Consider the following 72,089-nt stretch of genomic DNA (forward strand, 5'->3'; position numbering starts at 1 on the left):
TGAGGACTTGGTCCAACCTTTGATCAAAGTTGACCCTTCTAGTGTAGGGGCGTGCGTTTTCTAGCATCATTGGTAAGTTGAACGCCAACCTTACATTCTCCGAACTGAAATCTAAGTATTTCCCCCGAACCATTGTAAGCCAATTCTTTGGATTCGGGTTCATACTTTGATCATGGTTCTTAGTGATCCATGCGTTTGCATAGAACTCTTGAACCATTAAGATTCCAACTTGTTGAATAGGATTGGAGAGAACGTCCCATCCTCTTCTTCTAATTTCATGTCGGATCTCCGGATACTCACTCCTTTTGAGCTTGAAAGGGATCTCAGGGATGACCTTTTTCTTGGCCACAACTTCATAGAAGTGGTCTTGATGGACCTTTGAGATGAATCTTTCCATCTTCCATGACTCAGAGGTGGAAGCAATTGCCTTCCCTTTCCTCTTTCTAGAGGTTTCTCCGGCCTTAGGTGCCATAAATGGTTATCGAAAAACAAAAAGCAATGCTTTTACCACACCAAACTTAAAAGGTTTGCTCATCCTCGAGCAAAAGAAGAAAGAAAGTAGTAGAAGAAGAAGAAAATGAAGGAGATGGAGGGAGATATGTGGTTCAGCCAAGGGGTAGAAGTGGTGGTTGTAATATGTGAAAATGAAAGAGTGGTGAGGGGTTTATATAGGGGTGGGGGGGAGGGTTAGGTTTCGTGTATTAGGGTTGGGTTTGGAAGGGAAAGGATTTTGAATTTGGAGGTAGGTGGAGTTTTTGGGGAAGAGATGTGGAGGTGATTGGTGAAGGGTATTTAGGGAAGAGTGTTATGAAAATGAGAGAGAGAGAGAGAGAGAGAGAGAGAGAGAGAGAGAGAGAGAGAGAGAAAGAGAGAGAGGTGGGGTAGGTGGGGATCCTGTGGGATCCACAGATCCTGAGGGATCAAGGACTTATCATCCCTGCTCCATTTAGGCGTGTAAACGCCCTTAGAGTGCAATCCTAGCGTTTAACGCCAGACTGCTGCTTGTTTCTGGCGTTAAACGCCAGCTTTTCTCCCTTTCTTGGCGTTTAACGCCAAGTTGATGCTTGTTTCTGGTGTTAAACACCAGACTGTAGCCTGTTTCTGGCGTTTAACGCCAGAACGCCAGCTTGATGCTTCTTTCTGGCGTTAAACGCCAGTCTGATGCTTCTTACTAGCGTTTAAACGCCAGTAAGCTCTTCCTCCAGGGTGAGCTATTTTTAATGCTATTTTTCATTCTGTTTTTGGTTTTTCAGTTGTTTTTGTGACTTCACATGATCATCAACCTAAAGAAAACATAAAATAACAATGAAAAATAAATAGATATAATTAAATAACATTGTGTTGCCTCTCAATAAGCGCTTCTTTAATGTCAATAGCTTGACAGTGAGCTCTCATGGAGCCTCACAGATAATCAGAGCAGGGTTGGGGCCTCTCAACACCAAACTTAGAGTTTGGTTGTGGCCTCCCAACACCAAACTTAGAGTTTGAATGTTGGGGTTTTGTTTGACTCTGTATTGAGAGAAGCTTTTCATACTTCCTCTCCATGGTTACAGAAGGAGAACCTTGAGTCTTGAATACAAGGTAGTCCTCATTTAACTTAAGGACCAACTCTCCTCTGTCAACATCAATCACAGATTTTGCTGTGGCTAGGAAGGGTCTGCCAAGGATGATAGATTCATCATCATCCTTCCCAGTGTCTAGGATTATGAAATCAGCAGGTATGTAAAGGCCTTCAACCTTCACTAGCACGTCCTCTACTAGTCCATAAGCCTGTTTCATTGATTTTTCTGCCATCTCTAGTGAGATTCTTGCAGCTTGTACTTCAAAGATTTCCAGTTTCTCCATTACAGAGAGTGGCATGAGGTTTATCCCTGACCCCAGGTCACATTGAGCCTTCTCAAAGGTTATAGTGCCTATGGTACAAGGTATGAAGGATTTTCCGGGATCCGGTTTCTTCTGAGGTAATGTCTGCCTCATTAATGCATTCAATTCATTGGTAAACAAGGGGGGTTCATCCTCCCAAGTCTCATTACCAAATAACTTGGCATTCAGCTTCATGATTGCTCCTAGATATTTAGCAACTTGCTCTTCAATGATGTCTTCATCCTCTTCAGAGGAAGAATATTCATCAGAGCTCATGAATGGCAGAAGAAAGTTCAATGGAATCTCTATGGTCTCTATATGAGCCTTATATTCCTTTGGTTCCTCAAATGGAAACTCCTTTCTGTCCAGAGGACGTCCTATGAGGTTTTTCTCACTGGGACTCACGTCCTCCTCACTCTCTCCAGGTTCGGCCATGTTGGTCATGGTTATGTCCTTGAACTCTCTCTTGGGATTTTCTTCTGTATTGCTTGGGAGAGTACTGGGAGGAGTTTCAGTAATCTTCTTACTTAGTTGACCCACCTGTGCCTCCAAATTTCTAATGGAGGACCTTGTTTCATTCATGAAACTTAGTGTGGTCTTGGATAGATCAGAGACTATGGTTGCCAGGCCAGAATGGCTCTGTTCAGAATTCTCTGTCTGTTGCTGAGAAGATGATGGAAAAGGCTTGCTATTGTTAAACCTATTTCTTCCACCATTATTATTGAAACCTTGTTGAGGCTTCTGTTGGTCCTTCCATGAGAAATTTGGATGATTTCTCCATGAAGGATTATAGGTGTTTCCATAGGGTTCTCCCATGTAATTCACCTCTGCCATTGCAGGATTCTCAGGATCATAAGCTTCTTCTTTAGAAGATGCTTCTTTAGTACTGTTGGATGCAGCTTGCAATCCATTCAAACTCTGAGAAATCATATTGACTTGCTGAGTCAATATTTTGTTCTGAGCCAATATGGCATTCAGAGTATCAATTTCAAGAACTCCCTTCTTCTGAGGCGTCCCATTGTTCACAGGATTCCTCTCAGAGGTGTACATGAACTGGTTATTTGCAACCATTTCAATGAGTTTCTGACAAAGTTCAGAAAACCGGACTGGTCATCAAACTGCTCTAGTCACTGGTTCACTGGTTCACTGGTCTAACCGGTTCAACTGATGGTTCAACCGGAAAAATCGTTTTAGAGTAGAATAATAAATAAATTATAAATACACATCCTAAAATATAATTATAGTCTGATACAAATCTTAAAATATATTCGAAATTAAAAACACTACATAAAATATCATCAACCAAATACATATGATCTTATCAAAATCCAAACTCAAAAGTTAAATAGTAATAAAAGCATATGTAAATATTAAATCCCAACATCATGGTTTATCAATTATCAAAATCCGCAAGAACTTGTTGCAAATCTGCTTCGGTGGGATGATCTTCACCTTCATTCCCACCCTGATCAGCAGAAGAAAGAGATGCAGCATAAAGACCACTACTACCACCGCCACTTTGATATAAATCAGCATCAATTTCACCTAATAAAATAGAAATGTTATCATTATATTATAAACTAGCAACATTCTAATAAATCATTAGAAACTAAATATACTATACTCATGCAATAAGTCATCCACATTACTAGAAAGATCAGACTCTTTCTCTACAACCTCTTCAGTCACCCAGAAGTCAACTTGACTGATACTTTCATAATCAATTGGATCATGTCGTGTCTTTTGCTTTCTTTTTTCTTTTTCCTTCCTAACAAGTTAAATACAATATATGGAGATTTAATAATTTACAAATTTATTATGATAAAGATTACAAATGAAACAATATAGTATTTCATGAAACATATATTACCTGGATTTAAGACGCAAATTATAGGTAACATAAACAATGTCATTCAGTCTATCATGCTCCAATCTATTTCTTCTTTTTGTATGAATCTGGTCCAAAAGGCTCCAATTTCTCTCACACCCAGAAGAAGCAGATGCTTGGCTAAGAATGCGAACAGCTATCTTTTGTAGACATGGAGCAGAGCCTCCGAATAACCTCCACCATTCATCTACCAATTATAAAACCATAACATATTATAAGATATTAATTAAGAACAAAGGAGCATAAAACAAGTTAAAACAAATATTCAACCATATTCTTACCAGGCTTAAGTTCAGATGCAGCTGGAATAACTTCTTGTCTATCAAAACTTTCCTTCCGATCTCTATATAAATGTATTTCTTTCATTGCCTGAACTGAATCCAAATTGTTACACTTGCAATACAAGGTAACAAGATCAAGCAAACCTCGCATAACATCAGGTGCTTCTTTATAATTTTCATTAAAAAAGAATTTAGGATTCAGGAAGTAAGCTGCCGCATGAAGATCTTTCTTCAAATGCTTGTCCCATCTTGAGTTGATAATATCTGTGTACGGCTGATATGCAGTCTTGGATTGCCTAAACATCTCCTTAATTGCATCTTCTGCCCTTAGCATTCCTTCATAAACATACCCCAAAGATGGGGGGTCATCAACATCAACAACCCTCAGCAAGTAAATCAGAGGGCTCACAAGTTTACATACAGTAAAGCAATCGTCCCAAAATTTAGCATCCAGAATAATAGCACTCACAGCTCTACCAGTAGCACTCCTTCCTAATTTGTGATCAGTGAAAATTGAATCTACAACCAATTGTTGCAACTCCTTTTTACGGTCAAAGATGCTCTTGAATGTAATAAACACAGTTGCAAACCGGGTTGCACCAGGACGTACAATTTCTCTCCACTTAGGTCTTTCTCTTAGCCAAGATAAGAAAATCGTATGATTGTACACAAATACTGTGATCTTTGAAGCACGAGTTGCAAGGTTAGAAATATGCGCCATGCTGCTTATATCTTTTAAAATAAGATTAAGGCAATGAGCAGCACATGGTGACCAATAGATATTATCATATTTTCTATTGATAAGCCTACCAGCAGCAACATAATTGGCCGTATTATCAGTCACAACATGCACAATATTATTTGGGCCAATCCATTCAATCACCTCAGAAAACAAAGTACACAAGTGTGAAGCATTTTTTACCATACTGGAAGCATCTACTGATTTCAGAAAGCACAAACCTTTAGAACAATACACCAAGAAATTGATTAACGTTCTTTGTCTTTGATCTGTCCAACCATCAGCCATGAGGGTACATCCAGTTTCCTTCCATGCACTCCTATAACTATCAACTAGCATTTGACTTTCTCTTTTAAGATCAGCCAACAAATGAACCCTTAACTTATCATAAGAAGGCCCCTTGTAACCAGGTCCAATACCAACAACCCCATCCAACATATCTTGGAAATATGGCGACATCACAGCATTAAATGGAATTTTACAATCCAAAAGCCACCGAGCAAATCGTTTATCAACCTCGTGTATCGCCTCTTTGTTTTGCATAACACTTTTAATACTTGGTTGAGCTCCTGGAGTTGTTCTTGGTGCAAACATAGGAGGAATGACTTTGGCTTTTTTCTTTGGATCGCCTCCAACTCCTTGCTGACTCAAGGTACGCTGCTGTTCCTGTTCTTCTTGAGCTATTGCCTCATCAATTGCATCCTCTACCTCATCACCACCCTCTTCACCAAAACTTACTTTTCTTTTCTTTTTGCTGGCCTTAATATCTTTCAACAAACTTTCCATCTATTTTTTCACATCATATGGAACTTTAGGACATTTTTTCACGTCTCCAGTAATCTTTGCTAGATGTTTCTTCATCCTGTGAATTCCACCTCCATTGAAAACTTGTAGACAAAATAAACATTGATATTGTGGTTTTCCATTCACGTGTTGTAGAGCAACATATTTCCAAGCTAAATCTGTTTTTTCCCTAAGGTTAGAAGAACCTTGTGAATGACTATCGTTAGCAGCATCATTCGGAATAGGAGTATCGGCAGACATGTTATTATTCACAGAAGCATTGTTATCAGCAGTTGCTTCTTGGTTAATACTATTTTCCATAACTGAAATTAATAAAACATGTATGAAATAGAAATTGACCAAACACAAATTGACCAAACACAGCCACTTACTTTTCAGATTATTAATTTCTTATGCTAATTGCTAACCAACAAACAGTCAAATAGAAATTGAGCAGAGGAACGAAGTTCACAGAAAATGCACAGTTCACAAAGAGCAAGTTCACAGGAATTGAAATCAGAAATTGAAATCAGAAAATGCACAGAGCAAGTTCACAGAAATTGAACAGTTCACAAATGAAGTTGAGCTGAAAATAGAAGACCAGCCAGCTTAACATTCAGATTTTTTATTTTTTATGCTCAGCAGCAAACAGAAATTGAGCCAAGGACCAAACACAAATTGACCAACAAATAGAAATTGTGCAACAAAGAGGAATTAAGCTGCAAAATAGAGCAGAAATTGAGCAGAGGACCAAACACAAATTGACCAAACACAGCCACTTACTTTTCAGATTATTAATTTCTTATGCTAATTGCTAACCAACAAACAGTCAAATAGATATTGAGCAGAGGAACGAAGTTCACAGAAAATGCACAGTTCACAAAGAGCAAGTTCACAGGAATTGAAATAAGAAATTGAAATCAGAAAATTAAGCCGAGGTCTAACTGTCTAAGTTCAGTTCACATTGAGGACAAAGAGAAAGAGAACATGAGCAGAGGTCTAAGTTCAGTTCAGTTCACAGAAAATTAAACCGAGGTCTAAGTGCACAGAAATTGAACAGTTCACATCGATGGAAGAACATGAGCAGAGGCGAAGGACAAAGAGAAATGAGCAGAGGACGAGTCACTCACCTGGGGTCGATGGAGGGCTACCGGTGTTGACTGTTGAGGACCGCCGATGAGAGGCTACTGCTGCTGGTGCTGAGACTTGAGAAGATGAAGACGATCGAGTTTGAGGGCTACTGGCAGGAACCAGGCGACAATGGAGATTGGAGGGTTGCTGGAGCTGAGGATGGCGACACCACGGGGGCGAAGGATGGCGACAGGGGGCTATGGTTCAGGCAGCGCCGCTAGGGTTCTTCTTCTCCATTGGAGATGATTCAGATGATGATTGATGAATGAATGGGGTCGGGGCTCGGGGGAAGAAAGGGGGTGGGGTGCTCCATGGGCGGGTCGGGTCGGGTTTGTTTTTTTTTATATTTTTTTTAAAACGTAAAACGGCGTCGTTTAGCTAAGCTGCGTAACCGGCCGGTCACCGGTTCGGTCCAACCGGCCGGTTCGCCGGTTCTTGAACGGTTCTTCTCTCTACAATTTTCAGATAAGGACCGGACCGCTTGCAGCGCCGGTTCGCGGTTAAACCGGTCAAACCGGCCAGTCCGGTCCGGTTTTTAGAACATTGGTTTCTGAGCTTCTGCAGGGGTTTTCGGATGAAGAGATCCTCCTACAGAATGGTCCAATGACATTTTTGACAACTCAGACAGACCATCATAGAATATACATATGATGCTCCATTCTGGAAGCATGTCAGTAGGACACCTTTTGATCAATTGCTTATATTTTTCCCAAGCTTCATAGAGGGACTCGCCTTCCTCCTGTCTGAAGGTTTGGATTTCCACTCTAAGCTTGCTCATCTTTTGAGGTGGAAAGAATTTGACCAGGAAAACACTGATCAGCTTTTCCCAAGAGTTCATGCTTTCCTTAGGTTGTGAATCCAACCATGTTCTAGCTTTATCTCTTACAGCAAAAGGGAAAAGCATAAGCCTGTAGACCTCGGGATCAACTCCATTGGTCTTGACAGTGTTACAGATTTGCAAGAATTCATCTAAAAACTGATGAGGATCTTCCAATGGAAGTCCATAAAACTTGCAATTCTGTTGCATTAGAGAAACTAATTGAGACTTAAGCTCAAAGTTGTTTGCTCCAATGGCAGGAATTGAGATGCTTCTTCCATAGAAGTCAGAAGAGGGTGCAATAAAGTCACCAAGCAACTTCCTTACATCTCCACCATTGTTATTGGGTTCGGCCATGTCTCCTTCTTTTTCAAAAATTTCTGTCAGGTCCTCTCCAGAGGGTTGTGCTTTAGCTTCTCTTAGTTTCCTCTTAAGAGTCCTTTCGGGTTCAGGATCAGCTTCAATAAGAATGTCTTTATTCCTGTTCCTGCTCATATGAAAAAGAAGAGAATAGAAAAGAAGAGGAATCCTCTATGTCACATTATAGAGATTCCTTTATGTGAGTAGAAGAAGAGAAGAATAGAAGAAGGAGAAGAGAAAAATTCGAACACAGAGAAGAAGAAGGGGTTCGAATTTTGAGTGGAAGAGGAGTGTTAGTAGATAAATAAATAAATAGAAAGAGATTTGAGGGAAAGAGAATTCGAAAATTAAAAAAATAAAATAAAAATATTTTTGTTTTTATTTTTAATATTAGTTAGAATTCAAAAAATAAAAAGAGAAATTAAATTAAAATTTAAAACAATTAGTTATTAAAAGGAATTTTGAAAAAGTAGGAGGGGAGTTTTCGAAAATTAGAGAGAGAAAATTAGTTAGGTGGTTTTGAAAAAGATATGATTGAAATAGAAAACTTTTTAAAATCAAACAAAAAGTCAAGTAGTTAATTGAAAAAGATTTGAAAATCAATTTTTTAAAAGATAAGAAGTTAGAAAGGATTTTGAAATTGATTTTGAAAAAGATATGATTGAAAATCATTTTGAAAAAGATTTGAAAAGGAAATTAGAAAGATTTGATTTTTGAAAGTAAAGTTGATTACTTGACTAATAAGAAACTAAAAGATATGATTTTAAAATTTAAAGATTGAACCTTTCTTAATAGGCAAGTAACAACTTGAAAATTTTTTGAATTAAAACATTAAATGTTAGTGAGATTTTCGAAAAGATGAAGTAAGAATAAGAAAAAGATTTTGAAAATCAATTAAAAAAAATTCGAAAATATGTAAAAATAAATGAAAAAGATTTGATTTTTGAAAAAGATTTGAAAAGATAGAATTTTGAAATTGAAATTTATGAGTAAAACAAGGAAAGATATATTTTTTATTTTTTATTTTTTTAGGAGAGAGGAAACATAAAAATGATGCAAAACATGAAAATTCAAGATCAAAATACATGATGCATGCAAGAACACTTTGAATGTCAAGATGAACACCAAGAACACTTTGAATATCAAGATGAACACCAAGAACTTATTTTTGAAAATTTTTAAGAAAAGACTCACATGCAAGACACCAAACTTAGAAATTTTCAAACTTTAGACACTAACAAATTGAAAATGCATATGAAAAACAAGAAAAGACATAAAACATGAAAATGCAGAGATCAAACAAAGAAGATCATCAAGAACAACTTGAAGATCATGAAGAACATCATGCATGAGTTTTCAAAAACTTTAAGAAAAGTTAAAAAGATGCAATTGACACCAAACTTAAAAATTGACACTAGACTCAAATAAGAAACATCAAATTTTTTGTTTTTATGATTTTATTAAATTTTTTTTTTCAAAAATTAATTGGAAAAAGAGAAAATAAGGATTTCAAAATTTTTAATAAGAATTCCAGGAATCATGCAATTTTAGTCTAAAGCTTCGGTCCATGAATTAGACATGGCTTACTAGCCAGCCAAGCTTTCAGTGAAAGCTCCGGTCCAAAATACTAGACATGGCCAATGGCCAGCCAAGCTTCAGCGGAACATTACATACAACAGCAAGATTGATAGAAATCAACAAGCTCTTGTGATGATAAGTTGAAACCTCGGTCCAAAAGATTAGACATGGCTTTACAGCTAGCTAGACTTCAACAGATCATCATGAAACTCTAGAATTCATTCTTAAAAATTCTGAAGTCACAGAATAATTAATTTTCATTTTTTTTTTGAAAATTTTTTCGAAAATAAAAACAATAAAAACAAAAAGCTTAAAATTAAAAATAAAATTACCTAATCTGAGCAACAAGATGAATCGTTAGTTGTCCAAACTCGAACAATCCCCGGCAATGGTGCCAAAAACTTGGTGCACAAAATCGTGATTGTTCAATCCCTGGCAACGGCACCAAAAATTTGATACGCACGTTCATAATCTCAATTCTTTTTCACAACTCCGCACAACTAACCAGCAAGTGTAATGGGTCGTCCAAGTAATAAACCTTACGTGAGTAAGGGTCGATCCCACGGAGATTGTCGGCTTGAAGCAAGCTATGGTCATCTTGTAAATCTCAGTCAGGCAGATTCAAATGGTTATGAGATTTTGATAATTAAAATATAAATAAAATATAAAATAAGATAGAAATACTTATGTAATTCATTGGTGAGAATTTCAGATAAGCGTATGGAGATGCTTTGCTCCTTCTGAATCTCTGCTTTCCTACTGTCTTCATTCAATCATTCATACTCCCTTCCATGGCAAGCTGTATGTTGGGGGATCACCGTTGTCAATGGCTACCGTCCGTCCTATCAGTGAAAATGGTCCAAGTGCGCTGTCATCGCACGGCTAATCATCTGTCGGTTCTCGATCATGTTGGAATAGGATCCATTGATCCTTTTGCATCTGTCACTACGCCCAACACTCGCGAGTTTGAAGCTCGTCATAGTCATCCCATCCCAGATCCTACTCGGAATACCACAGACAAGGTTTAGACTTTTTGGATCTCAAGAATGCTGCCAATTGATTCTAGCTTATACCACGAAGACTCCGATCTTTCGGAATGGAGGCTAAGAGATACACACTCAAGCTATTGCAGATAGAACGGAAGTGGTTGTCAGGCACGCGTTCATAGGTGAGAATGATGATGAGTGTCACGGATCATCACATTCATCAGGTTGAAGTGCGAGTGAATATCTTGGAATAAGACTTGAATTGAATAGATAAACAATAGTACTTCGCATTAATTTATGAGAAACAGCAGAGCTCCATACCTTAATATATGGGGTGTAGAAACTCCACCGTTGAAAATACATAAGTGATATTGGTCCAGGCATGGCCGAATGGCCAGCCCCCTAAACGTGATCAATGATAAAAAAATGATATAAAGATAGTCTCAAAAATGATCAAAAGATGTGAAATAAATCACTAAAAGTAGTTTTTATACTAAACTAGTAGCTAGGGTTACAGAAAATAAGTAAATGATGCAGAAATCTACTTCCGGGGCCCACTTGGTGTGTGCTTGGGCTGAGCATTGATCTTTACACGTGTAGAGACTTGTCTTGGAGTTAAACGCCAGGTTGCAGCCTGTTTGTGGCGTTTAACTCTGGTTTGTAACCTGTTTCTGGCGTTTAACTTCTGAACAGGGCAGGAAGTTGGCGTTTGAACGCCAGTTTGCGTCGTCAAAACTCGGGTAAAGTATGGACTATTATATATTGTTGGAAAGCTAGGGGTGGCAAAACGGGCCGGCCCGCCCCAACCCGTCCCTTCCCGCCTAGGCCCGCGCCCATAAACGGGGCGGACCAGCCTGCCCCGCCAACTAAAATGGGTTTAAAATACTAGCCCGCCCCGCTTTATGGCGGATTGGCGGGTTGGCGGGCTAGCCCGCTTCTTTTTTTTTTTGAAAAATAAAATTCATTAAAATTAACTAAAAAATAATAATTAAAAAATCAAATACAAATAAAAAATAGTCAAATTATAATATAATTTTTTATTATTTTTTTAATTTTTAACTTCAATAAAATTGTTCAAAATAATATTTGTCAATAGAATCATCTTTATTTTAAAAAATAAGTCACATAATTTGAGCATATATACGAAATTATAAAATAAAATAAATAAAGTTAATAACTAAAAGAAGAATAAAAACAAAAAATGAAAAAAAAGTGTTTAAAAATTCTATAATTATTAAGTTTATAATAGTAATCACTCTTTTATTTAATAAAAAAAAGAAAAATAAAAATCTTCGACTTGGCGGACCGGCCCACCCCGCCCCACCAAAACCTGCCAATTTGGTGGTGCGGGTTTGGCGGGTTTTTTAAATTTGGCGGACTCCAAATCCTAGCCCGACCCGCCTTTTTTAGCGGGTTTAGCGGATCGGCCTGACGGGCTCGATCCGTTTTGCCACCCCTATGGAAAGCCCTGGATGTCTACTTTCCAACGCAATTGAGAGCGCGCGAATTGGGTTTCTGTAGCTCCAGAAAATCCATTTCGAGTGCAGGGAGGTCAGAATCCAACAGCATCTGCAGTCCTTTTTCAGCCTCTAAATAAGATTTTTGCTCAAGTCCCTCAATTTCAGCCAGAAAAATACATGAAATCACAGAAAAACACACAAACTCATAGTAAAGTCAAGAAATGTGAATTTTGAATAAAATCTAATAAAAATATACTAAAAAGTAATTAAAACATACTGAAAACTACCTAAAAACAATGCCAAAAAGCGTATAAATTATCCGCTCATCAATGAACCTGATGAAGGCGACTCCCTATAGGACTTTTGCATTAAGGGTTCAAACTTGTTCCACACGAAGCTCTAGAGCTTCAAGGTTGAGCTACCCATCTTCGATGGTGATCGAGCAGAGGAATGGATTTTCAAGGCAAATGAATACTTCGAATGGTACTCTGTACTAACCGACATGCGAGTACGTATGCTTTTATTTCATTTAGCAGGACCTTCTTACTCATGGTATCACTGGATGATTAACAATAATTTAGCCATACATGGGAAACATTTTTAGATGCCTTGTTAGTGAGATTTGACTAAAACCAATTTTATGACCCCAAGGCAGCAATCAAAGAGCTTAAACAAACCTCCATCGTGCCAAATATCAAAGCGAGTTTAAGGAATTATCAAACCAAGTCACCGGGTTGAATGAAGAGTGGCTGGTTTCTTTATTTGTGGCTGGACTTTAGGACCACCTGAAGTGTGAATTATTGCTAGCGAAGCCAACAACCTATGTTGCCGCTGCTTCTCTGGCTCAGTTACATGAGCAGAAGCACTCAACTACTAATCCAACCCATAGAAAGACCACAATCATAACACAAATTCCAGCCTAGAACACCACAAACACATAACCAATCCTTCAATCACACTGCTCCACCCAAGGCTAGCTTCACTACAGTTCCCCTAAACTTACTAAGCCGAAACCCCAACACCAATCATCATACCAATCAGCAACCACCCTTTAAGAAACTTTCAGCTTCAGAAATCAACTTAAAAAGAGAGAAAGGATTATGTTACTATTGCGAGGATAAATGGCCCCCTGGCCACAGATGTAAAATATATTGCTATTTTTTTATTGGAAATGAAGAAATGCAAGAGGCCTTTAAAGACCCCGAGCCCGAGGTGATTCAAACCACAGGAGCCGATAACCTAGTGGTTGTAGATACATTATAGCTTGAAATCAGTTTCAATGCGATGGTGGGGCAGTATCAACCCACGACAGTCAGGTTGAAGGGAAGTTATATGGGAAAGCCGATGATGGTCTTAATTGATGGGGGAAGTTCATACAACTTTGTCAAGACAAGTATCACAGAGAGGCTAGAAGTTCTAGTGAAACAGGCCACACCATTACAGGTGTTGGTGAAAAATGGAGATGTGATAGGATGCAACGCATATTGTGATGAGGTTTTGTTATTAATTCAAGGTTATCAATTCACGGTTAGCACATTTGTCTTGGACCTACAAGGAACTGACGTTGTATTGGGCATGCAGTGGCTGGTGTGCCTCGGTTATGTCACCACCCAGTAATAGTAGCAGTAGTAGCAGTAGTAGTAGTCTTTATCCTCGCTCTGTATAGAATTTTAGAGGGCTGGATACTTTTGTCAATACCTATATAAATAAGTTAGAACAGGTCCCAAACTAGGGTGGCTCTTGTGAGTCAGAGCTTGTTAGTATAAATAATGGAGTCTGTAAATATTTCCATGAATAAGCAATGACATAACCCGGTGTGAACTATGATGTACTAAATGAGCCTTCGAGAATATATGTATGATATTACTATGTTTTCTATGTTTTTTATGCTTCATGTAGATATTATCTGTTTAACTATTACCTATTTGGTTTATCTATCTAACACGCAATCTCGACTAGTGCTACAAGCTCATATGTATATATTTAATATAAGGTCTAAAGTCTTTAAGGAAAGCCATGAAGTAGCGCCTAGCGGCTAGCATTGGTCATGACGTCTTAGAAGTTGGGTCGTTATAAGCGCTGAACACCATCACAACTAAGGACAAATTCTTTATACCCACTATTGAGGAGATACTAGATGAACTCTTTGGTGCAGAATTTTTCTCAAAGATAGACCTGCGATCAGACTATCATAAGATCAGAATGAATGAACACTCGATTCATATGACTACCTTTCGCACTCATCAAGGCCACTATAAATTTGTAGTGATGACGTTTGGGCTCACTAATGTGCCTTCTACCTTCTAAGCCACAATGAACAAGATTTTTAGCCATACCTTCGGAATTTCATTGCTATATTTTTCGATGACATCCTCATCTATAGTAAGACATGGGAAGATCACATACAGCACCAAGAGTTAACTCTTACTACTCTAGCCCAACCCCAACTTTATGCTAAGCTATCTAAGTGTTTATTCGGACAGCGCCAAGTGGATTATTTGGACCATATTGTGTGTGCCGCCAAGGTTAAAGTGGACCGGGCTAAAATTGAGGCCATTCAAGCATGGCAAAAGCTGATTCATTGAAATAACTCCGAGGATTCCTGGGGTTAACAGGGTACTATAGAAAATTTGTTGCTAAGTATGCCCAAATGGTTCACCCCCTCACGGAGTTACTAAACAAGAATAATTTTAATTGGGGGGGGTGAAAGCAGACAAAGCCTTTGCTAAACTTAAGGCTGCCATGATGAACACCCTAGTTTTGACTCTATCTAATTTCACTCAACCAGTTATAGTAGAAAATGATGCCTCTCATGTTGGAATTGGTGCTATTCTATCACAATAGGGTCACTCATTGGCCTATTTCAGTAAGAAGTTTAACCGAAAATTGATGTTATCTTCGACTTATATTTGGGAGTTGTATGCCATCACCCAGACAGTCATAAAATGGCATCATTACCTGTTGGGATGACGGTTTATCATCAAGATTGATCATCAGGGACTTAAAGAGCTCATGTCCTAAGTCGTGTTGACACCTGACCAGTAATACTACTTAGCCAAACTACTTGGTTATGACTTCGAAATCGAGTATTGACCTAGAAGACTAACCAAGTCACTAATGCATTGTCGTGCCACCCCGATTCTCAGCCCCAACCTGAATTCTGTGGGTCGTCCACTATGTAGCCCACCCTCCTACAATCTATAAAGGATGCTAATAGCCAATGTGATAAGCATTGGGAACTTCATGAACAGTTGCTGAACAGGAAGCTAGGTCCTGACTACATGACTAAGGATGGGGTTCTTTTGTACCAAGACCACGTTTGGCTGCTTATATTTTCAAGGGTTGCAGAAATTTCTGTTATAGGAGTTTCATTCTTCGGTACGGGGTGGGTGGAATCCTAAAGACCTACAAGTCTTTGAGCAATTTATTTTTCTGGCCCAGAATGTAAGCAGATGTATAGTGGTTCATTGAGAAATATACTACCTGCCAAATCACTAAATATGTTCCCGCCAAAGCGCAAGGGTTATTGCAACCAATTCCAGTTCCTATAAGACCATGGACATAGATTTCATTGGACTTTATTATGCAGTTGCCTAAATCCGCAGGGTATAGCGCTATCTTAGTGGGGCGTGGATAGGTTCAGTAAAGTTGGGCATTTCACACCCCTTAAACTGGGGTTTGTAGCTAAAGAAGCAGCTTTGGCTTTTCTCAGCTCTATAGTGAAATTTCATGGGTTTTCCAAGGCAACTGTTTTGGACCGAGACCCCATTTTTCTCAGAAAAAAAGCTCTGGTGCCATCTGTTTGAATTCAGTGGGACAAAATTGGACTACACTACTGCCTATCACCCACTGAGTGATGGACAAACCAAGGTGGTGAATCGATGTCTCAAGCAGTACCTATGCATCTTTACACATTCCTATCCGAAGAGATAGTCTGCATTTTTTATGTGGGCTGAATTTTGCTATAATTGTTCTTACCATTCCTCCATACATATATCACTGCATGAGGCACTTTATGGCTTCCTTATACAAACCTTACCTGGCTATGATCCTGGCTCGTCTACTGTGTTAGCAATGGATGAATTATTTCGAACTCGAGATGCTTTGGATCGAAAACTACGGTATACTCTACAGCGAGCTCAAGAGAAGATGAAAAAAATAGGCTGATCAACATCGTAGGGAGAAGCAGTTTGCAGTGGGGATTGGGTTTTATTGAAGGTGAAGCCTTATAGGTAGCTTTATCTAATAGGCCAGGGATACAATAAACTCCAACAACATTATTATAGACCTTTTCATGTTGCCAAGAAGGTGGAAAAAGTGGCTTACTATTTGGACTTACCTTTATCAAGTGCAATGCACCTAGTTTTTCATGTATGGTGTTGAAAAGATTCCAAGGAGCACCACTGGATGACATTGGAGTGTTGCTGGAATTGCCTCCATCCCTCCAGTCGCAACATGCGGCGATACTTGGTCGTTGCATCGTTTCAACATCAGTAGGGTCTCGTGTGCAATTGCTGGTCGATTGGGAAGGTGCCACATGCAGAGAGACAACTTGGGAGGATGCTGTTGAGTTGCAAATGTTGTTTCCTAAAATTGACCTTGAAGACAAAGTCGTCGTAGAGGTAGGAATAAATATTAGCTCACTAAATATTAGCACAAGTGAAGAGAGCCCAATTGATGAGAATGAAGATGGAAAATCAGAGCAGGAGAGTGGAGTTGGGCCTTTGACACCTGAGCCCAAGAAGCCAAAAATCAGGAAGAAGCCCCAATGGATGAAGGACTACAATGTGGGATGAGGAAACACCACAGCAGATCATAACCCCTGCCAGCAGAGCAAAGTTAGTTACATGAAATTGTTATATTGAGAGGAGAGTGACCATAATGCAGTAGAAAAAATTATAAAAGATATTTTTCTTGGAGTTAAACTCTGACCCAAATAGGGTATTATTCTTCCCCTTTGTTCATCAATTACATCGCTATTTATTTCACTGTTCTATTGAATCGTAGAGTCTGAAATTCTAGTGCAACACACGATATATGATATTATATATAATAATATCATTTAATTTATATAACCAATTTTTAATCTAGTGAAATAAAATTTTATTGTTCTTGTTTATTATTATTATTTTTTTCATTATCACACTCATACACACGGGGAGAGGGGAAAAGATCGATTCTAAGAATCGAACCAAGGTGTGATTACTCACGAGGCATTGGAAACTGTAAATGCTCTCTAGCACGGAGCGAGGCGATGGCCAAACAAATAAATTCACTCACAAGACAAATCGAGTAGAATCAAGTAGCAGCCATCAGAAGTCAAGTTTCATGTGATATGTGTGGAGGAGAATATCCAAGTGAACAGTATGATTTATACACTGGGGACTATTCAGTCTATGAACAAGTAAAATTCATAGGACATTCCTTAAGGACAGAGCACTATCCCTTTTAAAAAAATTATAATCCTAGTTGGAGGAATCATCCCAACTTTGGCTGGAGTAACCAAGGACAAAGAAACTTCAGCAATTCATATCAACCAACCAATCATAAAAAATCACCTCTTGAGCTTACGGTTGAAAAACTATCTCAAGCCACTGAGGCCTTCATGCAAGAATCAAGGGCAATTTCTAAAAACCAAGAAGCTTCCATAAGAAACCTAGAGGTGCAAGTGGGATAGATGGCCAATAGGCATGGCAAAAATTTTCGGGGGGTGGACGGGGATTTCCCCCCGGGGGGCAAGTATGGGGGGTAATTTCTACCCGCGGGGACGGGGAACGAGGCCCCGTATAATAAATGGGGCGGGGGCGGGGATAGAGATCCCCGCCCCGTGGAGACCTGTTAAATCCCTGTGTATATGAAAAGATAAAAATGTCCTTGGTATACATATAATATGTGATTCATTGTTGGAGAAACCCTAGCCGTCACTTTACTGCTTCAGAGACAGACTCATCTCCTCCTCTTCACTCCTCACCGTGAAACCATCAGTCTCGTCTCGTCTCTTCTCCTTCTTGAACACCGCCGACCGCTGAACTCCGCGTCTCCCCTCCTCTCCTTCTAGAACATCGCTGACCGTCTCCTCTCCTCTCCTTCTCGTCTCCTCTCCTCAGCGCCGCCTCCCAACTCCTGAGTGGCTCAGTCGCTCACTGCAGGTCTCGATCTCACTATCGCGGCCACGTCGTCCTCTCCTAATCGCTGGTCTTAGGCTCTTTGCTAGTCTGCCTCTTTTCTCCGTCGGATAAGTCAGTCTTGTGGTTTTAGAATTTATGTTTCTAAGTTCTGAATTTTCTGATTCTGATTTCTACTTAGGGTTGATTTGATTCTGGATTTCTGATTTAGGGTAATTAGGTTTGGAGTTCTGAATTTTCTGATTATGATTTCTATTTAGGGTTGATTTGATTCTGAATTTTTTATTTAGGGTAATTAGGTTTAGAGTTCTGAATTTCTAATTCTGATTTTTATTTTGGTATTTTGATTTTTTTATAATTTTCTAGTGATCATTACCGGGTCAATGTGATTTTTGAATCTAAAAAGTTTGCAACATTCATCCTGGGTTTGATATCGACATGCAATATTTCCTGTTTAAAAAATATTTAGAAAATCTATGAATTCCAAAAATGTTGTTTACCATTGAAACGATCACAGACAAGATTTTATTAAGATAAAAACAAAAATTTGTTGTACATTATCTGACAGCTTCAATTTTCAATGAGCCACAAAATTGGTCCCTGATTATTACTTAATAATATCATAGATATTTATTAATTTTCTAATTCTGTTGATTCCCTTTGAAGCATGCTTAAAGAATATTCATCCATCTCTTCAGTTACATGAATAGCAAATATTAATTTCATGTATCAATTTTGAATTTTAGCATTAGGCTTTTAATCTATGTGTCTTCTGAAACATTTATAATATAGGTAAAGTAATTGACAATTGTAACTCACGATTTTATTTTATTTGATTTTGGATTAAAGTGATTTTGATTTATGATTTATATTTCATGATTTATAGAATGTCTTCTTCGGATGCATTGAGTAATACTTTTGAGAAGAGTACTCCATCGAAAGAACCTATAGGCACTAATATTCAAACTACACAAAAGACTCCTCAATCTCAACCTCAAGAACCACAAACGGATACCGCAATTAATAATGAAGGAACGACAAACTCTACAAGTGGTGTTTGAAAGAGGAAGTTAACCTCCGAAGTGTGGAATCACTTCAAGATTGTGGAAATCAAGGGAAAATTAAAGGTTGAATGCAATTATTGCAAATTAGCTACTTGGTGACCCAAAACAAAGCACTTCGCACTTACGTGATCACTTCAAAAGTTGCAAGCTCTGCACCACTAGAGATATAAGACAATGTATGATGAAGATAACTCCAACAACTAGTGGAGAAACAGTTGTGGTTGGTACATATACTTTCGACCAAGAAAATGCAAGGAAAGAGTTATCAGTTATGGTTTGTCTTCACGAGTATCCGCTATCTATTGTGGACTACATTGGGTTTCGACGATTTTGCAATGCTTTGCAACCTCTCTTCAAAGTGATTACTCGCAACACTTTAAAGAGTGACATCTTGAAGCTCTACAATGATGAGACATCAAAGACAATGAATGTCGTTGAGCGTAATAAAAGTCGAGTTGTAATTATAACTGATATGTGGACAGCAAGCAACCAAAACAAAGGTTATATGGCTATCACAGCTCATTACATTGATGATTTTTGGAAATTGCAAAGCTGTCTTGTGAGGTAATAATATTATCATTATAGGTTCTTCCTAATGTTTATATGATTGCAAAGCTGTCTTGTTTATACAATTGCGATATGTTCTTGTGTACAATTGCAAAGCTGTCTTGTATATAATTGTGAAGCTGTCTTGTTTATATAATTGCAAAGCTGTCTTGTTTATAATTGTACTAAATTATCATTACAGGTTTATATATGTGCCGGCTCCCCACACGGCTAAGGTACTTTCGGAGGTTCTTGTGGATTGTTTGATGGATTGGAATCTTGATAGGAAGGTATCCACTTTGACTATTGATAATTGCAGTACTAATGACGTTATGATTGAGAATATTTTGACTAAAATGTCACATAAAAACTTTATCTTGGGTGGTAAATTATTTCACATGCGATGTTGTGCGCATATATTAAATTTGATTGTCAAGGATGGGTTACAACTTATTTCACATGCTATTGAAAAGGTGAGGGATAGTGTTCATTATTGGACTGTAACACCTAAAAGAGAAGAAAATTTTAAGGAAACATGTGCGCAACTTAAAATACCCTACACAAAAAATCTTTGTCTTGATTGTAAAACTATGTGGAATTCAACATTTTTGATGCTTGAAGTTGCAATTATGTATAGAGATGTGTTTGAAAGATTGTCATTGCGTGAGAGTCAATATAAATCTTTGCCTAGTGAGAAGGATTGGGATATGACAGATGAAATTTTTCAAAGATTGAGGGTAGTTTTTGATGTGACTGAATTATTTTTTGGAACAACTTATCCTACATCAAATCTTTATTTTCCTAAGATTTGTGTGATTAAGTTGGCTTTGATGGATTGCAAAATTATGGAAATGAGATAATTGAAATGATGGCTACTAGTATGATAACTAAGTTTGAAAAGTATTGGAGTGTGATTAATACAGTTATGGCTATTGAGACTCTTTTGGATCCTAGGTACAAGATGTATTTATTGAATTTTTTTCGTAAAATATATGGTGAGATGGAGGCATGTGTTGTAATTGGTCAAGTGAAAAGGGTAGTGCAAGATTTAGTTTTAAAATATGCAACAAAAGGAAGAGAGAGAGACCAAGCTGCTCAATTAGATATGCCGCCACCACCATCAATTCCTTCAAGTTCAAAGGGGAGGAAGTTCAGTCATGAAGATTGGCAAGCTGATTTTGCTGCACATGTAAGTGATGAATCCGCATTTATTAATACAAAGAGTGAGTTGGATTATTATCTTGAAGAGAGACCGGTACCACAAACTGAACATGATTTTGATATCTTAAATTGGTGGAAGTCAAATGGAGCGAAGTTTCCTACTTTGCAAGCTATTGCTAGGGATTGTTTGGCGATTTCTATCTCTACCATTGCCTCTGAATCTTCATTTAGTACTGGTAGTCGATTTGTTACGCTACATCGTAGTAGGTTGCGTCCGGACACATTAGAGGCTCTAATGTGTAATTAAGATTGGCTTTGAAATGAACTTGGCACCATAACTAACATAGGATTTGAGTGCTACACAATTCATAACATTGAAGGAGATGTTGACGTAAGTAAACTATTAAATTACATATAACACACTATGTTTTTATATTATTGACTTATTGAGTTATTATATGATTTTAACTTTAAATTATTTTCTTGTCGATGTAGGATTCAAGTAAGTCGGAATCTACCATCACTACCATTACGGGATGAAAGGAAGATTGAGATGGTGGAATTATGTTTTTATGATGTCATGAACTTTATTTGGTTGTTTATGAATATGGTTGGTTGTTTATGTAATATTTGATTGTTTATGGATATGTTTGTTGTTATTGCTATTTAAGTCTTTAAAGACTATGGATATTATGTTTATAATGGCAATTGAGGATGATCTTTGATTTTCTCTAATTTTTTTCATTTTTTTTAATTTTTATTAATTTTTACAAAAATCTACGGATATTCGCAAAGACCTAGGTCCTCGGCGGATACGAAGTCCCCGTTACCCATCATGGGGACGTGGCGGGGACGGGGACAGATATTGGGGGCGGGAGGCGGGGGGCATGTCCCCGTCCCCATGGGGACCCGTTGCCATCCCTAATGGCCAAGAAACTAGCAGAAAGGGACACCACTTTCCTTCCTAGTGACACCATAGCAAATCCTAAAGAAGAATGTAAGGCCATCTCCCTAAAAAGTGGAATAGTGATCAATAAAGTACCCCCAAGGAGAACAAAAAGACAATCGAAGACCCTCTAAAGGAACAAAGAAAGGAAAACTTAGAAGAAACTCCCACATCAACAGAATTCAAAAAAAGACAAAGTAAAAATCTATGATTTGAGAATCTCATACAGTCATACCCTTAGAGGCTCAAGAAGCAAGATCAAGAGAAAAACTTTTCAAAATTCTTAGATGTCTTCAAGAAGTTACAAATCAACATTCTGTTTATTGAGCCCCTTGAACAAATGTCTCTCTATTCCAAATTTATAAAAGAACTATTGACCAAGAAAAGATCCTTTTCAATAAGATAAGAAGGTAATTCTCACCAAGGAATGCAGTACTATCATTCAAAGAAAACTACCACAAAAACTAAAGGATCCAGGAAGTTTTCAGATTCCTTACACGTAGCTGATAGATCAATAAAATTTTCAAATGAGATAGTGGAAAATGGATTGGTCAAAGTTGAAAAATTCATCTTTTTTGCCGATTTCATAGCTCTTGACATGGAAGAAGATGAGGATGCCTCAATTATCCTAAGAAGACCATTCTTGACCATCGGACAAGCACTTGTTGATGTTGAAAGAGGAGAGGTCACACTGAGAATTCATGAAGAACAAATAGTCTTTAATGTCTTTAAAGCCATACAATATCCAAGCGAATTAAAACAAGCAAAGGATTGCATGTCCATTGATTTGGTTGATACCCTAGTCCAAGAAGTTGTGGACGAAGGAATCCTTGAAGACCCTTCATATTCCAAAGCTAAAGAAGAATTGGACAATACATGGCTTATAAAAGATGACACTAGGGAAGGTGTGAGATACCCCAACCACCAAACTAGGATATTCAACATCAAGCTAGTGACGATAAAGAAGTGCTTGTTAGGAGGCAACCCAACCATGGTTAGCATTTTCTTTCTTGTTTTTGTTTAAGAGGTTTTAGTCATCATCATCATCTTCTTATTTTCCTTCACCTTCCTCTGTTGCATACATATTTTCACCCTTTTTAATTGCGTTTATTCTAAAAAAAACTCACGTTATTTAGGTTCTATCTTGTTCTTTATGCACGTATACTTCTATCCAAAGTTTACACCTATTAGAAAAATTCTCTAAAACTCTAAGTTTGGTGTCAACCCCTAAGTATGGTGTTGGTAACACTATGGATCATAAAAGACTGACACAAGAAGCAGTAATGATAACTGAACAAACTCGGGTAAGATCGGAATAAGATAAATTATCACTACTGGTGGTTAGTTATTTTCTTCTCCTTTACTTTCATCTTTTCTGTTTTAATTCTCCTTGTTTTTCTCTCCCTGAATACATAGCATACTCTATCTTTCTTATTCTATCATTCTTTTCTCATCTTATACTTAAAATTTGAAAGCTGTTCTCCCAGTAACTATTTTTATGGAGAATATCTTGATGAAGGGATTGAACTAAATTATTCAAAAACAAACAGCGGAGGTGCTTAAGAATATGTGGTTGTATTTGAAGAGATTTGAAATGCTTGAATCTTAAGAAAACAGAAGAAGAATCTTCAAGAGCAGAAATTTAAAGAAGTGTTATGGGATTTCAATCATCAATTCCTTGGAGTAGTGACAAAAAATGGAAAGATAAAAAAAAATCAAAAGTTCCAAGGCTTTGAGCACCAATGATTAGGATCTAGTTATGTGCCTGTGGTGTTTTTTTTCTAAGGATAGACTTGGGTCAGTAAATCTAAGGGGTGATTTATCACCTGGTAACTTGGGCCAACTGGACCAGAATTATCGATTGAAAGCCCGTTTAACGAGTTGCCTTACGACAAAATATTTAGAAGTCCAAAGAGGCTCTAGGGATCGATGTCTAGATCAAAACCCTAGTTATGTGCTTGTGAGGTGAATGTGCCATGGAAAAACCACTAAAAGTGGTCTTGCGATAGAACTCTTAGAGTAAAAAACTGCGAAGATCTTTCTCTAAATTCAAATAAAAAGTGACTGCCTCCAAGTCATACAAATTCAAAAGAAATCTCATAATATAATTCGAGTTTCAGTTTTTGAAAACTCCTAATCCTAAGTACGCAAGATTCATGAAGGATAAGAGTAGCCAAATGCAACCACAAATAATTATCATAAACCCCAATTTTTGTTTTCAAATCTTAAAAGCTTTTCAAATCTCTTTTATTAAGCTAAACTCCGTTTATCTTTCTTTTTGCTTGAGGACAAGCAAAGTTTTAAGTTTGGTGTTGTGATGACAAGTTATTTTAAGCAATTTTTAATTTTTTTTCTTATTTATTTTCTTAGGTTTTAATTAAATTTCTTATGTTTTCGAATATAATTTAATAAATAATCAAATATTTAGAGTTGGAATAGTGTTTTTATGTTTTCAGAAATTTTGGGCTCAAAAAATAGCAAAAATCAAGGCTTTTTCACAAAGAAAGGACAAAAAAATAAAGGCGTAGCCCAAGGAGCGTGACCCAAGAAAAACGAAGCCACGGCACAAGAGGCATGCCTGCGTGACACATTCTCACGCAAGCGATGCCCGTCGGAGGTGCTCCATGCCCGACGGAAGGTTCCCACGCCCAGCGGCCCTCCTACCACGCCTGGCGGACTCCCCAACTTGCTCTCCCACGCTCGGTGGCCTAGGCTCCACGCCTGGCGGACCTGCTCCTCTACAAGTGTACATACATCCCTGGAAGTAGATTTCTTGGGACTTTTGCTCAATCCTTCATTAATTCAAGTCCGGATTAACTATAATTACAACTCTCAACGTCGAAGATTCAACAAATTAAGACCCAAACTTAATTATCCACATCATTAGAAGCCTTAATCACATTCAAAAGAGTTGAAGATCTAAAAGATTAGTTATTAATTCTCTCTAGAAGCATAAGAGATTTGGTTGTTAGAGTTTGAAATTAAATTTTTATTTTGAATTTGAATTTCAAGTCAATACCTTATCTTTCTCTTTGAAAGATAAGATTACGATAGTTATCTTATCTTCTTCTTCGACGGATAAGATTAGTTTAGTTTTGAATTTGAATTCTAGAATTTAGGCTATAAATAAGTGAGCATAGCTCATAGAGGACTTTTTCATGAGTAACTAATTCTCTATGAAAGGGTTAGGAGCTCTAATATTTTTTATGGATGATTAATTTACGTTTATTTTATTTTGAAGTCTTACATTGATCTAGCTATTTCATGATTGAGTTATTCGTTCTTCATTCGGATTAGTGAATCGAATGGTAAGCTAATTCTTCTTGGATTCTTTTATTATAATTGAATATTTTGATATTTGAATCAAAGCTTGAAAACTCTTTCACATGACTATTTGAATTCGGTTAGGAATAGTGATTCAATTAGTGTGTGACACATACATGATTTTCAATCACTCTAATTTTGAATAAGTGACATATAATTCAAATTAGAACAACTTTTAGAATTTATGTTTTCTTTTTAATATTTAACTTGACATGACTAGTTTGAATACGTGACGTATAATTCGACCTAAAGACTATTTTTAAATCTTAATTGAATTTAAAATTAGTTTGTGTGCTTAATCTCTTGTTTAATTAAAGTGACACCTAATTAATGCTTGAGAAACTGAGGAGTTAAGGAATTAGAAATTAGTTACTAAAGATTTTATCGTGAAAGATTTTTGCAAACTTCAAGATAAATAAACAAGGTTGCTTTTCCTAAGAGCATAAACATCTCGAAAGCCCTTGACTCTCATCGTCAGTGTCTTCCCTTATCATTCAAAATTCACTGTCCGTGACATCCTAGCATTCAACATTCAAGATTCTGAAGGCTCTCACTAAGATACTCTCTTGCCTTCTCTGATCATCAATCATAATCAGATTTTATTAATCTAATTAGACTTTTTATAAAAAATTTGTTTGTTCAACCTCTTAATCATCGTGGGAACGATATCCACTCACCATAGTATTACTTGTACGATTTGGTGCATTTGTCGATATTCATGAGCTTCAATTTTTGCTCATCAAACTTGTTTAATAAGAATATTGAGGATTGAAATGTTTTTTCTTATAAATATTTAGTAATTATATTTTGCCTTAAATTTTGCTAATTAGAGGCTTCAAGCTAAGTAATATAATAAAAAAAATAGGAAAAGATGCACTTTTCATCGACAAAAATAGTTTCAACGGGTCCAATATTGTTCCACCATTAAATTTGACACAAACAATTCACATATTAAAGAGCCAATAGCTTTTTGTTTCAGTATGTAAGTAAAATCAATCCACCAACGATTACCAATATAAAAGTTATTCCTTTAATTTTGAAGCGTTGATGATTGATAGTTAGGATTTAAAATTTTATACCAAAAGAAAATTAAGAGAAAAAATGTTACAAAAAAATTTTAGTTATATTTTTCTAACATATAAAAAAAGATATAACTTAACTAGTAACGTTATTAATGTCTACATTATTAATTAGTGTCAAATTTAATGGTAAAACAATATTAAACCTATTTAAAACTTTTAAAATAGAAATAGAACGTTTAAAACGTCAGGAATCAAATTATGATTTGACCCAAATATTAAAGACTAAAATAGTATTTTATCTCAAAATATTTTATTACCAGTTTTCTAACCCAGTAAAGGATAAATTCAGACACATTAAAAATTAGTCGCTGACTCTTACCGACAAATACTCTAAAATGTAGGTCTAGTCTACTAAAAAGAATAAAGTTACTTCTTCCTTAAACCATAGTCTACAAGAGCTATGGCTTCGATTTCAATTTTGATATAGATTCTTTGTTAGTACTATAAAAGGTAGCGGGCTTCAATATTAGTAAGTGAAGAACCACTGGTATGGCATTTACTTATTCATGAGTTGCTTGATTAAGTAGGTTTCACTATTATATTATAGTTGAGCTGTTAACACTTTCTGAAATGGACTAAAACTGAAATAGGTTGAGTATATCACACATTTTTAAGAGTGTTCGATTATTAAAAACATCAAGAAAAGTGGATTCAGGTCCAACAGCTAGAAATTAGAGATCAAGAAATGGGGTTCTCAATTATTGTCCTTCAGTTTTAATTTGAATATTTTTAAAAGTGCTTGTTGGTAAAGAGTAGCTTCGCTTACAAGTGAGTTGAGGATCAGATCATAGGGGTGCTAAAAATACAAATAAATCATTGGTAATATATATATTTGGTAATAAACCAATTTAGCCAAATTAACCTGAAATTATACTAAACAATTTTAAATAAATGAATATTTTCAATTAAAAAGCCAACTAAAATCACATTTTTTTAGTATAGAAACTTGTTTATTTAAAACACTAATTTTTATTATTTGGTTTAGTTTAAAACTAAAGAAAATTGTTGTGACTTTTCAACGACAATTAGTCGAACTTTTATCCTTCCTATACATGTCTAAATTCACGTGTTTAAATTCTCTTTAAAATTTAACTTTATCCTATTCGTGAGTTAAAAATTCTCAATTCTAACCCTATATATGCATCCTAAAATTTCACATTTAATCCTACTCTCAGCAAATCAATATTTTTCAATCAAATACAATATTTAAACATTTTGTATTTCATAAACACATAAACAAAAAGAAAAAGAAAAATAGAAGATTCAGCCTATATTAAAATTAAAAACAACAAATTCATAATAAAATTCGTATTAAAATTATAAAAGGAAGATGATGTATAGGAATTTGATCTCCATCAACTTTATTATATTTGTATAATAATTTTTAATTACATACTATAATATATCAGGGATGCGAATTAGTCGAGTAGAATTAGCCTTAAACTTGCACCGACCTTACCCCTAACTCAATTCACTCTACTCTCAATTGAACCCATTGTGAATTGAAAAGTCAACACTACCCAAATCGATGGACACTCTACTGTACAGATTAAAGTTGTATAAAGAGAATATAAAATTTTTTATAGTTACTTTTGATTATTCTATTGCTATTCAAAATGTGAGTCCTAACTTTCTTAATCTTTCTTTCATTCCATAAAAAAAAAAAATATGTAAACTTATATTTTTATCATATAATTCACCTCAAACAAATTAAATTGGATTAAATACCCAGGATTAATATTGTCAGTCCTACTACAAAACTTCTGTTTGTGCCAAATCTCAAATGTTGAATTATAAGGCGTTTTTTATATTTTGTTGAATAGATTATACAACTCTTAATCTCAGACATTACAACATCACAATTTACCCATACTACACACTCACACATACAATGCTCAAAGGCTCCGTCCGTTTATCACTACTTGACACTAGCCGAGATTCGAACCCGATTCCAGAATTATAAGGCTCAAACAAGGAATATTCATCATAAAGGCCACACAAAATAAGATACAGGTACCTTGTGTTTTTGGTCAGGCCTGGGACCAAAGCACCCTCTTTTTTCGTTTTTGGACAACAAAGCACCCTCTTAAACACTCTAAATACTTTCAAAACAAAAGAACCACCAACCTGATAAAAATAACATTTGGTCCAATCTCTGAGCCCAGTAGAAAATGCAAGGGTCTGCCCTGAAACCTAAAAAATGATTAATCCCATAGTTAAAACTTGGTTAAGTGAGGTCAATAAGCCTTAGCTCACATGACATATCTTTTCCTCAGCACCTTAAATGTCTAGAGTTTAAACTCTAAAAATTGCAATTAAAGAAAAATGTGGTAAATATGTGAGGAGTGTGTGAGTGTGTTGTGTACCTAAGATTGGAGATTGTCCAATCCATTGAGATAAAAAATTTAAATAACTGATAAAAATAATTATAAAAGATAGGAGCGAACAATAAATTTAAAAAATTTAGTTAAAAATAATTAGATATTAAAAAAAACCATAAAGTATTGTATTAATTTGTTTGTTAAATACTAGCTACAGATGAATTTTTATTTTAAGATTAAGAAAATATTTTTAAAAATTACATTTTCAAAAATATTATATCCAAAAATAATATACTCAAATAATATTACAAAATCTTGTTTGTTTCGTAAAATTTAGTTAAATAATAAATAATTAAGTGATAAATTAATTATGAATAAAAGGGTTAAGAATTTAAAAATTTTCAGTTAGAAAAAATAAAAATATTTAGAATACGAATTAAAACACTAATCTTAAATGTTTTGGCCCAAAGTTAGGCCAATGGCCTAAAACAATTGAACCGGATCTATGTTGGACCCAAGCTCACATACATAGGCCCAGTTTGGGTAAATGACTTAAATAAGTTCTTTTGGAAAAAGAGCTTAAAGCATAAGGACTTTTATTAATAGTAGCTTATAAATAAGTTATTTTGTGTTTGAATTTTTAGTTATAAAAGTACTTATTTTAAAATTGTAGCGTTTGAATAAATAACTCAAAAAATACATTTTTTTTACACAAGAGAATGAATATTAAAATAAGGGATAACGATGATAAAAAATACTTTCCAATATTAAATGTTGATTTTACATAACCTAATCACTAATATTGTGTATGATATGGTAGGTGAAAATAAAAAATAAATATAAAATGTGTGTCAATGTATATTTTGTTGCTTTTTTTTTTATTTTTTTATACTCCTATTAGAACTCCCTTCTCCTTTATTGAGGTCAAGAACTTGCTATAATTAACTATGAAAATAATAGCAAGCTATAAAATCACATGTAAAAAAAATAAAATTAAAACTGAAATTTCATACCACAATTAAATACAAATTTAATAATAAAAATAGAGTGATAAAATGATAAAAAAAATACCAAAAAAAATTATATGTAATAGATTATTCAGATGGAATATTGTCTGAAAATGGTGGTGGAAGATCAATACTTTCAGCAGATGAATCATTACGTGAAAATGGTGATGGATGACCCTTACTTGCAACTGATGGAACATTGCGTAAGAATGATGGTGGAAGGCCAATGCTTCTAGCAGACCTTACGTGAAAATGGTGGTGGAGGGAAAGTAGATTTTTTTGTTTTGAAGTTAAATTTTTTTTAAGGAAGTGGTAGAATGACTTATCCAGAAGTAGAGAAGTCATATATTTCTACTTCTTCAAAAAGTTATGAATTAACTTTTCGAGAAGTTAAAAGTTTTTTTTAAAGTAGTGCCAAACATACATACTGTGACTTTTCATAATCCAAAAGTCAAAAAAAAGTAGCTTCTACTACTTCCCAAACGGACTCATAATCCTTCATAACTTAACAAATTTTAGAATTTTACCTTGGGAGAGAGCTCCACGAATAGAAGAAGAGAAAGGGAAGAACATATCCTAAAACACTATTCATCACTTCACAAAAATCTACATAACTTTCAAACCTTTGTTCTGAGCGAAGACTCGTTTGTGGCCACAGGTCACATTCGTCGTGCTCTTCGATTCTATCTAACTATTGTGGTAAATAACTCAAAATTCTTGCCCTATTCTCCATTTCTCTTTAATTTTGTATTTTTGGTTTGGGTATTGATAAAATTTCGATTTTTCAATGTTTAGGGAGGCTCGATTTTAAGTTCTAGCAGAGTTTTGACCCAAGACTACAAGAAATAAGGTCAGAGAATATTTTCTCTTTGTTTTTCCCAAATTTGAGTTATGAAGTTAGTGTGATTGTTGTGGAAATTGAATGTGGTTAGATTGAATAGGATTGAGTTGGCTTATGTTGACACGGAATGGACTAGCTCAGTAAAATTTAGTGCGGAATTGAATTCAAGGATCGCTTGCTGAGAAAATTGGTGGAGCTTGGACCGGTGGATATTAGAATTGCTGGAGAAGAGTTTTTTCGAGGTTGAGACCGCCGCCAACGAAGGTATGTGTCTTAACTTCGGATAGACATTCTGTAACACTATGTGAAAACTGTAAAACTCGAAAAATTAGTAAATAATAAGTTAATAAATAAATTATTAATCAGAAAAATTAGAAAATATAATTTTATAATTTAATGAGATAGAGCTAATTAAAATATGAATTTAGACACTAATTTTAAAAAATTTGGCCCAAAATTGAACTAAATAGACCGGACCGATCGAACCGAGCACATATTGGGCTCAAGGCCCAACCTATATCAGCCTCATTCATGAGCCTTCAGCTCATTAATGACACAAAAAAGGGGGAAAGCATCGTTGGAAGAGAAGAGGGGAAAAAGGTTTCGGAAGAACACTACTATTCACTTCCGTTTTCAATTGCTTGTAACTTTTAATTCGGAGCTCCGATTGACAAGCTGTTTATGGTCATGCATTCGTCTTGGAGTCCTCTTCAATTCTATCTAAATTAAATGGTAAGTCCCTCTATATATCACACCCATTTTTCTATTTTCCTCTTTTTCACGAAATTAGTTTGAGTTTTGAGTGATTTTGATGATTTTGGTGGTTTAGATACAATCTACCATTGAAAAATTGTTGGATTATACTCCAATCATCAATGGGTAAGGTAAGAAAACTTTAAACCCTTGTGGGTTACCCAATTTTGTGTACCCTAGTGATAATTTAGTGAATTATATGAATTAGATTGAATTTATGTTAAATTTGAGTTTGAATTGGTGAATTGGAACTCTTGGAACAACTCTTGGTGTCTGAAATCATTGGAGTTGACTAGGAATCTTGAAGCTTGAATTTTGGTGATTTTGAGTTTAGGGGAGAAATCAGCCAAGGTAGGTTTCTCGTATTTAATATATAATGTCTTGTGAAAACTTAGGCTAGATGACCATAGGATAGGTGTGAATGCGTGAGTATGATAATTGCCTAGCATCTTTGATGATGATTGTTGATATGGATTAAGTATTTGTTGATGATTATTGTTCATGATTAGAGTAGGGTGATGAATGATGGATTAATGATGCTTGATATGTTGATAATGATGAATATGAATATATGATAGAATGTTGATGATTTGTTGGTAAAATTGTGAAGTCCATGTATGAAAATTATGTAAAATTGAGGTATGATTGATTATGGTAGGATGTGGAGGTCGTGTGGCTGTGATATGGTGTGTTGGTGGGTAGTTTGTAATTATAAAATGTGGATTGAGTTTGACTTTTGATGAAAATTGAGGTTTGAGATTTTTGTGCAAAACTGATTTTTGGTCGAACTTCGGTAACCCATAACTCGGCTTCCGGACCTCCAAATTATTTCAAATTTGTTTCTTATGAAAATTGGATCTGTGAAGTTTACACTGTTTGAAGAACGAATGAAAAATATTTTAAAACGAGATAGTTATGCACGTCGGAAGTTCGGAGGGCAAAACTGAAATTCTGCAGACTTAACCATTTCTGGTCAATCTGCAGTGTATGCGTACCCATACCCTTCATTCACGAAGGGTCATCTCTGTCTAGCGTACATGCATACACAGATAAGGATATGCGTACACGAAATGGGCCAAAATGCAATCCCACGCGTACGTGTACGCGTGACCCCTGTTTCAACAAACAAGAGTTTTGTAATTTAAAGCTTAATTTTAAACTTCTAAACCTCTATTTTTACTCTCCAGTGTCCTAAACTTAAATTTAATTATAGAAACGGGAATTGAACATTGAGAGGATAATAACATTGATATATATGTATGTAAATATTCTCCGGCCAGCTTTAGCTTCGCAGGCTGATCCAGGAGTTTGTTATTTTGTATTCTTGATCCTCTGTTCTTACTTTTTATATATATATTTGTGAACTCTAGTTTTCTTTGTACGCAAGTAATCTCTTTCCTGAGTGTTGCGCTTTTAATTTTTGCGATTTTGTTTTTACCATTCTTCAAGGCTCCTAGTATACTACATTCTTTCGACTATTATATATATTTATATTTTATTTTAGAGGTCATAGCACTTCGCCACCTCTGTTTTACATCCTAGATATAAAACTCTGTGTGGTAGGGTGTTACAAAAACCTAGGTTAATTGTCTTAGGATAGCGTTGAATGATGTATGTTGATGATGGAGTGTGGTTTAGCATGATTTTGTGAATTGGATGTGAATGTTGTGATATAAATGAAATACATGATGGTATGAATGAATTGGTAATGAATATTGTAGTGTGAAAATTTGGGTCTGAGACCGTGATAGGTAAGATATCCGCTTTGAGTTAAACTTTGGTAAGTTGGAAAATTGCTATAATGTGGATTGGTTGAATGATTAGATTATTGGAGTTGGTTTGTTGATGGTAACCTTGGAAATTTGCTTGATTGTAATGAAGCTTGTTTAATTGGGTATTGAATGGATAGAGATTGATGAATGGATGTTGAGATGTTTAGAAATGGTTTTGGAGTAGTTTGAAATTGAATTGGATTGAGTTTTGGTAAAAATTGGCAATTTGATAAAATTTGTTAAAACAGAATTTTGACCAACATCGACGGGTCATAACTTGGTGCTTGAAGCGTAAATTTAATGAAACTTAAATTAAAGCTAGTGAAAAGATCTTTAAAACAGTCTAAGAACGGATGGAAATCGATAAATGTAGCAAAAGTTATTGATGTTTGAATTTAGGAGTAAAAAACTGAATTATGCAAAGATGCAGAAAGTGAACTTGTGCATACGCATGAATTGTAAAATAGAAATGATGAAAATGACCTTGTGCATACGCATAGGGCATGCGTATGCATGAAGTGAGAATATAATTGAAATCGTGCATAAGCATGGTCATGCGTACGCATGATGCCCCAACCCGAATTGAAATCGTACGTACGCATGCGTCAAGCGAAAAACAGCCCGAATCACCAGCTAAGGCCCTAAATGACTGCTCAATGATAAAGGAGGTTGGGGTGCAGAGACAGCCAGGAGGTTTGTCTAGAAGCAACCACCCTTGAAAGAGTGTGTAATAGCTCACTGATCGAGCACTCTTGCGCCGAAGATGAACGGGGCTAAGCGATCTGCCGAAACTGTGGGATGTAAAAATGAATTGGTAAGGGAGCGTTCTGCCTTAGAGGAAAGGACCCGTGCGAGCCGTGGTGGATGAAGCGGAAGCGAGAATGTTGGCTTAAGTAACGCAAACGTTTGTGAGAATTCAACGCACGACTGTGCTGATTTTTTTAAAATTCTGTTTTTGTTTGTTTAACATTCCCAGTCTTTTTATAAACCCCTCTTACCTTCATATGAAGTTGAATAACCGATAATTAAGCTTTGAATACATTAGGGAGTGATATAATAAGATGAATTAATTAATTTATAGATAATTATTTGGTAAATCGGATACAATTATTGCGGGATGGTGGTTTTATCCCGCCCACGGTGAGGATGGAAGTTCCATCCGCTCACATGTTAAAGAAATTGGAAAACCAATACATGATTGTGATTTATGAATTCAATCAATGAAATGGGTGACTAATTGCGGTTAATGAGTTAAATTACTTACGAAATCACTAAAAGACATTGATAATGATTAATAGTGGCCGAATGGCTGGATTGGCAAGGTCCGTGTGATATCCCACTTGTGCATTGATTGAAGATCTGTATTGACAAGGTCTGGGTGTTATCCCACTTGCGTATTGAATTGATTTTGCTTTGCCACCTGCACCGAATAAGGACTGGGTCTCATCCCTCTTGTTCCATGGTTGCGGTGTGACATGGGAACGGCGATACATAATGCCCACATTCTCTCAGATGAAAGGTGAGACATCACTCTCTGTTGATGTGAGACGACACTCTCCATTGTTTGACACGTTTATACCTCTGGGAGAAGGTGAGACGGTACTCTCCGTTGAGATAATGGTACCATGATTGATAATTTCTCCTGGGGATACGCACCGAGAGATCGATCTGGGGTGTCAACCGGATTTCGTGTCAGGTTTGGCATAACAACCGACACGTGAGCTCATGGCTAGTAGGACAGACACGCATCATCTGTATTTATGTAACATTATTTGAGTATGCTCATTATATTTGGATTGCCTATTTGTTATTTTTTATTAACTACTATTTGCCCTACTTGATATAATTATCTTTGTTTGTGCTTGAATCTCTCTATTTGTGTTTGCTACTACTACTAAATAAATTACTGAACACTGAATTACTGAATTTGAACCATTGTGATACTGAGAAAATGGTTGACCTGTATTGAGAAGATTTGGAGACTTATAACCATTGTATAGATGAGATTTAGCTCTGTTTACCCTATTTGGTTTAGAAAGGACCTTAGGCTTGAACCTTGTGCATTTGAAAATTTTTTGTTTTTTTAGATACATGACGTGATGCACCTCGTTGAGCGTGCTAGATTCTATTGAAAGAGAATGCTCTTTTTTTGGATTTGCATTTTGTACCTGGTGTAGTTGTATTCTCCACTTTTTCATACGTTTTTTATATATCCTTCTTAGAGGTAGATTTTGGAGAAACAGATTGTATTTTGTGTGCTTCTGTCTTCTAGAATGTTTTATACTTTCTAGTCGACCTTGTCTTCTTAGATCGAGACTAGTACTTGTTATATGTCTCCTTTTGAATCTTATATATATTTTTTCGTTTCTGTATACCTTCGACGTTTTTTATATATTTTCTCCTAGCTATATTTCTATCTTTCAATTATATATGTATGTATTTTGCTTTTAGGCGTCGTAATACATCACCACCTCTAATTTACGACTATAACGTAAGATTTTGTGTGGTAAGGTGTTACATATTTAATAATATAAATGGCTTGAAATTTCTTTTAACATTTTTAGGAATAAATTACGAATATGTTTGTTTTATAAAAAAATATTGGATGATTAATAATTTTTTTTTGTACTTGAATTAATATTAGTTACGAATACAAAAATTTAGGACAAAGTATTTTTTTTGTCCTTAACATTTGTGATTTTTTTTAAAATATCTTTAACATTAATTTTATTTAATTTTATCTCTAATATTTTTTATTTGTAACAAAATTATCTCTAGACATTAACTTTATTTAAAATGTTAGGGATAAAATTTGAAAAAATCTTGATATGCAATAAACTGAGATGGATGGTGATGCAAACTGAACAAAGAATAAAGACGAAAGAATTTGATAAATGTTATATTTATGGATAGTTTTGACAAAAATCGAAAACGTTATGAACATAATTGGAAGCATTGAAAATGCTAGGGACACAATTGAATAAAATTAAATGTTAATAGTATTTTTTAAAAAAAGTTACAAATATTAGAGATAAAAAATATATTTTATCCAAAAATTTTACTATTTATATTCAGTTTTTGTTAATTATTTATGTGTATGGTTGTATGTATTGCAGTTGTATTGAACTTCCTCTCTACCTTTATATATGGTGATAACCTTTTAATACCTTTCAAAACAACAACACGGCTATATGAATCAAACGATACCATTGAGCTCTATCATGTATCATGTCTATAGAGAGACCGTTTACATGTAGATCTCGTTTGACTACTTCATGGATGTTCTTCTTAGGTCTTCCTCTGCTTTTCACCTCTTGTCTATCTTCTATCTCATCCACCATCCTGACTGGGTATTCTGTCAGTCTTCTTCTCACATGTACGAACCACCTGAGACGCGATTCTACCATCTTTTCCACAATAGATACTACTCCAACTTTCTCTCTTATATCTTCATTCCTTATTCTATCTAATTGTGTATGACCACTCATCCATCTCAACATTTTCATCTCTGCCACACTTAGCTTATGTTCGTGCTCCTCTTTGACTGCCTAATACTCTGTACCATAAAGCATAGTCGGTCTGATAGTAGTGCGATAGGATTTACCTTTAAGTTTTAAAGGCACTTTTTTGTTATATATAAAACCAGACGCACTCCGTCATTTTGACCCACCTGCTTGGATCCTATGATTTACATCCTGTTCAATCTCTCCATTATTCTGTATGATGCACCCAAGATACTTAGAAATCTTAACTTTTCTAGGATGTTATCTCCAATCTTCACCTCTATATTAGGATTTTTCCATCACAGGCCGAACTTACATTCTATATATTTCATCTTGTTACAGCTTATGCGCAGACCATACACTTCTGGAGCTTCTCTCCTTAACTCCAACTTCTTATTTAGGTCTTCCCTTGACTCTCTCATAAGGACGATATCATCGGCAAAAAGCATGCACTATGGTACAAGCTCTTGGATATACTTTGTGAGTACTTCCAAGACTAATGTGAAAAGGTATGGATTTAAGGATGATCCCTGGTGTAATCCTAAACTAATAGAAAATTTTTCTGTCACACCACCTTGAGTCTTCACACTAGTTGTAGTCCCATCATATATGTCTTTAATTGCATGAATATATGCAATCCTTACTCTCTTCTTTTCTAAAACCTTCCATAAGACCTCCCTTGGCACCCTATCGTATGCTTTTTCCAAATCAATAAACACCACATGTAGATCCTTTTTATTATTACGATACCTCTCCATCATCCTTCTTAACAGGTATATCACTTCAGTGGTGGATCTGCCTGGCATAAAACTAAATTAGTTCTATGTTATTTGTGTCTCTTGTCTCAGCCTCCGTTCTATCACCATTTCCCATAACTTCATGGTATGACTCATGAGCTTAATTCCTCTATAGTTTCTGCAACTTTGTATATCCCCTTCATTCTTATAGATAGGTATCAAAGTGCTCTTTCTCCACTCATCTGGCATCTGCTTAGACCTTAAAATCTCATTAAAAAACTTGGTTAACCAACTAATGTCTTTCTCTCCAAGACCCTTCCAAACTTCAATCGGGATATTATCAGGTCCTACTGCCCTGCCATTTTTCATCCGCTTCAGAGCCTCTTTTACTTCGAAGTCTCAAATCTTTCAATAGTAGTCGAAGTTTTGATCTTCCCTCGTGCATAACCGACCAAGGCTTGGAAGAGTCTTCTGTCCTTCATTAAATAATTCGTAGAAGTAGCTCTTCCACCTTTCATTGATCTTCTCCTCTTGAGCCAACACCTCTCCGTCTTTATCCTTTATGCACTTAATCTGATGCAAGTCTCTCGTTCTTTTTTCACAGCTTTTTGTGATTCTATATATACCTTTTTCTCTTTCTTTCGTGCCTAAAGACTGGTAGAGACCCTCATATGCTCTTGTTCTTGCTTCGCTTACAACCACTTTTGTTTCTTTCTTAGCCGCCTTATATTTTTCCTAATTATCTGCATTGCGGCACAAAGACCATTCTTTAAAGCACACCCTTTTTGCCTTTATCTTTTCTTGTCGCATTCCACCACCAGGACTCCTTGTCTCTTGGTCCTATCCCTCTATATTCACTAAAACTTTCTTTTGCTTATCTTCGAATAACTTCTACCATCTCTCTTCACATCTCCTCCGTACTTCCGTTCTCATCCCACTTTGCCTCTTTTTCTATCCGTTTTAGAAAACTTTTTTATTCTTCACCTTTTATCTACCACCACCTCGTCTTTGGATTCTTCATATAATATCTTTTCTTCAATTTTTGCTTAACTCAAAAATCTATGACAAGCATCTTATGTTGATATTTAAAAAAGGGAAAAAAAAACCTAGTCTATATATTCTCCTTTGCTTGTTATTGAAAAGATGTAAATTAAACTTATCTAAACTACTTATTGTATATTTATTCCATGATAGAGAAATGTTTGTCGAATTAGTAAAAAGTAGAATTCTTAACAAAACATTTTATGAATTATGTTTTAAAGTTTTTATTGTAATTTGAACTTTTCCAATTCTTCAGGTGTTTTTAATGATGAGAATTAGGGACCCCAAGTGTTATATTGTACGTTCTTTCTTATATTTTCAATGATGAGAATTAGGGACCCAAATATTGTATTGTACGTTCTTTCTTATATTTTCAATGATGATAAATCTTCAGGTGTTTTTTAATTTTCTTTTTGAACTTTTTTTTATCACTTACATTTATTTATAATAAATTAGATCTTTAAATATAACATTCTAACATTACTCGTTTTAAATTATAAGGTGAGTAGTTGATATACTCTCATTCATTAGTGAAAAATGTAAGACTTATCTAGTATATGTTCTCTCGTAATAATAAAAAAGTGTCTGGCTTATTTCTAGAGATAATAATTTAAAATTATTTTAATTAATTTAATATTCATAATTTTATATATAATATCTATAATTATATATTTATTATATTTAATATTATATATTTATTCTAATAATAATTAATAAATATAAAATAAAATAAATTTAGATTAATTTCTGTTATCTTCTAATAATTTTTTTTTTGTATTTTTAGGCAATAGACTTCATATGCAAAACATTTATGACAGCATTTGTTTCACTATATTACAGAAATCTAGAAACTGTCGTATGTTTTTTTCATCTGAAATTAATAGTTAATAACTATTAAATAATAATTTAATTAAATTTATTAAATCATCAAATAATTCTCTACTATCACATAAAAATAACTATACGATAATTTTACCATTAATTAAACACCATTGATGAACAACCAGTGATTAAGTTTCTTTTCAATCTTCTTCTCCTTAATGGTGTCCAAGCTTGGCCTCCACCCATTACTCCCAGCTGAAAGTTGCCTACTCAAATACTCCGGCCTCATCATCTCCGGCATCAAAAACTCTGAAAACTCGCACCTCACCGTCTCTTCCTCCCTTCTTCGGACCCCTCCACCGGCGTCTCTAGTCCCACCCTCCCCGCCGGCAAGACGCAAGAGCCACGGAACAAGCCTGGAGGAACAGACGATTTCCTTGGAACGCAAGGCAGAGTTAACGGCCAAGAGAATGCGGCGGCCGTCGTGGCTGGTCAAAGAGACAGGCTTCCCTTTCTTGACGGGAAGCATGAGGTAGACCTTGTTCATCTGAAGAATCTTGTCGGCCGGCAATGGAGTTGGCCGCTTCTGTTTCGTCGTCAAAGCCGAATCGAATTCCACAACTACCTGCTGCGGGTGCTCTAGCATGAGCTCTGCCACCGTTAGAGGTTGCTCATAGTCATGAATGGAACCGTCCCACAAGACGATTTTCGCTGTGGCTGCATTTGAAGGACGAAGGGAGAGTTGGTTTCCCATAATAACAAGATCGTAGTAATAAGGTTTGTTTTAAAGAAAGGGATTATTAATAACTTTTGATTCGGGTTGCGTTATATTGGAGGGAAATTATTAATGTACGTAACGGGGAATATATGTTTGTTAAACCGCTCCATCTTGTGACAAGAATAATTGTGGATTCTAGTGCCTCTGTTACTTGGCTCTTTCTTTCTGCTAGTTACAACGTTACTTCACGTTTTGACTTTGGAAATCGGATGTCTCCCTCAATTTTTTGTTCTTTTATTGATACAGTATTTTGTTCATACTTGAATAATAAGAACTAAACTTACTTAAAAATTGAATAACAAATTATTTATAAATTTTAAAAATTAATCACCAAATTAATCACTACTATATAATTTATATATTTTTTACATAAAATAATTATTTACTAAAATATTAAGTTTTTCTTAGTATAGTGTTACGGATCCGAGCCACGGATCCAGGACCCGAGACTGTACCCAACCCCGACTTCTCGGGTCCGACCCGCACCTCGCTCAGAAGGCCCAAAAACCGGCCCTCCAGAACTCCTAACCGACTTTTGAATTCACACGTCCATCTTATCTTAACCAGATAAGATAAGATAAGAATACCCATCATCTATAAATAGAGGACCAAAGTCCCTCCAGGTATTCATTCATTCCTCACACCTTCTACCTCTTAGATCCATTCTGACTTGAGCGTTGGAGTGTCTTTGCAGGTACCTCCCCCATTGCTCCAGTTAGGCAACCCGGCTTCAGCTCAGGTTCGCGGGTTCCCGATCCACCCTTCAAACCGTACCAGAGACATCTCGTACATTGGCGCCGTCTGTGGGGAACTTGCGCCAGCCAAGCCGGATGGGGGACGTCCTGGAGGAAACCCCCTTAAGCCAGGATGACTCTCGACCGCTTAACCCAACCCCAGAACACCGGGAGATCACAAACCAAGCAAGAATAGCAAGTACTGTCCATCACACGAACGACCACGTCGTCACGGACCAACGACATCCTGAGAAAGCTAGGGACAAAGCGGCACAGATCATCCAGGATCTCTGCCTCCGGGTCCAGGAGCTCGAAGGCAAACTGACTAATAGAGAAAAACACAACAACGAACGCGGAAGCCAGGCAACTTCCAGATCAAGATCTCGCCACGGCAGGTCACCAACCCGACGACACGATAGGAGAGACGGTCGCAGCACCTGACGCGACCACGGTCACGAGAAATCGCCGGAACGGCGATACAACAAGAAGCACAACCGCAGCGCTTCCCAAGATCTAAGTCGTCAACACAACTCAGACGAAGATCGGAGGTACCGAAATACCAAGCGCACAAGAAACGACTACACAATAATGGGAGCTACACCCTTCATAGAAAGAATCTTAAGAGCGAAACTCCCTAAAGGTTTCGACAAACCTACCGACATGAAGTACGATGGGATCAAAGACCCCCAAGAACATCTAACGGCCTTCGAGGCCAGGATGAACCTAGAAGGAGCGGCTGACGCGGTCCGATGCAGAGCCTTCCCGGTAACCCTTGCAGGGCCGGCAATCAAATGGTTCAACGCCCTCCCAAACGGATTCATAGCCATTTTCCACGATATAACATGAAAGTTCATGGCCCAGTTCACAACTAGAATCACCAAAGCCAAACACCCCATCAGCTTGCTAGGGGTCACGCAAAAACAAGAAGAATCCACAAGGAAATACCTCGACCACTTCACCGATGAATGCCTGACGGTCGACGGACTCACGGATTCTGTCGTGAGCCTTTGCTTAACCAACGGACTCATGAACGAAGATTTTCGTAAACACCTCACCACCAAACCAGTATGGACCATGCACGAGATCCAGAATGTCGCCAAAGATTACATCAATGACGAAAAAGTCAGCCAGGTTGTCGCTGCCAACAAACGGCAGCACGGCAACACCCAACACGGCAACTCGGCTTCTCGCCAAAATCCACCACCCAGAGAGAATCAAAGGGACCACCCCAGACCGACAAATACAAACCGACCACCAAGAATTGGCAAATTCTCTAATTACACGCCCCTGACAGCACCAATTACTGAAATATACCACCAAATAGCAGATCGAGGCATCATTCCGAAAGCCCGACAACTCAAAGAAAGGACGGGAGGCAACAAAACCCTCTACTGCGACTATCACCGAGGTTACGGTCACAAAACACAAGATTGTTTCGACCTTAAAGACGCCCTCGAACAGGCCATACGAGACGGCAAACTCCCAGAATTTGCCAAAATCATCAGAGAACCAAGACGCGCAGAAAGAGACAGGTCGCCGGAAAAAGACGGGCGTAACCCGAGAACCCAAAAGCAACCGCCCAGGGAAAGCCCAGAAGACGACCCAACCATCATCGTAAACGTCATTACGGGTAAGGACATATCAAGCAAGTCGAAACTATCAATAAAAAAAGATCTCAAAGTAATGGCAGTCAGAAACCAGACTCCAACCATTGCGGTCGACAACACGATAACCTTCTTACCAGAGGATTGCCAGCACGACACCTCGGCCGAAGACGCCCCCTTCGTCATCTCGGCTAGAATCGGAACAGGACTAGTACGAAGGATACTGGTAGACACCGGGGCAGACTCGAACATCCTCTTCCGAGGAGCCTTCGATAAGCTCGGGCTCCACAACGACAACCTCCAAACACACCGCAACGGTGTCACGGGACTCGGAGACAACTTTCTCAAACCAGATGGCTCAATCACCCTTCCCATCACCATAGGAACAAGCAACCAAAAGAAGACAATCTTGTCCGAATTCGTAGTCCTAAAAGACTCCACAGCCTATAACGTGATTCTCGGAAGAAAAACAATCAACGACTTCTCCGCAGTCATCTTTACCAAATACCTCCTCATGAAGTTTAGAACCGACGACGGCTCCGTCGGTACCATCCACGGGGACCGAGAAGTCGCAGCCGAATGTGACAACACCAGCCTAGCCCTAAGGAAGAAATCCCGAGACGCGGCCGGGATATTCCTAGCCGACCTAGATGCTCGGCAAGACGGCCAACCCAGGCCAGAGCCAGAAGGAGACATGGAAAAGCTACAAATAGGGCCAAGCAAAGAGGAATACACCTTCATTAATAGGAACCTCCCATATGATCTCAAAGAAGAACTCTCCCAACTCTTGAAGCAAAACAGAGATTTGTTCGCATTTACACCAACCGACATGCCGGGAATAAACCCCGACCTAATGTCCCACCGGCTAGCCGTGGACCCCAAAGCTAAACTAGTGGCGCAAAGGAGGCGAAAAATGTCACCAGACCGAGCCGCCGAGGTCAAGAAGCAAGTCAAAGCCCTACTCAAAGCCAACTTCATCAGGAAACTCCCCTACACGACCTGGTTAGCAAACGTTGTGCTAGTGAAAAAATCTAACGGGAAATGGCGAATGTGCGTCGACTACACGGACCTCAACAAAGCCTGCCCGAAGGACGCCTTTCCCCTACCAAACATCGACGGATTAGTAGATGCCGCATTCGGCCACCGATACCTCAGCTTCATGGACGCATATTCTGGCTACAATCAGATTCCGATGCACCGACCAGACGAAGAAAAAACAGCGTTCATCACCCCAGACGGGACATACTGCTACACAGTGATGCCCTTCGGCCTGAAAAACGCTGGAGCCACCTATCAAAGACTCGTCAACAAGATATTTCAAAACCTGTCCGGAAGCAAACTAGAAGTCTACATAGACGACATGCTCGCTAAGACTGAATCCAACGAACAACTCACCGACGACCTCAAGGTCATAATGAACACCCTACGAAAGCACCAAATGCGACTCAACCCAGCAAAATGTGCCTTCGGGATGGAGGCAGGGAAGTTCCTCGGCTTTATGATCACGCAACGCGGAGTTGAAGCAAACCCGGAGAAATGTCGCGCCGTCCTCGAAATGACGAGCCCAAAAAACCTTAAAGACATCCAAAAGCTCACCGGCCGATTGACGGCGTTATCACGCTTTCTCGGGGCATCGGCTCAAAAAGCGATCCCTTTCTTCAAACTAATGAAAAAAGGAGCCCCTTTTAAATGGGAGACGGAGTGTGAGGAAGCGTTCCAGCATTTCAAGAAAGTCCTAGCGGAACCACCAATCCTTGCCAAACCCCAAACAGGGGAAACACTCTACCTATACCTCTCCATTACGGAAGAGGCACTCGCAGCAGCACTCATCCGTGAAAACATGAAAAAGGAACAAGAACCTATCTACTTCATAAGCAAAGTCTTGCAAGAAGCGGAAACTCGCTACTCACGACTAGAAAAATTAGCTTTTACACTCCTCACGGCCTCCCAGCGCATGCGACAATACTTCCAGGCCCACCCCTTGACGGTCCGAACCGACCAGGCGGTCAAACAAGTACTACAAAAACCCGACCTTGCGGGAAGAATGTTAGCGTGGTCCATCGAACTATCACAATTCCAAATCAGGTTCGAACCCCGGTACGCGATCAAAGCACAGGCCATGGCCAACTTTATCACCGAGATGACCCCAGGAAACTCTTCCCCCGAATCGTGGAAACTACATGTTGACGGCTCATCGAACGTCACCTCTGGAGGTGCCGGAGTCATTCTCGAAAGTCAGAACGGAGTCGTAATGGAACAATCAGTACGATACGAATTCCCAGTCTCAAACAACCAGGCAGAATACGAGGCCCTCCTGGCAGGCCTAGCCCTAGCTCGGGAGGTCGGAGCAAAGGTCCTAGAGGTAAACACCGACTCACAGGTAGTCAGCTCCCAAATTAACAGAGACTACCAGACACGAGACCCCCTACTCCAACAGTACCTCGCCAAGGTAAACAAACTAAAAGAAGGATTCGAGCGAGTTACCATAAAACATGTCCCTAGAGAACGAAACACCAGGGCAGACCTACTTTCCAAACTAGCCAGTACCAAACCAGGACACGGTAACAAATCGCTAATCCAGGAAGTCGTCAAGTCACCCTCCGTGTCAACGACAACCAACGCTCATCTGACACTCTCGAACCAAGGATCTTGGACCTACCCTATCCTACAGTACTTCCTTGACGGAACACTGCCGCCGGATCCCAAAGAGGGAAAACGAATAAAACGGGAAGCCGCCAACTATACCGTTGTCACAGGACAGTTATACAAACGCGGATTCTCGCAACCCCTACTCAAATGCGTCAAACCCGAGAAACATACTCCGTGAAATCCACGAAGGTTGCTGCGGCCACCACCTCGGAGGCAAAACATTAGCCCAAAAAGTTATCAGAGCAGGCTACTTCTGGCCCACGGTTATCCGGGATTCCATACAAATAGTTAAAAGCTGCGACAAATGCCAAAGGCACGCCAATATCCACCAAGCCGCGCCACACTAGCTCAGCATCATATCGGCAGAACGGCCATTCGGCACCTGGGGGATCGACCTCGTCGGACCCTTCCCTACGGCACCCGGTCAACTCCGGTATCTCATCGTCGCCATAGACTACTACACCAAGTGGATCGAAGCCGAACCCTTAGCCTCCATAACGGCAGCCCAATGCCGTAAATTCCTCTGGCGATAGATCATCACCCGATTTGGGATCCCCGAGATCGTTATCTCGGACAACAGAACCCAATTTGCTGACAAAAAGTTCAGAGAATTCTTAGAAGGACTACACGTATCTCACCGTTTCAGCTCGGTAGAACACCCCCAAACAAACGGACAGGTGGAATCCACAAACAAGATAATCGTCAAGGGACTCAAGAAACGGCTCGACGAAGCCAAAGGACTATGGGCCGACAAACTCGGATCGGTCCTATGGTCATACCGAACCACACCGCAAACGACCACGGGAGAAACACCCTTCTGATTAACATACGGTGTGGAAGCGGTCATCCCGGTAGAAATCGGAGACCCAAGCCCCAGAAAAACGGTCGGCGGTAACGACGAAGAAGCAGAACGAGACCTCATTGACGAGGAAAGAAGCATAGCTCATATCAAAGAGCTAGCCCTAAAACAGAGAATCAGCTTAAGATACAAACATGGCGTCATCCGACGAGAATTCACGACCAACGATCTCGTCCTACGACGAAACGACATCGGTCCCCCGACCCCAGGAGAAGGGAAACTCACCCCCAACTGGGAAGGACCATACAGAATCAAGGCGGTAATCGGAAAAGGAGCATACAAACTCGAACGACTTAACGGCGACGAAGTCCCAAGGACCTGGAACGCCACAAATTTACAGCGATACTACACCTAGGCTGACCTAACTAGGTCACCCCTTTTTTTTCACTTGTTTATGTATCTTCCCATTTTACAACCCTCAAATTTGCTTATCTTCCCATTTTTACAACTCTTGAAAATTGCTTAAGTATCAATCCCGGGTACTCTTTCCCCCCAAAGACGGAGGGTTTTAACGAGGCCCACCCATCAATAAAATTTCATTAAAAGGCTATCCCTAAACTCTTCAATTTTAAGATGTCCCAAATACGGAACAAAATTACGGCCACGACTGGGGGACCGATCACCCCCCAGGCCCAACACACGGATATCCACGAAAATACGACCACACAACGGTCAGCCCATCCCAAACGGAATGAAATAAACCAAAAAACGGAACAGTCTTAAACGGAATATACAAAAAAGGCCTGAACGGCTGAAAAAGTCATTTAACGAAATACGGAGTTACGAAGTCACGGTTACACGGCCCACGGCCAAACCAAAATATCCAAAAAACAAGCCAAGTCTCAAGACAAAAATACAAAATTACAAAGAGATAAGCTACTCGAGGTCGACTATCCGGCCATCACAAACGGTCTTGAACGCTCCCATCACGGACACGTCCACGCCCGGAGCCAGCACCAGGGCCTGTGCCTTCATCATCTCCTCGGTAGCAGCAATCGCATCCTTAGCATCAGCCAACAACTCCGTTTTTTCCCTCTTCAAGGCAGCAACCTCGGCCTTCAAAGCCTCCGTCTCACCGAGAAGCACGGCAGCCTGGGAACCCGCATTAGAAGCCTTTTGCCGCTCCTCACCCAGTTGAGAAAGAAGTGAAGTTTCAACCTCGAAAAGCCGGAGAATCTCTGCCCCGGCCTCCTCAGAAGACTTCACTGCCTTTTCCCTCGCAATCTCGGCAGCCTCAAGCTTCTCCTTCAGCTTAACCATTTCAGCCTGAGAGTGACGGAGTTTCTTATCCAGCAAACCAACTTGGGCCATCACGGGCTCATCCTTTCGAACAACGACAGCAGACCGAAGGAGGGCACGGTACACCGACTTGGCCTGGAACGAAACATCGCAACCATAAAAAAACGGCTCCGTACCAGGCATCAAGTGTTGATCAATAAAACCCGGGGCATCGAAACGACGATCCATCACACTAGGCACCAAACCCTCCTCCTCAAAAGTCTCACTGCTCGGGTCCTCAGGCCTTTTTCTCTTCCGAGAAGCCTCAGCAGCCGTCACTACGACGACTTCAGAAGAGTTCGCAGGACCAGGAGAAACTTGAGCATCGGCCCGCACACCCGAGGAAACCACCTCTTGAGAAACTGGCTGAGAATCCACGGCAAGGTTAGAAACAGGAGTAGCCGGAGACGACGACCCCTCCTCCTGGGCCATCGCCGCCTTCAACCGTGCCAAGGAAGTCAAACCACCAGCCATCTCAACTGAAAGAAAACAAAAATCCCAAGTTAAAAAAACGGGAAAACAAACATAAAAACCAAAGGAAAGAACAGACACACACCAACATACGACCGACAAGCAACCGGATCACCCATCACATCCCGAGGATTAAGAGGACGCTCTCCAAACAACTGCCATAGAACAAGAGCAACATCCCGCTCCTCCGAGGAAAGGAACTCTTTCGAAACCCGAGTAAACACCGACGGCCCTGCCTTAAAGTTCCAATAGGTGGGGAACCGACGCTCACCCTCCAATGTCAGCAAAAAAGGATGATGCCTGGTGCACGAAATTGTGATCTCCAGGCTCGAACAAATCCTGGTAATGGCTCCAAAGCTTGGTGCTCTGATCTTAATTCATAATTTGTCACAACTTCGATACAACTAACCAGCAAGTGCACTGGGTCGTCCAAGTAATACCTTACGTGAGTAAGGGTCGAATCCCATGGAGATTGTTGGTATGAAGCAAGCTATGGTCACCTTGTAAATCTCAGTCAGGCAGATATAAATGGATAATGGTGTTTTCGAATAATAATTAATAAGATAGGGATAGAGGTACTTATGTAAATCATTGGTAGGAATTTCAGATAAGCGAATAGAGATGTTTTTCTTTCCTCTGAACCTCTGCTTTCCTGCTATCTTCATCCAATCAGTCTCACTCCTTTCCATGGCTGGCTTTATGCAAGGGCATCACCGTTGTCAGTGGCTACATCCCTTCCTCTCAGTGAATAATATGCTCACGCACCCTGTCACGGCACGGCTATTCATCTGTCGGTTCCCGATCATGCTGGAATAGGATTCACCCTCCTTTTGCGTCTGTCACTAACGCCCAGCACTCGCGAGTTTGAAGCTCGTCACAGTCATTCAATCATTGAATCCTACTCAGAATACCACAGACAAGGTTTAGACCTTCCGGATTCTCTTGAATGCCGCCATCATTCTAGCTTACGCCACGAAGATTCTGGTTAGGAGATCTAAGAGATATTCATTCTAGCTTAATTCATGTAGAACAGAAGTGTTTGTCAGGCACGCGTTCATAAGGGAGAAGGATGATGAGCGTCACACATAATCATCACCTTCATCACGTTCTTGGGTGCGAATGGATATCTTAGAAGCGGAAATAAGAAGAATTGAATAGAAAACAGTAGTACTTTGCATTAATCTTTGAGGAACAGCAGAGCTCCACACCTTAATCTATGGAGTGTAGAAACTCTACCGTTGAAAATACATAAGTGAAGGTCCAGGCATGGCCGAGATGGCCAGCCCCCTAAAACGTGATCAAAGGATCATAAGGTAATCCAAAGATGCCTAATACAATAGTAAGAGGTCCTATTTATAATAAACTAGCTACTAGGGTTTACATGAGTAAGTATTTGATGTATAAATCCACTTCCGGGGCCCACTTGGTGTGTGTTTGGGCTGAACTTAAGTGTTGCACGTGCAGAGGCCAATTGTGGAGTTGAATGCCAGTTTTTGTGCCAGTTTGGGCGTTCAACTCTGGTTTTGGATCCTTTTCTGGCGCTGGACGCTAGATTTGGGTAGAAAGCTGGCGTTGAACGCCAGTTTACGTTGTCAATTCTTGGTCAAAGTATGGACTATTATATATTTCTGGAAAGCCCTGGATGTCTACTTTCCAACGCAATTGAAAGCGCGCCATTTCGAGTTCTGTAGCTCCAGAAAATCCACTTTGAGTGCAGGGAGGTCAGAATCCAACAGCATCAGCAGTCCTTTTTCAACCTCTGAATCTGATTTCTGCTCAAGTCCCTCAATTTCAGCCAGAAAATACCTGAAATCACAGAAAAACACACAAACTCATAGTAAAGTCCAGAAATGTGAATTTAACACAAAATCTATTAAAAACATCCCTAAAAGTAACTAGATCCTACTAAAAACATACTAAAAACAATGCCAAAAAGCGTATAAATTATCCGCTCATCACAACACCAAACTTAAATTGTTGCTTGTCCCCAAGCAACTGAAAATCAAAATAGGATAAAAAGAATAGAATATACTATAAATTCCAAACTATCAATGAAACAGAGCTTCAATCATATGAGCGGGACTTATAGCTTTTTGCCTCTTGAATAGTTTTGGCATCTCACTTTATCCATTGAGGTTCAGAATGATTGGCATCTATAGGAACTTCAAATTTCGAATAGTGTTATTGACTCTCTTAGTTCAATATGATGATTCTTGAACACAGCTTCTTTATGAGTCTTGGCCGTGGCCCTAAGCACTTTGTTTTCCAGTATTACCACTGGATACATAAATGCCACAGACACATAATTGGGTGAACCTTTTCAGATTGTGACTCAGCTTTGCTAAAGTCCCCAATTAGAGGTGTCCAGGGTTCTTAAGCACACTCTTCTTTTGCTTTGGACCTTGACTTTAACCGCTCAGTCTCAAGTTTTCACTTGACACCTACACGCCACAAGCACATGGTTAGGGACAGCTTGGTTTAGCCGCTTAGACCAGGATTTTATTCCTTTTTGGCCCTCCTATCCACTGATGCTCAAAGCCTTGGGTTCCTTTTTATTTCCCTTGCCTTTTGGTTTTAAGGGTTATTGGCTTTTTGCTCTTGCCTCTTGGTTTTAAGAGCTTTGGCTTTTTCTGCTTGCTTTTTCTTTTTCTTTCTATTTTTTTTTTCCGCCTATTTTTTTTTTCTGCAAGCTTTGTTCTTTGCTGCTTTTTCTTGCTTCAAGAATCATTTTTATGATTTTTCAGATTATCAAATAACATGTCTCCTAGTCATCATTCTTTCAAGAGCCAACATATTTAACATTCTTAAACAACAACTTCAAAAGACATATGCACTGTTCAAGCATACATTCAGAAAACAAGAAGCATTGTCACCACATCAATATAATTAAACTAAGTTCAAGGATAAATTCGAAACCCATGTACTTCTTGTTCTTTTGAATTAAAACATTTTTCATTTAAGAGAGGTGATGGATTCATAGGACATTTATAACTTTAAGACATAGTTACTAACTACTAATGATCATGTAATGAAGACACAAACATAGATAAGCACATAGCATAGAAAACGAAAAACAGAAGAAATAAGAACAAGGAATGAATCCACCTTATTGATGGTGGCGTTTCCTTCTTGAGGAACCAATGATGTCCTTGAGCTCTTCTATGTCTCTTCCTTGTCTTTGTTGCTCCTCCCTCATTGCTTTTAGATCTTCTCTGATTTCATGAAGGATGATGGAGTGCTCTTGATGTTCCACCCTTAGTTGCTTCCAATAATTGTGTGGAAGAAAATGTATCCCCTGAGGTATCTCAGGGATTTCTTGATTTGCAGTCAAATGTTCTACCACTGTGCTATAGACCCTTGATGGAAGCTTTTGTCTTCCCTTTCCTCTTTCTAGAGGTTTCTCTGGCCTTAGGTGCCATCAATGGTTATGGAAAAAACAAAAAAGCTATGCTTTTACCACACCAAACTTAGAATGTTGCTCGCCCTCGAGCAAAAGAAGAAAGAATAGAAGAATAAGAAGAAGATATGGAGGAGATGGATGGGAGTGTGTATTCGGCCATATGGGTGGGATTGGGTGGGAGAGAGATGTTGAATTTTGAAGGTAGTGGGTGTATGGATGTGAGTGGTAAATGGAAAGTAGAAGGGATGATCATGAATGGGAAGAGAGATGATGAGGTAGGTGGGGATACTGTGGGGTCCGCAGATCCTGAGGTGTCAAGGCATTTACATCCCTGCACCAATTTAGGCATGTAAAATGCCCTTGCACACAACTCTGGGCGTTCAGCGCCAGGTTGGTGCCCTTTTTGGGTGTTCAACGCCCCTTTGCTGCCATTTCTGGCGTTGAACGCCAGAACCATGCTTGTTCTGGGCGTTCAGCGCCAGGATGCTGCCCATTCTGGGCGTTCAGCGCCAGAACCATGCTCTGTTCTGGCGTTTGAACGCCAGACAGATGCTCCTCCAGGGTGTGATTTTTCTTCTGCTGTTTTTGATTCCGTTTTCAATTTTTATATTTATTTTGTGACTCCACATGATCATGAACCTAAGAAAACATGAAAAACAATAAAAATAAGAATTAGATAAACATTGGGTTGCCTCCCAACAAGCGCTTCTTTAATGTCAATAGCTTGACAGTGAGCTCTCATGGAGCCTCACAGATGTGCAGAGCTTTGTTGAGACTCTCCAACACCAAACTTAGAGTTTGGATATGGGAGTTCAACACCAAACTTAGAGTTTGGTTGTGGCCTCCCAACATCAAACTTAGAGTTTGACTGTGGGGGCTCTGGTTGACTCTGCTTGGAGAGAAGCTTTTTCTGCTTCCTCTCCATGGTTGCAGAGGGAGATCCTTGAGTTTTAAACACAAGGGAGTCCTCATTCCATTGAAGGAATATTTCACCTCTGTCAACATCAATCACAGCTCTTGCTGTGGCCAGGAAAGGTCTTCCTAGGATGATGGATTCATCCTCTTCCTTTCCAGTATCCAGGACTTATGAAATCAGTAGGTATGTAAAGGCCCTCAACCTTTACTAATACATCTTCTACTTGTCCATAAGCCTGTTTTCTTGAGCTGTCTGCCATCTCCAGTGAGATTTTAGCAGCTTGCACCCCATAGATTCCCAGTTTCTCTATTACAGAGAGGGGCATGAGGTTTATTCCTGAACCAAGGTCACATAGAGCCTTAAAGATCATGGTGCCTATGGTACAGGGTATTATGAACTTTCCAGGATCCTGTCTCTTCTGAGGCAATGTCAGTTGATCCAGATCACTTAGTTCATTGATGAACAAGGGAGGTTCAACTTCCCAAGTAACAATGCCAAATAATTTGGCATTCAGCTTCATGATTGCACCAAGAAACTTGGCAGTTTGCTCTTCAGTAACATCCTCATTCTCTTCAGAAGAGGAGTACTCATCAGAGCTCATGAAGGGCATAAGGAGGTTCAATGGAATCTCTATGGTCTCTAGATGAGCCTCAGAGTCCTTTGGTTCCTCAGAGGGAAGCTCCTTATTGATCACTGGATGTCCCAGGAGGTCTTCCTCCTTGGGATTCACGTTCTCTCCTCTCCTCACAGGTTCGGCCATGGCGCTTATGTCAATGGCCTTGCACTCTCCTTTTGGATTCTCTTCTGTATTGCTTGGGAGAGTACTAGGAGGGATTTCAGTGATCCTTTTACTCAGCTGGCCCACTTGTGCTTCCAAATTTCTAATGGAAGACCTTGTTTCATTCATGAAACTTACAGTGGCCTTAGATAGATCAGAGACTAGATTTGCTAAATTAGAAGTATTTTGTTCAGAGTTCTCTGTCTGTTGCTGAGTGGATGATGGAAAAGGTTTGCTATTGCTAAACCTGTTTCTTCCACCATTATTAAAGCCTTGTTGAGGCTTTTGATCCTTCCATGAGAAATTTGGATGATTTCTCCATGATGAGTTATAGGTGTTTCCATAAGGTTCACCTAAGTAATTCACCTCTGCTATTGCAGGGTTCTCAGGATCATAAGCTTCTTCTTCAGGAGAAGCCTCTTGAGTACTGTTGGATGCAGCTTGCATTCCATTCAGACTCTGAGAAATCATATTGACTTGCTGAGTCAATATTTTATTCTGAGCCAATATGGCATTCAGAGTATCAACTTCAAGAACTCCCTTCTTCATAGGCATCCCATTGCTCACAGGATTCCTTTCAGAAGTGTACATGAACTGGTTATTAGCAACCATGTCAATGAGTTCTTGAGCTTCTGCAGGCGTTTTCTTTAGGTGAATGGATCCACCTGCAGAAGTGTCCAGTGACATCTTTGATGGCTCAGATAAACCATCATAGAATATATCCAGGATGGTCCATTCTGAAAGCATGTCAGAAGGACACTTTTTGGTCAACTGTTTGTATCTTTCCCAAGCTTCATAGAGGGATTCACTTTCTTTCTGTCTGAAGGTTTGAACATCAGCTCTAAGCTTGCTCAGCTTTTGAGGAGGAAAGTACTTGGCTAAGAAAGCCGTGACCAGCTTATCCCAAGAGTTCAGGCTGTCTTTGGGTTGAGAATCCAACCATAATCTAGCTCTGTCTCTTACAGCAAAAGGGAAAAGCATGAGCCTGTAGACTTCAGGATCTACTCCATTAGTCTTAACAGTATCACATATCTGCAAGAATTCAGTTAAAAACTGAAAAGGATCTTCAGATGGAAGTCCATGAAACTTGCAGTTCTGCTGCATCAGAGAAACTAATTGAGGTTTCAGCTCAAAGTTGTTTGCTCCAATGGCAGGAATGGAGATGCTTCTTCCATGTAAATTGGAATTAGGTGCAGTAAAGTCACCAAGCATCTTCCTTACATTATTATTATTTTCGGCTGCCATCTCTTCTGCCTGTTCGAAAATTTCTGAAAGGTTATCTCTGGATTGTTGTATTTTAGCTTCTCTTAATTTTCTCTTCAGAGTCCTTTCAGGTTCTGGATCTGCTTCCACAAGAATGTTCTTATCCTTGCTCCTGCTCATATGACAAAGAAGAAGGCACAAAAAAATAATAATAATGGAGATCCTTTATACCACAGTATAGGGATTCCTGTGTGAGTGGAAGAAGAGGGGGAGACAAAGAATGTAATATAATGGAAGAAACACAACTGTGAGGATGGAAGAGAGGTGAAATGAGATGTTAGGATATGAATGAATAAATAGAATGAGATGGGGGAGGGATAATTTTCGAAAATATTTTTGAAAAAGAGTTAGTAATTTTCGAAAATGGTTTTTGAAAAATGTTAGTAATTTTCGAAAATTTTTGAAATCAAAAATAAAAAATAAAATTAATTAGTTAATTAAAAAGAAATTTTTGAAAAAGAGGGAAGATATTTTCGAAAATTAGAGAGAGTGAGTTAGTTAGGTAGTTTTGAAAAAGTTAAGAAACAAACAAAAAGTTAGTTAGTTGGTTGAAACAAATTTTGAAAAGATAGGAAGTTAGGAGGTTAGGAAAGATATTTTGAAAAGATATTTTTGAAAAAGATAAGATGAGAAGATATTTTTGAAAAGATATGATAGAAATTAGTTTTTGAAAAAGATTTGAATTTTTAAAATCACAATTAATGACTTGATTCACAAGAAATCACAAGATATGATTCTAGAATTCAAAGTTTGAATCTTTCTTAACAAGCAAGTAACAAACTTCAAATTTTTGAATCAAAACATTAATTGATTATGTTATTTTCGAAAATTTGGTATAAAAATAGGAAAAAGATTTTTGAAAAGTATTTTTGAAATTTTCGAAAATAACTAAGAATTTTGAAAAAGATTTGATTTTTGAAAAAGATTTTGAAAAAGATAAGATTTTCAAATTGAAAATTTGATTTGACTCATGAGAAACAATTTGATTTTAAAAATTTTTGAAAAAGTCAATCCAAATTTTCGAATTTGATGAGAGAAAAAGAGAAAGATATTTTTTTGATTTTTTTAAATTTTTATGAAAAACATGAAAATTATGCAATGCATGAAATTTTTAGATCAAAACAATGAATGCATGCAAGAATGCTATGAATGTCAAGATGAACACCAAGAACACTTTGAATGCCAAGATGAACATCATAGACACAATTTTGAAAAACTTTTAATGCAAAGAAAACATGCAAGACACCAAACTTAGAATTCTTTAATGCTTAGGCACTAAGAATTCAAAAATGCATATGATAAACATGAAAAGACACAAAACAAAAAATCATCAAGATCAAACAAGAAGACTTACCAAGAACAACTTGAAGATCATGAAGAACATCATGAATGCATGAAATTTTCGAAAAAAATGCAAGATGCACATGCAATTGACACCAAACTTATGATATGACTCAAGACTCAAACAAGAAACATGAAATATTTTTTATTTTTGTGATTTTCTAAATTTTTTTTGGATTTTTATTTTATATTTTTCGAAAAATTATTTTGAAAAAGAAAAATAAGGATTCCAAAATTTTTAATATGAATCCCAGGAATCTTATGCTCTAAAGCTCCAATCAAAGGGTCAGGCATGGCTTAATAGCCAGCCAAGCTTTAGCATATAATTACATGGACTGGAGTGATTAGTTGAATACCAATCCCAAAGCAGTTTGGGTATGGCTTTACAGCCAGATAGGATTCAACATGTTTCATGAAACACTAGAATTCATTCGTAAAAATCTTGAAGCCATAGAATAATTTATTTTTGAAAACATTATTTTTATTATTTTATTTTATTTTATATTTTTTTTTTCGAAAAAAAAAATTTTTGAAAGCTTTTTGAAAAATTTTTGAAAACAAAACAAAAAGAAAATTACCTAATCTGAGCAACAAGATGAACCGTCAGTTGTCCAAACTCAAACAATCCCCGGCAACGGCGCCAAAAACTTGGTGCACGAAATTGTGATCTCCAGGCTCGAACAAATCCTGGTAATGGCTCCAAAGCTTGGTGCTCTGATCTTAATTCATAATTTGTCACAACTTCGATACAACTAACCAGCAAGTGCACTGGGTCGTCCAAGTAATACCTTACGTGAGTAAGGGTCGAATCCCACGGAGATTGTTGGTATGAAGCAAGCTATGGTCACCTTGTAAATCTCAGTCAGGCAGATATAAATGGATAATGGTGTTTTCGAATAATAATTAATAAGATAGGGATAGAGGTACTTATGTAAATCATTGGTAGGAATTTCAGATAAGCGAATAGAGATGCTTTTCTTTCCTCTGAACCTCTGCTTTCCTGCTATCTTCATCCAATCAGTCTCACTCCTTTCCATGGCTGGCTTTATGCAAGGGCATCACCGTTGTCAGTGGCTACATCCCCTCCTCTCAGTGAATAATATGCTCACGCACCCTGTCACGGCACGGCTATTCATCTGTCGGTTCCCGATCATGCTGGAATAGGATTCACCCTCCTTTTGCGTCTGTCACTAACGCCCAGCACTCGCGAGTTTGAAGCTCGTCACAGTCATTCAATCATTGAATCCTACTCAGAATACCACAGACAAGGTTTAGACCTTCCGGATTCTCTTGAATGCCGCCATCATTCTAGCTTACGCCACGAAGATTCTGGTTAGGAGATCTAAGAGATATTCATTCTAGCTTAATTCATGTAGAACAGAAGTGTTTGTCAGGCACGCGTTCATAAGGGAGAAGGATGATGAGCGTCACACATAATCATCACCTTCATCACGTTCTTGGGTGCGAATGGATATCTTAGAAGCGGAAATAAGAAGAATTGAATAGAAAACAGTAGTACTTTGCATTAATCTTTGAGGAACAGCAGAGCTCCACACCTTAATCTATGGAGTGTAGAAACTCTACCGTTGAAAATACATAAGTGAAGGTCCAGGCATGGCCGAGATGGCCAGCCCCCTAAAACGTGATCAAAGGATCATAAGGTAATCCAAAGATGCCTAATACAATAGTAAGAGGTCCTATTTATAATAAACTAGCTACTAGGGTTTACATGAGTAAGTATTTGATGTATAAATCCACTTCCGGGGCCCACTTGGTGTGTGTTTGGGCTGAGCTTAAGTGTTGCACGTGCAGAGGCCAATTGTGGAGTTGAACGCCAGTTTTTGTGCCAGTTTGGGCGTTCAACTCTGGTTTTGGATCCTTTTCTGGCGCTGGACGCCAGATTTGGGTAGAAAGCTGGCGTTGAACGCCAGTTTACGTCGTCAATTCTTGGTCAAAGTATGGACTATTATATATTTCTGGAAAGCCCTGGATGTCTACTTTCCAACGCAATTGGAAGCGCGCCATTTCGAGTTCTGTAGCTCCAGAAAATCCACTTTGAGTGCAGGGAGGTCAGAATCCAACAGCATCAGCAGTCCTTTTTCAACCTCTGAATCTGATTTCTGCTCAAGTCCCTCAATTTCAGCCAGAAAATACCTGAAATCACAGAAAAACACACAAACTCATATTAAAGTCCAGAAATGTGAATTTAACACAAAATCTATTAAAAACATCCCTAAAAGTAACTAGATCCTACTAAAAACATACTAAAAACAATGCCAAAAAGCGTATAAATTATCCGCTCATCAATGCCCCCTTGCGGGACGAACCTTAAAATACCCACTCTTAAAACCATGAAAAGAATCTTCGTACAACCCGAAGACCCGACGATGAGGCTGAGCTCTAAAAGACACATATCCCTTCTTGTGCTTCCCCTCCTTAGTTGGAAGGGTACACAAGAAGAGAAAAAGGAAGACGTTTATCGAGGCAGGAAGCTCCAAAAACTCGCAAACAAGCTCGAAAGACCGTATCGCCGCCCAGCTATTCGGATGTAACTGGGACGGCGCCACGGAGCACCGACTCAATAACTGCTGAACAAATGGAGAAAAGGGGAGCCAAACGCCGAGCCGGGTAAACATCGCCTCGTACACCCACATCCAATCCGGCACAGTTGGGGAGTCAAGATTAGTATAGCAGACCCTCTCGTCAACCCCAGGGAGGGAAAGCTCATAATGGCGTTCGGCGTCGCCACCCCCACAAACAGCTCCTTGATCACGAAGCCGCTGAAGGTCCACCTCCGTCATCCGCGACGGCGTCCCCCACACGTCACTAGTGACCCAAGAAAAAAGATCGAGGACACCCCCCGCCGGGGCCACCGGAGGCCTCACACCCTCAGTCCTTCGACGAGCCATACCTAAAATAGCGACGAGCACCACCGTCAACCAAACCCCGCGGCAGAAAATGGTGGATCAAACCAAACAAACACTACTAAACACCACCAATTATACGGCGGCGCTCGCCCCCTTACAAAACCCACTACCCCAATAAACCTATCTACCATAACGCAATGCCATCATACACCAGAAAACAAATTCTAATCTACACTAATCAGAGACAAAACAAAACACGAAGGAAGATAAAAGGAAACAGAAAGAAGCAGAATAACACCAACCTGATAATGCGAAGGAAATAAACCCAAGGAGAAGATGCTACGGCAGAAGATCAAACAAAAACCACAGAGTGCGAAAGGAAAGTAGAAAATGCTCTTTTGGAAGAAGAAAGCAGTAGAGAAATGAAGCAAACAAGGGAACTGAAGAAAGAAAACCAAAACGGTTTTGAAAAAATAAAATAACGCAAATACCCCTGAAAAGCAAAGCAAACATGAGGGCAAAAGAGGGAAACACCCCCTCGCAATAAATGCCCCCTTGGAAAAAGTAACTAATAAATCACGCCTCGAAAAACACAACGGGCGCAGCGGATACGGAAGAGTCACGTCAGACCTAAGCGGTCAGACGAATCTCCCACGAGACGAAACCGAGACACCGACCTCATCTCGAAAGAACCAAATGACCACTCGAGAAAAACTAAAGGCCTAAGCCCACGGTGAAAATAGCATCTCCCAGCGACAGATCGACCTCGCTCGCTCTCCCGCTGCGGGGGCAACTGTTACAGATCCGAGCCACGGATCCAGGACCCGAGACTGTACCCAACCCCGGCTTCTCGGGTCCGACCCGCACCTCGCTCAGAAGGCCCAAAAACCGGCCCTCCAGAGCTCCTAACCGACTTTTGAATTCACACGTCCATCTTATCTTAACCAGATAAGATAAGATAAGAATACCCATCATCTATAAATAGAGGACCCAAGTCCCTCCAGGTATTCATTCATTCCTCACACCTTCTACCTCTTAGATCCATTCTGAATTGAGCGTCGAAGTGTCTTTGCAGGTACCTCCCCCCATTGCTCCAGTCAGGCAACCCGGCTTCAGCTCAGGTTCGCGGGTTTCCGATCCACCCTTCAAACCGTACCAGAGACATCTCGTACATATAGTAATTAATTTTTTTATGAATACTAAAAATAAGTCACTGCTTTATTTTTATGTACTTTTATTTGTATTTATATAATGTTTGATTATAAATATGAATTTAGTTTGATTTTACTGATTATAAAATTTGATTATAAATATAAATATGTTATTTATCTGAATTTCTCTATGTGTTTTTATAGTTGGTTTAATTAAAGTAGTGGGTTTTTTTTTTTCTGTAACGGACTTATATTTTAACTAAGTAGTTAAAGTTGGCTTCACTAAATAACAATTTGTAACTTTGTTCATTGTCTAACAACAATTTATATTTATACTGCTAATACACATAGGTTAAACCGAATCGAATCTATTCAAAACATGATCCAAATCGGTTCCAAAATTATTCTGAATAAAATTGATAAATTCGAACTAAAAAAAATATGTTTAGAGTCTAGTCAAGTTTCAGGCTAAATTGAAATATGTTTAGTATCGAAAGTAAAGGTTATGAATAGCCTAAAGAAGGAGGTTGAATCTATGACCTCTTTTAAATTTGTGCACTTTAACTTTAAATTGGATTTAACTCAATGTTGTTGTTGAGTCTGTAATGTTAACTTTAAACTAGATTTAACTTGAGCTTCCTTTTTTTCGTTTCAGGTAATTGGGACATGGTTAAGCTTAAAAGCTGACTTCCGGACTTGACGGTTCAAAAGATTTTGGCTATATCTCCTCCCTCTACTTGGAAGGAAGGCGATTATATTGCGTGGACAAACTCTGTTGATAGAGCTTTTTCCTTGAAAACTGCCTATAACTCCTTACAAGACGACATGGGAATCCAGAATCAGATTTTCAAACTCATTTGGAGATGGAAAGGTCCGGAAAGGATTCGGTATTTTTTATGGCTTGTGGCTCATGACGCCATCCTCACCAATGCCGAAAGGGTTAGAAGACACATGTCACAAAATGCAGCTTGTCCAAGATATCAACACAGAGATGAGACAGCTATGCATGTACTTCGTGATTGCTATTTTGCTAGAGCTACCTGGAATTTGTTGCAGTCAGGTAACCATGTTGCTGATTTTTTCAATATGAATTACATGGATTGGCTCATCAAGAACTTGTCTGTATCTGGAGATTGGGCAGTGAGATTTGGTGTGATGTTATCTTCACTGTGGTACACGCTAAAAACAAGCAAGCATTCGAAGGAAAGAGTTCTAATCCTACAGGGGTTGCTGAGGTTGTTAAGAGCAAGAATTATGAGTTTAGCATGGTAATGAAGGCGAATATTACACCGAAGAAAGTCAGTACTAATCGGGAGTTAATTCGCTGGTTCCTCCCTTATGAAGATGCCATTAAGATAAATGTTGATGGATTCTTCTTCAGCCATACAGGGAATGTGAGTTGTGGGTGCCTCTTCCGCAACCATCTAGGAAGGTTTATTACAGGGTTCTCTTGCAATTTAGGGGACTGTTCGATTATGCAAGCCGAGCTGTGGAACATTATTAAAGGACTCCAAATCACAGTAGCTAATGAATTTCGGTGGGTGGTTATTGAGTTGGACTCTGAGATGGCCATTAAGTTTGTTAATAATGGTTATTCAGCCCATCATCCTTGTGCACCTCTCCTTGAGGACATTGCTATTTTTATAAGAAGAATTTCTCAGGTGAGTTGAAATCATATTCTTCGAAAAGCGAATTCGGTGGCTAACATTTTGGCTAAGAAGGAACAGGATCTTTTGTATAGAATTCATGTTTTCGATGCTCCTCCTCTGGATACCATTATTCATGCGCTTTCTTCAGATGCTGTTGGCTTTCTCAGATTGAGAGGATGAAATTAGTTTACTTGGTTGCTTGCTGTTTCTGTTGGGGTCCTTGACCCCTACTCTACCAAAAAAAAAAAAAAACTTGAGTTTCCTTTTATTTGCTTACTTTCAAAAGCTTTTCATCAATGACTTAAGGATAATCACATAGGTTTGCAGAGAGAAAAGAGAAGGAGTTCAATTGCTTGGTAATGAATCGGATTAGAGGAGAGTGTTACATCTTTTCATTTTGATTAGTGATTAGCAACAATTTGTTATGGGCCACAAAAGAATGTGTTGTTTGCTATTAGATATTGTTTATTGTAATATTATTTTATTTAACTTACACACTAACCAAACAAATTATACACACAATTAAATTTTAACTCAAAATTATAATGTTTAATTATTATTAAATTATTATTTTGTTTTCTCAAACTCAACAGAAGGCTAATATACACTAGTGCCGCAAATTGAAGAATGAATTATACTTCATCTTAAAATAGACCTAAAACTTTGTCTTTTACAAATTTTACAAATTAACTAGAATAAAGTATCCTAAGAAAAATAAACTCATGAAAAAGAACGAAAATCAACCACAAAGGGATAAAAGAAATCAACCGCAAGGATAACTTTAATTTTCGTTTGTTTTCTAAGTAGAATAAATCGATCAAAATAAAAACACCACGGTTAATTTGACATGTGTATTGTAATATTTATTTCTTGAAGGTGATTCGGTTAAAAGTTAAAGAGACGCATATATATACTTCTATTCAAATTTCTAAGTTCTAATTCTAAGGTTATCTTTCTTTGCTTAGCGACATATGTTGGACGCGGTTTTATCTTTTAATTTTTTATATTTTACTATTTTGTCATCTAAAATTCTAAATTACCATTATAATAAAGAAAAAAAATTAATTTTAGCACAATATAAGAAAAAATATATAAAATATAAATTAATTACGTGTTTTTGTTTCACAGCTTAGAATTTTGAAGATTTAATAATTTTCGTGAGATAATTATTAGTGTTGCAAGTGTAAGGAGTGTTGAAGTTAGTCCCACATTAAAGAAAACAAGGAAGAGTGAGGAGTTTATAAGATGAGAGACCTATTAACTTGACACTTTAACGTTTTGAGTTAGATGTAGTGTCTTTTCATCTAATGTTCTCTCACTTGATTTCTCCCCGAAGTCTCCCCGGTGGTCGAGAGCTCCCCACGATGACCCAACAACCAGTATGAAAGAGCCTAGCAGCGGAACGACACAAATATCCAACACAAGAACAATATGAAAACGAGAATTTTGTTTTCCCTCTTCTTTCTCCCTTTTGTGGCTACACTCTCACACTCTCAAAAGACCCCAAAATCTGATTAGGGTTGTGGCACAATGGGTGCAAAGAGACACCCTCAAAATGTTGGGTTTGGGCCTCACAAAGGAGAGAAAAACCCAATAAATCTCCCCCTTCTCGACTAGGTGGAGGCCCTCGCCATTCCGGCGATCAAACAACATGTTTCAAACTTATCTCTTGACAATGCTTTTGTCATCATATCAGCACCATTGTCATCAGTGTGAACTTTCTCAAGTTCCAACAACTTGGAATCTAACACATCCCGTATCCAGTGATACCTAACATCAATATGTTTAGATCTTGCATGAAAAGTAGAATTCTTGGCAAGATGAATAGCACTTTGGCTATCACACAACAATACATAACGGTCTTGCTTGAAACCAAGTGCTGCAAGAAACTTCTTCATCCACAACAACTCTTTACATGCTTCAGTTGCTGCAATAAACTCTGCCTCTGTGGTAGAAAGTGCAACACACTTCTGTAGCCTTGACTGCCATGAAATAGCTCCCCCTGCAAACTTGACCAAATAACCTGAAGTAGACTTTTGAGAATCAATATCTCCTGTCATGTCTGCATCAATAAAGCCAACTAGCAAAGGTTTCTCACCACAAAAACTCAAACTCAAGTTAGTTGTACCTTTGAGATATCTCATAATCCTTTTAACAGTATTCCAATGTTCTTTACCTGGATTAGAGAAAAAACGACTCACAGTACCAACCGCATGAGCAATGTCTGGTCTAGTACACACCATAGCATACATCAAGCTTCCAACAGCTGATGCATAAGAAATTTTATCCATTACTTGCTTCTCCTCATCAGTGGTTGGACACTGCTTGGTGCTCAACTTAAAATGAGGAGCAAAAGAACTAGAAACATATTTGGCATCATTCATGCCAAACCTTTGAAGCACCCTCTTTATGTACTTCTTCTATGACAAATAAAGCTTCTTGGAATCTCTATAACGAGTAATAGTCATGCCCAAAATTTGTTTGGCAGTACCCAAGTCCTTCATAGCAAAGAACTTGCTCAACTGTTTCTTCAACTCATTAATCCTCAAAGAATTTTTGTCCACAATCAAAATATCATCCACATAAAGCAAAAGAATGATAAAATCATCATCGAAAAATTTTTGCACAAATACACAATGATCTGAAGTTGTCTTACGGTAACCATGCTCCCCATAACAGATTCAAACTTCTTGTACCACTGTCTTGGAGCTTGCTTCAACCCATAAAGACTCTTCTTAAGCTTACACACAAAATCTTCCTTTTCTTTAACAATAAAGCCCTCCGGTTGCTCCATGTAGATCTCCTTATCTAAATCACCATGAAGAAAAGTTGTCTTCACATCCATTTACTCGATCTCCAAATCAAGAGACGCTGCTAATCCAAGTACAGCACGAATGGATGACATCCGATCCTCAAAACAGGAGAAAATATCTCCTCATAATCAACACCTTTTCTCTGGCTAAAGCCTCTAACAACCAATCTAACTTTATACCGAGACTTAGAATTGTGTTCTTCATTCTTGATTCTGAATACCCATTTGTTCTTCAAAACTTGCATACCCTTCGGTAGCTTCACCAACTCATAGGTATCATTCTCAAGTAAGGACTTCATTTCTTCTTGCATAGGTTCAAGCCATTGAGCTTTGCTTTCATCTTCAACAGCCTCTCCAAAGCATTTAGGTTCTCCCCCATCAGTCAATAAAACAAACTCATGTGGAGAATACCTTGACGAAAGCTTTCTCTCTCTTGTAGACCTTCTAAATGCATTTGCAGGAATTTATAAAGCTGGTTATTCATCTTGATCATCATCACCAACTTCATCAAGTATCGGATCAACTAATCCATCTTCACCTGCACTTGTATCATGCTCATTATTTTGAACTTCAACTTTACCATCTTCTACTATAGGCATAGAGGGAGTAATATCCAAGTCAGAAAAATCATCATTAGGCTGAACCATTGGCTTCTTCGCATTATCAACATCCTTCAATGTTTGGTTTTCAACAAAGACAACATCTCTACTCCGAATCACCTTCTTGCTAACAGGATCATAAAACCTGTAACCAAACTCATCCATGCCATAGCCAATAAAAATACACTGCCTAGTCTTTACATCAAGCTTAGATCTCTCATCTTTAAGAATATGAACAAAAGCTTTACATCCAAAGACTCTTAAATGATCATAAGAAACATCTTTACCTGACTATACCTTCTCTGACACTTCAAATTGCAAGGGAACACATGGTGTCCACTTCAAGACATGAACAACGATGCTCAAAAATTCACCCAAAAGGATTTTGCCAATCCAAACTGTGATAATAAGCACCTAACTCTTTCAACTAGTGTTTTGTTCATCCTTTCAGCCAAGCCATTCAACCGAGGAGTCTTCGGAGGAGTCTTCTGATGTCTTATACCATGCTCTTTACAATAAGCATCAAATGGACCTGAGTACTCACCACCGTTGTCAGTACGAATGCATTTCAACTTCTTTCCAATTTCTCTTTCAACAGAAGCTTGAAATTGCTTGAACACATTCAAAACTTGATCTTTGGTCTTCAAAGTGTAAACCCATAATTTTCTAGAATGGTCATCAATAAAGGTTACAAAATAGATAGACCCTCCAAGTGTTCTTGTCTTCATCAGCCCACATACATTAGAATGCACCAAGTCAAGTATCTCCGACTTCCTTGAAGGTGGATGGCTCTTGAAAGAAACCATATTTTGTTTTTCAGCAAAGCAATGGTTACACTTTTACAAAGCAACCTTACAACTCGATAAAAGATTCTTCTTGGATAACATATTCATGCCCTTCTCACTCATATGACATAATCTCTTATGCCATAAATCAGTTTCATCAACAAACTCAGCAGCATTAACAACATTTTTCACAATCTTTGCTTGAGTTAAATAAAGAGTAGAGTGTCGTGTACCTCTAGCAACAACCATGGAACTCTTGGTGAGCTTCCAACTATCACAAGAGAATGAGCTATCCAAGTCTTCATCACAGAACTTACCAACAGAAAGTAAGTTCAACCAAATATCTGGAACATACTTCACACGCTTCAAAGTCAACTTGGTACTGTTGGAGGTTTCTAAGCAAACCCGTTCAACATCAACACATTTTGCAACACCTTGATGAGCCATTTTCACATCACCATAATCACCAGGAGTATAAGAGGTAAACAAATCCCTCCTAGATGCAACATAAATAGAAGCACCACTATCAATCACCCAACTAGTGCTATTATCAACAACGTTAACATATTCAAACTCCTCAACAAGAAGAAAATCATCATGAGTAACATTAACCTTGTCTTCATTGCTATCATCATCTTTATTTTTGCTCTTGTCTTTACTTGCCTTGGCTTTCTCCTTCTTTAGCTACCAACAAAATTTCTTCACATGTCCCTTTTGACCACAATGATGACACTCAATATTATACTTTCCTCGAGACTTGCTTATGCTTTGATCTCTACTTTTAGGACCTCGACTTTTGTTTCTCCCCCTAGACTCAGAAACAAGAACATTTGAATGTGTAGTCGATGTACCTTGTGACTTTCTTCTCATCTCTTCATTCAAAACACTGCTCTTGGCAAGATCCATAGAGATTACACCATCTGGAGCAGAATTGGACAATGACATTCTAAGAATTTCCCACGAGTTTGGTAAGGAGCCAAGAAGTAACAATCCTTGAACCTCTTCATCAAACTTGATACCCATGGAAGATAACTGATTCATTTTTTCTTGGAAGTTATTCAAGTGATCTATCATTGGTGTCCCATCTGTATATTTCAAAGCCAACAACTGCTTGATAAAAAATATCTTGTTATTCCCAGTTTTTTGAGCATACAACTGTTCAAGTTTAATCCAAAGGGTCCAAGCATGTGTCTCTCCAATAATATGGTTCAACACATTATCGTCAACCCACTGCCTAATATATCCACAGACTTGTCTATGCAACAAAATCCAATCATCATCAGATTTATCATTAGGCTTCTCTGTACCAAAAACTGGTTGATGAAAATTTTTTGACATAAAGCAAATCTTCCATCTTTGACTTCCACAAATCATAATTAGGACCATTAAGAGTGATCATCCTACTAGTATTAGTATTAACTTCCATTGTTCACAGAATCACAAGCCCAGAAAAATACCAACAAACTCTGATACCAGTATGAAAGAGCCTAGCAGTAAAAACGACACAAATATCCAACACAAAAATAATATGGCAGCAACTATAACAAGCAAATATAGCAAGTAAAGCAATAACAAGAATACACCAAGATTTTAACGTGAAACCCCCTCAATGTGAGAGGTAAAAACCACGGGTCGTCCAGACCAATGAAATATCTCTACTATAATCAAATGAGGTACAAGAGAGTCTCAAACAAAGCACAAAAATGTGCATATAGCCAGCCAAAACATCAAAGCACTAAAGCTTACAAATGAAAAGCAAGAAGATGAAATATACCCCAAAAAACAAAGTTGCTGTCGAAGCCAATTTCTCCCTCTGTAGACCTCCAATTAAAATCTTCACCGTTCAGAATGAATAAAAAGATGTGAAAAATCTACAGTCCAAATATCACATCGATCCAACGGTGAAAGAATGAGAAATTACCGTTCAAAGATTGCTACTTTGTGTAAAAATGGGAAACCTAATTTCTCTCTTGTGAAGACAATTTCTCCCACTGTAAATCTCTAATTAACATCTCCACCGACCAGAATAAAGAACAAGATGATAGAAACACGCAGTTAAAATTTTAAGCTGATCCAACGATGAACAAATGAGAAACTGCTATTTGAAATTTACTGCTTTGGATAAAAACGGAAATTCTGTTTTCCCTCTTCTTTCTCTCTTTTGTGGCTACACTCTCACACTCTCAAAAGATCCCAAAATCTGATTAGGGTTGTGGCACAATGAGTACAAAGAGATACCTTCAAAATGTTGAGTTTGGATCTCACAAAGGAGAGAAAAACCCAACAATAATATGGTACAATCATCCATTATTTCGTTCCGCTTTCAATTGTTAGTAGTCAACAAAAGAGTACTTGCATGTGCACAGGTTGGATAGCATTATGTCATTACCGTATGGTGTATGTATATTACATTGTACGCTATATCATCAATAATCTAATGTACGATTAGGCGTAAACTAGAATTCATTTGATCACCCTCACTGAAGTACGGGACCACGTGTTATGTATGGCATATTGGAAGGATAATCATTTTGCTTCGATCCTACGTTTTAATTTGTGATAGATAGTAGTCATGTTTAGTTAGATGAAGAAAGGGATGAGTTAAAAAACCATGAATGTTATTACGTTATTTACTAATCTACTTTATTGGTGCATTGATGTTCATTCTTTTTATGCTTTGAGATTTATACATCAATATGTCCTTCAATTAATAGATCACTCTGTTATTTCTTCCTATAGATTTTCAATCTTCCGATGAATGCTCCCAAATTATTCCTTGTTCCACACCCTAAGAGGCTTCTGAATTGTTTTCATTTTCTCCAACAAGTTCATTTCACTAAGTTTTAGTGCTGTTTTGTATTGTGTCATTGTGTCTTTTGTGACTTACGTAGTCTTATATTTGAATCTCCTCTTATTTAGATATTGTGAGGGTTTGAACCATAAAAAAAAGGTGAGTTTTATGGTAACATGGGATTAAGTGGCTAAAGGTAGTTAAAGTTTGACTGATATTATAATGACATGTGGCAAAGAGAATCTTTCCATTGAGCGGATCAATGTTGAGCGCAGTAAGTGAGAGTAGGTTACAGCAAGAATATTTGGGAAATTGTCCCAACCAATAACTTTTTTCTGTTACATGGGTCTTGTATGGATGGATGAAAACATGAAATGAAAATTTTGGTTGGGTGTTTCAAAAAAAAAAAAAATGAATATGATATTTGAAAATGCAATCTCATTTAATAGATACTATTGTATTATATATAAAATTTCATTCTTATTTTTAAAAAGGATAAATATTTTCTCTTCCAGAAAGAATTATTCGTGTGAAGTCCGTAAAAATGCAAATGTACTTTTCTAATAAATCTTTGTTCGGGAATAAATTTGTTTAAGTCACTTATGATTTATGTTAATTTTTTTAATGAGTAATTTGCTCTCTTGGTTTATTATAAGATTAAAAAATCTCTTGAAATATGAAATTTAACGGTATTATATTACTTCATTAAGGATTAATTTAAAATAGATTGAAATGACCTTATACTATTAATTCAATTCAATTTCAACAGGATTAAGGGTTTATTTGGGTGAATTTTTAAAATAATTATTTTTTTTAAAGATCTTTTAAAATAATTTGATATTTGAATATTTTATGTAAAAATAATTTTTTATTTATCAATTATGTTTAAGTACAAGAATATAAAGTACTTATTTATATATTTATTATGTTAAAAGTATTTTTTAAGTAAAAATATATTTTAAAAAAATATAATTTTTTTTACCAAAAATAAAAAGACTCAAACTCGCAACTTTTTAAATGAATATAAAGACACTTAGGCCATTTGAGCTATATCTTCTTGGCAATATATATATATATATATATATATATATATATATATATATCATAATGATGAGTAAAGCTTAGGTTCAATCGAAAATTCATTCAGGTACCTATGTTGACATAACAGATATGTAATAAGGGGCGTGTGAATCATTAAAATAAGTTTAAAATACACCAACTTTACTAACAATTTATATTTCTATTGACTCATAAAAATACAATAAAAAGCAACAAAAACTATAACTCATTATTCGTAATTTTATTTCATCAGTGTTAGGAATTTTTCACTAAATGATTCCGTCATATATTTTAGTTTACGATGGACAATTTACTATTATGAAAATATAAAATTACAAAAAAAAAAAAATTTAAATACATTCATAATGATGATTAATTAATTATATATTTATTTAGTAAAGAAGAAAATATCCTTTGTAAGTTATATAATTGCATTTACAAATATGATTTAATATTGAAAACAATGACATACACTTCTAATTAATTTCTAAGATAAATAACATCTTTTTTTATAATGTCCTATTCATCTTAGTTTATATTGCATTTTTAAAAATTACATTTATTTTTTTCTAATATTTTTAGATATTCAACTATTTTTCTATTTCATGTTTGGTCCGTCCAGATTAAAGCCCATATAACAAAAATATATTTTTGGTCGAAAAAATTCCTAAATATCCTTGTAATAAATTAGTCATTAGTTATCGTACTTGTGCTGCAACATTATAAATAGAAAAATTTTTCTTCCACATGTCATTACGAGATTGGCCGATCAAATTTAGCCATCCTTAGCTACAGAATTTCATGCCATCACAGAAGTCACCTAAAAAAAAATCTTACTTCACCCACTTTTTGTTTGATATTGAACTTACTCTACGCAGTACCCATTTTACGAATGAAATTTGTAAAGCTTTTGTGAGTCAGCCATGTATCAAGGAACCAAAATAGTTTGAACTCCAATCAACCTTATCTGTTTCCAGAGTCATTATAGTGGGCAATGAACATTTTCTGCCATTCCTTATCCAAGAAAACTGGATCAATCCTATTATAGCTGCTTCCTATATACCATATGAGCTTCCTCCCCATGAAATCAACTTCTAAATAGTTTCAACTAGTTCACCTAATTGTTGAAATCTTTATTGTTCTTTGATAAGGATGCATTTTCTTTTCTCTCTCCAGTTCTCATTATTTCATTAATGTCCCTTCCTAATAGTAGAAGTAACTCAAACAAATTTTAACTGTGTTTTTGTGAATATTCTTCCTATAAAACTTTTTTCTCATAATCTCATCTTAGTTGTAAGGTACTAAGGTCCATAGACAACACATTAAGTATAATCAAACATTTTTTCTTTGATTGTACTTTTTACAGCCATCCATCTAACACCTTTGATAACTTCACAATTTATCAGAAATTCATTATTCTAGATGCACAAAATCTTTCCTGCTATATTTGTAGCTTCAATCCCTGCCCATATGATATGAGCCCAAGTACCAATCCTATGCCAATGGAGGAGACTATAGATAATGAAGGGGTGATTGAGTCGAGTAATTCAAGTCCCAGCAGAAGAAGAAAAGGGAAATGAGGTAGCCAATTTGGATGAAGGAATACAAAGCATGAAGGAATGCGTATTAGGGGAATAATTCTTGCGACAGTAGCAAAAATTAGTTATGTAACCACCTAGTGGAGAGAGTCATATATAGCAGAAAATGGAGTCACAAAAGATATGCAGAAAATATCATATATCCTTGAGGAGTCTCCCTTACTCAAAAAAGGAATCATTGTTTTATCTTCACCATCCATATAATTCACACATATTTCTGTTAATTCTTCTTATTTTATGTTATTGCTTATTATTGTGATTCTCTGTATTAATTGTTGATTCTGGAATTATTTTATTGGTTCATTACCAAGGAGTACCAACTGATGCTTTTCATTGAGAGGCCAACGATGGTGGAAGGAACTTGCCTAAATCGTTTGGAGGAGCTCACTCTTTCTAACAAGCACGAAGTTGCAATGTTGAGTAAGGGGCTTGTTGAGGATAATGAGCGCATTGTGGAGACACAATCCTAACTTACCACTATCGAGAAACTTCTCCACAAGAATCTGAAGTTGAAGTCCAAAAGCGATGATCAGATTCAGCCAAGAAAAGAATTAGTGATTGGTTCTGGTTTGGGCTCACTAAGCCCACATGGGGAAACGCACTAGCCATGCAAGTTGAAGGTGGTCGACTTGCCTATGTTTGATGGAGAGAGGGTAGAAGACTGGGTCTTCAGAGCTCGTCGGTATCTTAAAACTTTTGACATTTCCATTGAGCAGATAATCCATGATCTTTCCTTCCATCTTGTCGGACCCACATATGCATGGTACCGTTGGGGAGTCAACAATAACATCGCTTACACCTGGGAGACCTTTCTTGATGCCCTAAATTCTCATTTTGCTAAGAATGTCTTCTATGACCACCTCACTGCCCTCAAGGAGCTGAAGTAAGGAGGATTTGTGGAAGAATACTAATGTCAATTTGAGGAGCTCAGTAACCATGTGACTGGGCTGAGTGAGGAGTGGATCATAACCCTATTCATTGATGGACTTCAAAAGCATTTGAAGTGTGAATTGTTACTGGCCCAGCTCAGTTCATACATCCAAGTTGTATCCATTGCTAAAATACATGAACAAAAACATGCAGTGACCTTGGGCCTATCCAAGAGCAATGTAACCCGATACAACCTGTCAGTCGCTAATCCGACCCAATTTGCCCCCAATAGGACCCTAAACCTGGTTAGCCCCAACCCAAGAACTACAACATAGAATTTCACTCATGTCGCTTCTGCATCAATCGTATCGCAAGCTTCTTCTCCTTCACCCATGATGACCCCCACTTTATTCAAGAAACATACCACCGCTGATATCTGCGAGAGAAGAGAAAAAGGGTTGTACTACTATTGTAACGAAAAATATGTGCCAGGCCACTGTTGTAAAGCCACTTACCAACTTCTGATGGGTCAAGATCAACTCCATGAGTTGTTACAAGAGAAGGTGGAAGGGAAGGCCGGCGACGCTGGTTCTGATTCCGAAGATAAAGGGAATAATTATGAGCGTTCGACTCCGAGAATAAGCCTCAACGCCCTGGAAGGGGAGTTTCACCCTGAAACCCTCCGCGTCCGAGGTACTCATGGGAATCGTCCTCTGCTAATTTTGATTAATGGGGGCAGCACTCATAACTTTGTGAAGGGTTTGGTGGGCAATAAGGATTCCATCCATTGCGGGGTGAAACACATGGGGTTAGCTCTCTTGGTGCAGGGGTATGACTTTGCGGTGAATGCGTATATCTTGGATTTGAAAAGAGCAGACGTAGTTCTAGGTATACACTGGATGATGA

General features: G+C 37.8%; 6 protein-coding genes and 1 non-coding gene across 7 annotated transcripts in view; 5 read left to right on the forward strand and 2 right to left on the reverse strand.

Moving 5' to 3' along the window:
• Positions 1-3,256: 3,256 nt before the first annotated feature.
• On the reverse strand, positions 3,257-5,557 carry LOC112779957 (uncharacterized). Its single transcript, XM_072228323.1, has 4 exons — positions 4,033-5,557; positions 3,734-3,938; positions 3,513-3,631; positions 3,257-3,408 (listed from the first exon to the last, which is right to left on the reverse strand). Exons 1-4 carry the CDS (start codon positions 5,555-5,557, stop codon positions 3,257-3,259), a joined length of 2,001 nt encoding a protein of 666 aa, XP_072084424.1.
• A 13,699-nt stretch (positions 5,558-19,256) lies between these two features.
• LOC112778092 (zinc finger BED domain-containing protein RICESLEEPER 2-like) lies at positions 19,257-20,481 on the forward strand. Its single transcript, XM_025822457.1, has 3 exons — positions 19,257-19,639; positions 19,824-19,911; positions 20,059-20,481. Exons 1-3 carry the CDS (start codon positions 19,257-19,259, stop codon positions 20,479-20,481), a joined length of 894 nt encoding a protein of 297 aa, XP_025678242.1.
• A 65-nt stretch (positions 20,482-20,546) lies between these two features.
• On the forward strand, positions 20,547-21,089 carry LOC140182191 (zinc finger BED domain-containing protein RICESLEEPER 2-like). The gene has a single exon (XM_072228324.1). It carries the CDS (start codon positions 20,547-20,549, stop codon positions 21,087-21,089), a length of 543 nt encoding a protein of 180 aa, XP_072084425.1.
• A 7,002-nt stretch (positions 21,090-28,091) lies between these two features.
• LOC112775135 (uncharacterized) lies at positions 28,092-39,737 on the reverse strand. The gene is made up of 2 exons (XM_025818611.3): positions 39,086-39,737; positions 28,092-28,327 (listed from the first exon to the last, which is right to left on the reverse strand). Exon 1 carries the CDS (start codon positions 39,683-39,685, stop codon positions 39,092-39,094), a length of 594 nt encoding a protein of 197 aa, XP_025674396.1. The 5' UTR covers positions 39,686-39,737; the 3' UTR covers positions 28,092-28,327; positions 39,086-39,091.
• Positions 39,738-42,561: 2,824 nt separating this feature from the next.
• Positions 42,562-44,874, forward strand: LOC140182192 (uncharacterized). Its single transcript, XM_072228325.1, has 2 exons — positions 42,562-43,059; positions 43,234-44,874. Exons 1-2 carry the CDS (start codon positions 42,562-42,564, stop codon positions 44,872-44,874), a joined length of 2,139 nt encoding a protein of 712 aa, XP_072084426.1.
• An 8,265-nt stretch (positions 44,875-53,139) lies between these two features.
• LOC112781308 (small nucleolar RNA R71) lies at positions 53,140-53,247 on the forward strand. Its single transcript, XR_003192092.1, has one exon. It is a non-coding gene; the product is annotated as a small nucleolar RNA R71 (small nucleolar RNA).
• Positions 53,248-71,578: 18,331 nt separating this feature from the next.
• LOC140182193 (uncharacterized) overlaps positions 71,579-72,089 on the forward strand; it is a 2,279-nt gene continuing 1,768 nt past the window's right edge. The window contains exon 1 of the mRNA XM_072228326.1: positions 71,579-72,089. This exon is cut by the window's right edge and continues 631 nt beyond it. Within this exon, the coding sequence (XP_072084427.1) occupies positions 71,579-72,089 (511 nt within the window).

Source organism: Arachis hypogaea, chromosome 19 (genome assembly GCF_003086295.3).
Source record: "Arachis hypogaea cultivar Tifrunner chromosome 19, arahy.Tifrunner.gnm2.J5K5, whole genome shotgun sequence".
In the NCBI taxonomy this organism is placed as follows: Eukaryota; Viridiplantae; Streptophyta; class Magnoliopsida; order Fabales; family Fabaceae; genus Arachis; species Arachis hypogaea.

Bases quoted from the DNA above. Each gene is read 5' to 3' on its own strand.
- LOC112775135 (XM_025818611.3), bottom strand. From the start codon at position 39,685: ATGGGAAACCAACTCTCCCTTCGTCCTTCAAATGCAGCCACAGCGAAA.
- LOC140182191 (XM_072228324.1), top strand. From the start codon at position 20,547: ATGGCTATTGAGACTCTTTTGGATCCTAGGTACAAGATGTATTTATTG.
- LOC112778092 (XM_025822457.1), top strand. From the start codon at position 19,257: ATGAAGATAACTCCAACAACTAGTGGAGAAACAGTTGTGGTTGGTACA. The intron at 19,640-19,823 runs GTAATAATATTA...TTATCATTACAG, and splicing joins TTGCAAAGCTGTCTTGTGAG to GTTTATATATGTGCCGGCTC. The intron at 19,912-20,058 runs GTATCCACTTTG...TTGATTGTCAAG, and splicing joins ATTGGAATCTTGATAGGAAG to GATGGGTTACAACTTATTTC.
- LOC140182192 (XM_072228325.1), top strand. From the start codon at position 42,562: ATGAAGTTTAGAACCGACGACGGCTCCGTCGGTACCATCCACGGGGAC. The intron at 43,060-43,233 runs GTTGTGCTAGTG...GGCTACAATCAG, and splicing joins ACACGACCTGGTTAGCAAAC to ATTCCGATGCACCGACCAGA.
- LOC112779957 (XM_072228323.1), bottom strand. From the start codon at position 5,557: ATGGAAAGTTTGTTGAAAGATATTAAGGCCAGCAAAAAGAAAAGAAAA. The intron at 3,632-3,733 runs GTAATATATGTT...TTAACTTGTTAG, and splicing joins AATTTGCGTCTTAAATCCAG to GAAGGAAAAAGAAAAAAGAA. The intron at 3,409-3,512 runs GTAATGTGGATG...CTATTTTATTAG, and splicing joins GAAAGAGTCTGATCTTTCTA to GTGAAATTGATGCTGATTTA.